This window comes from Peromyscus californicus, unplaced genomic scaffold (assembly GCF_007827085.1).
Source record: "Peromyscus californicus insignis strain IS unplaced genomic scaffold, ASM782708v3 Scaffold_24__1_contigs__length_46423439, whole genome shotgun sequence".
Lineage (NCBI taxonomy): Eukaryota > Metazoa > Chordata > Mammalia > Rodentia > Cricetidae > Peromyscus > Peromyscus californicus.
The window spans coordinates 20,708,671-20,780,759 of NW_026294535.1; the positions used below are offsets into that span (position 1 = coordinate 20,708,671).

At 37.0% G+C, this 72,089-nt stretch overlaps 1 long non-coding RNA gene across 2 annotated transcripts; it reads left to right on the forward strand.

The window, feature by feature from the left end:
- Nucleotides 1-36,589: 36,589 nt before the first annotated feature.
- Nucleotides 36,590-49,242, forward strand: LOC128120003 (uncharacterized). Of its 2 annotated transcripts, none has more exons than XR_008221748.1 (3): nucleotides 36,590-36,687; nucleotides 37,953-38,043; nucleotides 48,201-49,242. It is a non-coding gene; the product is annotated as an uncharacterized LOC128120003 (long non-coding RNA). The 2 variants fall into 2 exon arrangements; XR_008221747.1 differs by lacking the exon at nucleotides 48,201-49,242 and adding an exon at nucleotides 38,895-38,981.
- The last annotated feature ends 22,847 nt before the right edge of the window (nucleotides 49,243-72,089 follow it).

Genomic DNA, 72,089 nt, shown 5'->3' on the forward strand with positions numbered 1-72,089 from the left:
TAAACACACATGACAACTTCAATATATTTCATATGACACTTGCTTTCGATCTTTGTGGCAGTTTCCCTAACAGGTGTGAGGTGACATGTCTTTGAGGTTTTAATTGGCCTTCTTACTATTTCACATACCTGAAATCCCTATGCCTGTCTCCCTTTTAGAAATGTCTATTCAGGTTTTTGCTTCATTAAATACTGAGATAGATAGAATTCTCATTTCAGGTGGATCAAAAAAATGAGGTTCAAGGCACATTTGTTCCAAAAAGTCACTTCAGTCTTCAATACTTGTATATGAAAATGTTTCAGTGTTTTTCTTCAATGTAGTCAAGGCTTTAACTTTGCTCAATAACTTCATATTTTATTTTGCTTTATATATGTAATCCAAAATTAGGTGTTACTTTGAGTGTGTGTGTATCTGTATGTGTCTGTGTGTCTGTGTATCTCTGTGTGTGTCTGTGTTTCTGTGTGTCTGTGTGTGTGTGTCTGTGTATCTCTGTGTGTGTGTGTGTCTGTGTGTGGGTGTGTGTGTGTGTGTGTAGCACACCCCTCTTGCTACAGTCCATGTACTGTCAGAGGACAACCTCTGGTGCCAGGCCTCACATCTACCTTGTTTGAGACAGGGTTTAACCTGTTCTTCATGCAGGTTATACAGGTTATCTGCCTCTCAAGATTCCCCTGTCTCTACCTGCTATCCCCACATAGGGTGATCTAGGATTACAGACTCATGCACAACTGCCTCTGGCGTTAAAATGAGAACTAGGGATACAAACTCAGGTGATCAAACTTGTGTAGCAAGGGCTCTGCCCCCTGCGAAATCTCCTTCATCCCCAAGCTACTCTTTCTAATCCTGCCCATTAGTAAGACTATAATTATCATGTAAATCAAAGATATATAGTATTAGGGTTATATGAATCTATGTGGAATTTCTCAGAACAAAGATATTTAACTTAATGTATTAATATTTATTTTGGTTGTATGTAAAGATGAGACTTTAAGAAACATCTGAAAGGCATTATAATTCTGTGTGACATTACTTGATAGCTGAATGTTGTATAAAAATGAACACCATATCAAACTATTTAAAATAACATATATGCATACCACATATACAGAATCACATCCATTTAATAAATTTTAAAAATCCTATATACTTTTCAAATCAACAAAAATTGCTCAAAACACGTAGGAAATTATGTCTTCAAAAGTAAATTCATCAAAACATCCCCTAAAGCACTTTGCTTACCATCTCTCATAATGAATACACACAAGACTATTTCCCAGTTCTTCCTTGATGAAATACGGGTGAATAAATCCATAAAAGTGTGTAGTATTAAAATATGTGTTATAATAGACAGTGAAATACTGTTTGACGGTATAGATACTTTTCTATAAACAAACCTTAATGCATTTCACTGAAATAAAATTATTAGTGCTAATTATGGGGGAAGGAAACAAGATAATTAGAGGGGTGTTTGAGGTGAGTTATGGGAAAGGCAAATAAAAGTTTTATTCATTACTCAGAGAAATTCTTAGTGTGAGAACCGAGCAAGGAGAAAGGATTTGGCCCGAGGAGCAAAGTCAGAGCGTGGTGGCTTTGGTTACATTGGTTTCTATCAGAAGTGTCCACCTTCAAAGGAACAGGGAGTGCAGCAATGTGACAACCAGGTCAATGTGCTTCCTCCAAAGTGAGTCCTGAGATACGAGCAACCAATGTAATTTCCACAGTCCAGCCAGAGGAAAGAACAGCACAGCTGACACAGGAAAGGAGCTTATTTTTAAATGAAACTGTGACACACGAAATGCCTTGGGAATTAGCTAAATTTATCCGAAAATAAACAGATAATATTCCTTAAAGGGTTTAATCATGATGATCTTATCAAATCCATCTCAATATCATAAGCTAACTTTAGATTTCAGTCATTATGAAAAGCACTTTAAACAGTCCTATCCGTGACTATTAACTTCCTAGGTTAACAAAACAAAACAAAACACAAGTATTGGCCCTGATTATATGTTTGAAAGAATCTTTTTAAAAGCATTATCTCATTATAAACATTAGAAACTCGAGGGCAAAAATTTTATAAGGCATTAAAAAGACAGTTTTCTTTAAAGCATAAGCACCAAAGCCAATATATTTTAACTACATTTCCTGACCGAGAAGATAAATGGAAAGTGTGTCATTATCATTGTGAATAGCCTGTGTTTCCTGGAATTCAGTTGAAACAAGAAAATCTTGAAAAGTTTCCATGTGAAAGAAATGAAAAGTAAAAATGTTAAATAAGAGGACACTTGAAATTGTTACAGGAAAAGCACTATATAGTCTAAGAAGATGTAGATAAATATTTGTTAGAATTGTTATCCTGGTTAATCCCATCCAACATCTAAATACAAAGTACTTTTTTATATACTATAAACCATAGGTTATATAGCAGGAATGACTTTTTCTTGTCATAGATGTAGTCAAAAATAAAGCTTTGAGGATTTTTTTTGGGGGGGAACTATTTCTTATCTATTATATTGGATATTTATACACAAAATAAAAATATGATTTTGTTCCATTTGTATTATTTCTCTCTCTCTCTCTCTCTCTCTCTCTCTCTCTCTCTCTCTCTCTCTGTGTGTGTGTGTGTGTGTGTGTGTGTGTGTGTGTGTGTGTTATGCTGTGTTTGTAAACATTAAGCAATAAGATGACTTGGAATATTGATAATTATATGTACATCAGAGATTGCTGAGCATCCTTAGTGAAAGGTAGTGAGACTCATGGGATTATCAGGTCATCCTTTTCCTCCTGAGATACCAGTTGTGTTTTTCCTGTTTAACACTTCTATCTCTAAACTGATTTTCAGTTCAGTAAACGACTTAACAACTTTAGACAACATCAGCATTCTTAGTGTCTGCCTGCTTCTCTTATTCTCTTCCTCCATTTGCCTTTCCTCCTCCCCATCTCCTTTCATGTAGCATAGAGATACAAATGAAGTGATTAGGAATTTAAATAATTATATAGTTTCTAGAAGTTATTACTTAACTCTGTGGTGGTTCCTAACTCATTCACTAAACGGGTCTCCAACTTAAGCAAAGGCAAAACATAAAATTCTGGGTCTTGAAAATAATAACTCTGCATATATAGTGTGTTTTGATTGTTCCTAGAAAAATAACTCACATAAGTGCATTGAAATGAAGAATGATTACACAATTCCTACAAGAAAACTGGGCTCAAAAATATGTCCATTTGCTGCTTAAAGTTTCAAGCAGATTGACCTTTCTATTCACCTTAAGCAAAGAAATTTTGATTGGATATTTCTTCATTCAGTGACTTTTGCCAAGAGAATCTAACAAAGTAGCAGCCTTTTTGAAATTCACATTCAGTTACCAATTTTTTTCTTTTATATGTGATGGTAAATATTTCAGAGTATCATTTTAAATTTAAAAAAATGAATGGATTTTCTAGACTGAATTTTAGCTTAAGGTCCTGAAATCTTCCCAGTAATTTTTAAAGTTTTTGAAGTTATAATATAACCATATTATTTCTCCCTTTCCTCTCCTCCTGCCAAACCATAACCATCCAATTGTACTCCACCCCTTTCAGACTCGTGGCTAAAGTAAAAGTTTTTTTTTTTTTTTTTTTTTTTTTTTTTTGGTTTTTTGAGACAGGGTTTCTCTGTGTAGCTTTGCGCCTTTCCTGGAACTCGCTTTGGAGACCAGGCTGGCCTCGAACTCACAGAGATCCGCCGGCCTCTGCCTCCCGAGTGCTGGGATTAAAGGCGTGCGCCACTACCGCCCGGCTAAAGTAAAAGTTTACTTCACTTTATTGTTATTATGTGTGTATGTGTGTGTGTGTATAAACTGCTGAGTTTGTATAATGTTACTTGTATGTATAATAACTTAAAATAAATTACATCTGTTCTTATAAAAAGAGAGTCTCAACTCTCACAAATGTGAAGCATTATAAAGAAAGTAATTACTGACAAATTAAATTTAAACTTAAAGATAATTTTAAAAAAATTTAGGGGGAGGGAACTGGAGAGATGGCTCAGTAGTTTTGAGCAGTGGCCTCTCTTTCAGAAGACCCAGGTTCAATTTGCAGCACCCACATGAGAGCTCACAATTGTCTGTGGCTCCTGTTCCAGGTGACCTAACACCCTCTCACAGAGACATGCAGGCAGGAAAAATACCAATGCACATAAAATAAAAATTTAAAAAAAGCTATTTTAAATGTTATCACATTAAAAACATTTTCCAGGAGTAGATCCATATCGATCTCTCCAAATTTGAAAAGAAAATAGCCCTGAAAGATGACACCCAACACTATGCAGTGAGGCAAAAGTTATGAAATAAGCTAATAAAACTCTGATTTAACTCACCTTGGTATTAGAAACCACATCATCCAGTCTTCAGAGTATGCATGCTGGATTTATTGACACTAGAATGCCTTCGCACAGTGGTTCTCAACCTTTCTAATGCTACAATACTTTAATATAGTTCCCCGTTTTGTGGTGATTCCCAACCTTAAAATAATTTTCATTGCTACTTCATAACTGTAATTTTGCTACTGTTAGGAACCTTAATGTAAATATCTGATATGCAGGAAATCTGATAAGCGACCTTATGAATTTGTGTACATAGTAGACAGAGTGAAAGATAAAAACCTTCAGTTAATGAACATCAAATAGATGTTCTGTTCTTTATTTCATAGTCACATTCTTGATAATGGGGAAATATTTGGGGAGTAGATAAAAATTATCACTTAATTTTTCTTCTCTTGGCTTCTTTCCTGATGTACTCCATTCCAAAAGAAAAAAAATGTTTTCCTTTGGAAATCATTTAGATTTCTTTAGAGTCATTTCAGTATCTTGAGAAAACCCTAACTGAAGAGAGGGTTTAAGCTGTCCCTTGCTCATTTGCTGGTATGAACCACTCCCTGAACAGTAACTGCCTTCTGGCTCATAACGAGGGAGAGGTTACACAGAGGTGAACTTGGGAAGGCAGCTTTCCTGGAGAAGAAATTGCCTCCCCTGAGTCCTATTCAGTTTTAAGGTCATGAGCAAAAAGAACTGAGCTCATCTGGAAGCTAAATTGCTAGGCAAGGTTTGAAGAAATCCCCAGTGTTAAGTATAGCCTGTAATGGCAAAATATGTCATCACACAGAAAGAAAAAGAGAAGCTTTTGAGAAAGAGAACACCTGTGTTGTTACAATAATTAATTTCTCAAACTGTTGTAATAAATCAGAATAAAATAGGTGTCTTCAAACCAGAAAAGGACAGTTTTCATGTCTTTGGATTCTAGCATTTCAAAACCTGTATGCCCTCAAGGTTTTGCTCTTGCTATAGGATTTAGGGAGAAGATATTTTTCCTTAACACCTGGTGTTATCATCATTACTCACTATCCTTTGGCTATAGGTACTCTGGAGTATGTGTCCATCACCACACAGCCCCCGTACTGGAAGGGCATTTATGTCTTCATTCCTATCAGAAGGATACGAGCTGTGTTTGTCAGATCTGTGCTGCTCTGACAAACATCAGAGAGAAATTGTTTAAAAGAAGGAGAGATTTATGTTTGTTCCCAGTTGCATAGGTTTCAATCTTAGCTTGGGTAGATGCATTCTGCTTGGCCCAAAGTGAGGCAGAGACATCATGGTGGCAGCAGTGTGTGGCCAAAAGCTTCTCACCTCTTGGTGGCCAAGAAGCAAAGAGGAATCATATGAATACTATATGGCTTCCTCCTTGCCTTCAGATTTGGGTCCATTTGGCTACTTATCTCTTTAGAGGAAGCCACGCCGATTGAAGGACATGCTTCCCCTCTTATGTATTCCTTTCTGAGAACATCTTACAGACATTCCAGCTTGCATATTAGAATTTCCTAGGCTTTTCTCAACACAATTAAGTTCATAATCAAGATTAACCATTATGCCAGTCCTATTGAATGAGGCTCATCCTCCTCCACTAACCTCCCATAACTTATTTATATTTTTAAAGACCTCATTTCCTATGAAAGTCACAATCATGGGCACCAGCTAAGGGGTAAGCCATATACATAACTAATTATGTGTGCATGAAAGTGTGTATGGGTGTATGGGCGTGTGTATGAGTGTGTACAGACTCAATTTAGTATCATGCTATTGATTTTAACTTTGTTTTATTGATGATATAACTTTCCTTTTTAGGTTAAACTTAACATTGTTTAATGCTCCCTTGTCTAGTGGTCCTGAGGGCTTCATTTGATTTAACAGATGTTGTGTTGTTTCACTGGTTTTCACACCAGTAACTTACTCATTTGTGTTCATGATACAATGCCTCAACAATAAGCATCTTATGGAACATGACTTTACATTGGCATACAAGTCCAGGTTACAATCAATCACTTCTGGAAACTCAGGGGCTTGAGACAGCTGGTCACATCACATCTATAGTCAAGAGCTCAGAGAAATGAATGCATGCATGCTTAATACTCAACTGACTTCCAAGGAGAGGTGCTGCCCACGGTCAGACTGGATCTTCCCACAACAATTAAGGCAACTTAAGCAATGAGCCACAGACATGCCCACAAACAAGATGATCTGGGCAATCTCTCATTGACACTGCCTTCTCAGGTGATTCTAGATTTTTGTCAAGTAGGCAATTAAAACTAACCCTCAAGGATGACCTTGAATTCCATCTGCAGCAAACTACCATGTCAGACTGAATCCAGGGATTTGTGCATGATAGACAAGTATTCTATGAAACCTGGCTACTTCCTTAGCCTTTTCTTCTTTTAAACTATTTGATTACCCAGAAAAAATTTCAACTCACTAAAATAACTCATGAGAGCAATATCTGCTCTACCAACACATCAAAAACACATAGGCTTAGATAGAATTACTTCAATATTGAGTTACTGAGCACAAGTAGGTATACCTCTATATACTATAATGTAATTGTAACCAGGGTACAAAGAATTTACTTGGGTAAATGTTATTTTTCTACATAACAAAATCATCTAAGAGAAACTTATTTCGCAGGAAATTTATGACTTAAATTATCACAGCTAATTATAGAGGAAGAAAATAGAACATGCTTTCTTGACTGCCCAAAGATTGATTTAGCACTCCTTAACTGTATGAGGAGAACTGGGCAGATTCTTTCATGGGGTGTGGGTGGTAATTGTCCATTTACAAATGAGACTGTTGCCAGTAGCACAGTTTTACTATGTGTGTTTGCAAAAATTACATATAAATTCATTATATACTAAGCCTTTCATGTTCCTATATTTAGTCTCATTTTATTACTTTAGGTTCTACATGTTTCATCAAACAAACAAATTTATTAACGAAAGTACAATGAGTCATATTGAATGCACTAGAGAAAATAGATCCTTGTGTGTCTGAGGGAAGCACTTTATCAACTGAGGCATTTCCATAGCTCAGTAATCATAATTTTTAATAGAATTAATGACTAGTATTTGTTTTGGAAAGAAATAGAGGCGATGGTAGAAGAGAGATGAAATAAATCTGGAAAGACAAATGGGATGGGATGGGATGGGATGGAATTGCCCATGAGATCCAACACTTTAAAAGAAGGGAAAGGATGCTAATGAGAAGAGTCAACTTGATGGTGTTCTAACCACTCAAGGAACAATAACCTCTAGCAATACTGTATTCCTACAATTATCTTCTCTGTGATCCAGCTAAACACTTTCGTATGGCCTTCTGGAGAGAAAATAATGTGTATTCACACATTTTATTTCAAGAAGCAAAGAAATAGTCTAATCTCATACCTCCTAAGAAGTACAGAGATGGATTTTCATGAACACACTCCCCAACCTCCAGGTTTCTCTACCTGAAGATGTTATCTGACCCCCCGCAGAAGGACTAAAAATGGGAAAATAAAAAACAAAACTAACACAAATGCATCCTTTTCTGGCAAGATAGATTGAAGGAAATTGAAGGATGCTACAGAAATTCTGTATCTTCCAAGAATTGGTTTTCCACTTGTAGCAGGAAAACTATTTAATTTCTATGCATAGAGTTTCATCTTTAGTCCATTGAAATAGATTGATTTAGAGAAATGCATCCATCAAGTGACAAACCATAGTGACAACCAGGGTTAGAATGCGATTTGGTGGTGGAAATCTTTAGCAAACAGTGGTTGGCCATTGGTAATTGTGGACTCAACATATAGCTGGCAAAATCCTCTTTTTAAAATACATGTGTGAAGGTCCAACAGGACTTATCTTTTATTCGTATTCATAATTTCACAAAAAAAATATATTAAGCTGTGCATACCAGGTGTTTCAGCTACCACAAGTGCTTTGTAAATGTGATAATACTAGTTATCTTGTGCAATGTGACTTAATAATCAAAATACCATAGCCTTTGTAGTGCAATCCTTACGAAAGAAGAGGTCTTTATATAAATATACAAATACACACCACACACATACACACACACACACAAATAAACATACACACTCCCACACGTACACCGCCATGGTTTAAAAGGAGAATTAAATTTAACAGAATCTATTTATGCAAAAACAGTTATGAATATGGCGGTGCCTGGAATCATCAAAGGTGTGTAGAGAGTTCCCACCTGGCAACCTGAGAAGGGTACTTACAAAAGTACCAAGCACACACAGAGATGGCTTATTTGACTTCAGGCATACATGCCCCTTTCTTGGACAAGATTTGATCAGCTGATGGTCAGTCCTTGGCTAAAGCCTGACAGTTCTAACTCAACTGCATATTTTACACATACACTTCATATTTAAGCTTTCGGTATCTTTGTATACTAAGGGAAGCCAAACTTTGTTAGAACTCAAAGTCTGGAAGCTTCCTCGGGTCAAATTTAATTTCATTTAATAACTTTAAAGAAAGATATGTAAATTGGAATCTGGAGGTAAAACTTATTTCCAAATGAAACAACTCAACTAGGTAGCAAAGAGATGTGAAAGCAATATAATTCGATTAGGGATCTTAAAGAAGACAGAATGATATGAACTTGAATCTATGGAGTGCTGTAGAAAAGATTTTAAGTTAGCTACTAAAAAGTACTGAATAGAAACTAAACTATATTATGCTTCTCTTGGTGCCACATAATATTGTTTCTTCCAAACATCTTATTGGAACCTTCTGATACCATTACCATTATTCTAAATAATATTTCTTATAAAAACACTATAGAAAATTAAAATATCAGAACCCCAAGACTAAATGATATTCTGCCATATTCATGTTTGAATCATGGATTTTAGGTAAATAATAATTAATTCAGTAACTTCATTTTAATTTAATTCAGTAACTTTTCTGATGTGAAAATTAGGAGGGGTTTGGGTAAATAGTAAGGGATGTTGTGATTGTCAAGACTATGTCCCACCCATAAACGGTGTCAGTAAGAAAGGACTTCCACACACCAAACAAGTTGGCCCTGATACGTAAGCAATCCAGTTTTATTCTCTGGAGACAGCTGACAATACTACACCTGAACATCATGTTGAAAATGAGAAAAATAATATCAGTATAATATTGATTTTAAGTGAGTAAAATGACTTCTCTGATGAAAGCTCTTCTTCTTGTCTCATTCATTATAAAACGCTGATTTTAGACATTCCTCTTAGGACCCAGTAATTAAACACCTGATTGAATATGAAGTCTAAAACTGCTTATAGAAATTTCAGAATAAAAACTCTCAGGGATACAATAGATTCCCAGTGACAATGTATCTTTTTTTAATTTCCTGCTCTTTTGTCTGGTCCCCACTTCTCATCTGTCTTGTCACCATGGCATACATATATATGTGAATATATATGTGTTTGTGTGTGTATGTGTGTGTATTTATGCATATACCTGCTCATTGCGACGCAACATAACAACTATGGTTTGAATGCTTGGGTTCCCCTTACAATTTGTATATTGAAACTTAATTCCCACTTGCAGTGGTCTATGGTGTTGGGGCCTTTGTAGAAAATTCACAACTGGAATTAGTGCTACATATAGGGAATATATTGGTGCCTTATGTCATGAGAAAATATACCTCATGGTCATCTTTAGGAACCAACCCTTGCCCGACAGAAAACCTACTAGGTATTGATCTTGGACCTCGCTAACTCTAGACTGTGAGTACCAAATATGTTCTGTGTGAATGACCCATTTTGTGGCATTCTTTTTCAGCATCATGCATGAATTGAGTAAGACCAAGGCTTAGTTTATTATGTTCTGCTATGTCAGAACACGACAGCATGGGCCATTTCCTGAGACTAAAACTGCAATCTCACAGTTCTGAGAATGAGAATTCCAACAGAAATAGTGATGACTAAATCAGAACCTAAATCAAGTATTTGCAGAAAGGAGACTAAGAATGATCTCATTCCTAAAATCTCCATTTTAAAGACATTAAGCATTACCTGTGCGTGGGAGCCCTGACACACTGTTACATATTCCAACATGGGATTTAGAAACACCAAACATACAAACCACAAGAGGAAGTAACAGAGCATAGAGAAGGGTTGATTCTTATTTCACAGAATGATATACATCCTTTCACTATCGCTATCTTGTATCAGCATTCTTCATATGGTCTTTTGGTGGTTTGACTATATTCTATTGATGGGAACTACACGTATAATTTATTGTTTTAAATGCTACTTGCCTACATTATAGCATTCTAATTTGAGATTTAACGATCATTCATTTAAAAAGTCATTTATTAGATAAGGGAAGAACTTTGTCAGAACTCTAAAATACTGGGCTTGGATGAGCTTTTTTTTCCCTTTAGAAATGTAAATAGTTAAATTTTGAAAAAAAAGATTTTTTTCTTATGAAGCAAAGAATAATTTAAGTGAAAGAACTACAAAGATAATCCAACCAAGCAGTATTGGAATACTTCCTAAATTTTTAATTAAAAATAATCAGATATTGATTAGTGATAGTACCAAAGTCCTAAAATAGAAATACTTTGAATTAATTTTCATTCTTGAAAAAACAGGGGCTCAAATAATTTTCTAGACAAAGTAATCTTATTTTTTATTATTACTGATTATTTTGTTGTCTATATACAGCATTTATTTACTATGGTAGGGTTTCACTTTGTTGCCCAGGCTTGCTTGGAGCTCATTGAGTGTCAAAAGCTGGCCTCCAGATATATAACATTTATATAAACACATGCTAAGATAATATTTTAAATGCAAAGGTGAAAATGTTTAAAGGTAATAATTTTAAGGTAAATCAATAAATTTATGGATCTTAGCCTCATTAATACATTACACAAAGGTGGCAAATAAAAGGTAAAAGTCTATGTTGTAATTATGGTCTCCAATATATCTTTAATTAATAAATAAATTAGCTAGTGCCCTCTTCTCTCTGTGTATGTTGTGTGTGTTTGTGTGTATAGTATGTATTTGTATGTGTGTTTGTGTTTATATTTAATGTGTGTGCTTGTGTGTGTTTGATGTGTGTGTGTTTGTGTATGTGTTTGATTTGTGTGTATGTGTGTTTGTGTGTGTGTGTGTGTGTGTGTGTGTGTGTTTGTGTGTAGGGCTTGTTCATGTAATGGCATGTATATGGAGATTAGAGGACATCTCTCAGGTGTTGGTTTCACCTGTCATTTTTTTTTAGCCATTTTCTGTACTTCCTAACATATCAGTGGGTAAGGAAATTTCTTTTTACAATACTGGCTACTCAGGTAACTGATCTATGTAATTTAGTTCCCTTTTTGCTCCATCTTTCTGCTGTCCTGAGTTTACCATATGAAACTTTATTCATCAGTTCCTCTTTAGACGCTCTCTTGTCTGTGTTAATTCACTCCCCAACCTGTGGTCAGAGAGCGTCTTGCCTCAGACAGGAAGTCTTCTCTGATTCCTAGTCTTGACTTTCACTATCTGTTCCCCATTTCCTCTCTGACTTTCTTCTCTGCTGGACGTCTGATCATTATCTCTTCACGACCCCTCCTTCAGCCAGTCCCCGGCTTTTACTTCCGTCTTAGTCAGCTTAAACATAAATTTTTAATGCAGGGTAAGAGATTTATCAATGATACTATTCCTTACTGTTAAACTTCAGAGGTGGGAAGTAGGCAGACTTGATTTGCACTCTGAGCCTCTGATATCTGCTTTGAAGACTTTTTTTTTTCAGTAGGAAAAATATTGTCAGATGTACAAACTGAACTGAGTCTTTTGCAGTACTACCCCACACAGAATAATATAGAGCACAAGCCCTTGGCACATTTTCCAAATTGTGGATTTGGAAACAGTTGCCAAAAAAAAAAAAATTATCCCACTCCAAAAACATGAGGGAGTAATGTGTAATTTTAGCAATGATCCCATTGGATCAAAGGAAAAAGCAATAAAAAGAGGTTTATTTCATACTCCTCATAGTCAATGCTGGAGAGGTTCTGTCTCCTACCTGCCAATAGAGATTGTGTCCCCTAACTTCTTCCATGAGTCCAGTACTCTCTTAACAATGCTTTTCTCCTTTCTAAACACATCCAGTCACATATGCGATCCTTTGCATAATAATTCAGATGTTTCCTTTTACTGTACCCAAACATCCTCTTTGTCTTTGAAGCAATTAACAACAAAACCTTGCTATGAAATGACTCAACTCAAACTTCAACAACAACAGCAACAAAAAATTTTTCATGGCAGACAATAGCTCATGCAATGTTAGTGTTAATAAGCTTAGGTCGATCAAATTCCCACTATTAGTGTGTAAGGAAAGTTTAAAAATGAAAGCCATCAGACCAAATTCTATACACGATTAATGATCTTCATTTGTATGCTGGCATGAAACACTGCCTGGTATATCAGCAAGATGCATGGTCTTTTTGTAACCTTGTCAGAAGTTATCTCTACGAAATGCTTACTTGGCCTTGTTTCAAATAAATCACTTGAAATTATGCCAGAAGCTGGAGGCAGGCAGATCAGCAGATCAAGATCCTGACTACAAAGTGAATTTGAGGCCACCTTGAGCTTTAGGGGACCTTGTCTCAGATACAACATGAAGCAAAGAAGAAACAAATAAGGAGAGAAGTTGATTAGTGTTTTGTGTTTCATTTCTCTTGGAGAACAGGGGATGTGTGTGTGTGTGTGTGTGTGTGTGTGTGTGTGTGTGTGTGTGTGTGTCTCATTGGCAGGAAGGGTGGCCTGGGGTCACAGGTTAAAGGGCTGGGGAGGTCAGGGGCCACCCAATGGTTGCCAAATTCACTTGTGAGTAGTCATAGATTTGAACTTTGCACTAATCGCTCCAGACCTGGGCCCTACATGGAGGACTCAGCCCAGTGGCTGGTGCTCCAGTTCAAAGGCCAGCAATCTGGTTTCACTTGGCTTAGGGTTTGGGCCTTCAGTGGGTCCTGTACATTCCCACCAGCCTCCTGGGTGTGGAGAGTGTGGGGTGGGACCAGAGCAAGCATTGTGCAGTTTCAAAGCTGTGCAGATTCATCCTGGTTTGGAAATGGAAGACCTTCAGGGTGGGTGTCAGAGGCCCCAATTACTCTCGGGAACAGTAAACTTTTGTCCAGAATGCCTGAGTGTATGGTACCAAGGACCAGTTAAGAACTTGCTCTGTTGGGTCCACTCTGGATGCAGTTTAGCTAAGTTCACAATGCTGAGGCCCTGAAATGAACCCCAGGTTCTGCCTCCTGGAAAGGGGAGAGTAGGCATTAGCTAGAACATAAATTGGAAGTAGAATATCTTAAGCATCCCAAACAATATCTACACTGACATTTTAAAATCTGTCTGATGTACTTTTATATTTATTAACACGTATCAGTCTATTATCTACTATATATAATAGATTACTTTATTATATATCTTAATTGTATATATATTGTGGTTTTTTTTTTTCCCAGGGTCTTACCAACTTGGAACTTGCTATGTAGACCAGGCTGGCCTTAAAAATACAGATATCTACCCACCTCTGCTTCCCAAATGCTGAGATTAAAGGCTTGGGCCACCAGACCTGGTTTATTATTATATTTATCAACCATGTTAAGAAACATTGTTGAGCCGGGTGGCACCCACCTTTAGTCACAGCACTCGGGAGGCAGAGGCAGGCAGATCTCTGTGAGTTCCAGGCCAGCCTGGTCTACAGAGTAAGATCCAGGACAGGCACCAAAGCTACACAGAGAAACCCTGTCTCGAAAAACAAAACAAACAAACAAAACAAAGAGAGAGAGAGAGACAGAGACAGAGAGAGAGACAGAGAGAGAGAGAAACATTATTGAACTGAGCATGTAGTTCAGTTGGCAGAATACTTGTCTAACGTGAATGAGGTCCTGGGTTCTACCCCCCAGCACTGCATTTTCTAGGCATGGTGGCAAACGCTTATATTCCTAGCATTCACAAGAGTCAAGAGGATTGGAAGTTCAAGGTCATTCTCAGCTGTATAGCTAGTTCAAGGTCTCCAAATTAAAAAAAAAAATCACTTAATGAGTCATTTCTTTAGTTCAGGAGTACTCAAAGTATGATTTAGACAACTCCAGCCTTAGGCACGGACAACTAGCTGAAGATATGGACTCCCTGAGCACAACTGCAGGCTGTGGAGCCAGAATGTAGGAAGAGAAACAGTTTAATTTTTCTAAATTACTTTCATCTGGAGGGGTGGGGTACTGCAGCACCCCTGCTGACGTCAGAGGACAGCTTGCAGCAATCAGCTTTCTCTTTCCACCATAGGGATCCAGGAGATCAATCCCAGGTCCTGAAGCTCAGCAGTAGGGAGAGATAGCTCAGCGGTTAGAAGAACACTGACTGCTCTTCCACAGGACCAGAGTTCAGAGAGAAGAGGAGAGGAGAGGAGAAGAGAGGAGAGGGGAGGGAGGGGAGGGGAGGGGAGGGGAGGGGAGGGGAGGGGAGAGGAGAAATAAAGAATCAGTTAAATGATTAATAAAAGCTCATACATTAAAGTAAAATGTATCATACATCTGTGTTACTAACATGGAACCATCTCAGGTGATAGTCTCCTGTGAACAATAAATAAATTCATATACATGTAAAATAAGAGTAGAATGGATATAATTTGATTCATTTAAATTAAAACACACGTGAGCAATTAATTATTACAGACATATAAATACAGACTTATAAATAAAATTAAAGACTCGGCTATAATCATTTTATATACAAATTTAAAAATAATAGAACTGATATTTTTCCTTTGGTTTAAATTTTCCTATACTGAATTTTCCATGAGGAGAGAAGAAATAAAGAATCAGTTAAATGATTAATAAAAGCTCAATACATTAAAGTAAATAATAATAGAACTGATATTTTTCCTTTGGTCTAAATTTTCCTATACTGAATTTTCCATGAGTCACATCAACTCAGCAATTGCTATAGTCCAGTTTATTCTGTATAAAAGACCACACCTATATATTTCATGGTCTCATATGTATTTCATGAAAATGTGGGCATACTTGAACACAATTAGTAAGACCTAAACTCAAAATTAACCAAAGTGAGTAAAATACCACACTTGTAGTAGGAATTTTCATATTTTTATTTCTACTTATTTCCGTTTCTGACTGAATTGAACTACCTTCCTTCTCATAACTGCTCCTACCTCTTTTCATTTTCAAAAGGTTGAGTACTCCTGTGTACTAGTGTTCTCCATTCATCAGCTGAACAAATATTTTCAACAGTAAGTGCTATTTTTACAAATACAAATATACTTTGTAGTCAGACAAGAAAAAAAAAATCAGAGGAACACCCCACTGCCAGTTTTCCTAGCAACAGGAACTTCCAACCCTGTGGGAAGTTTGCTATGTGGCTACCCTGGAATAACAGTTCCCATACAACGTCCCTGTGAACGTCCAGTGCTTTAACACTGCCAGGGTGGATTAAAACGCCACCACACCAACAGATTCATTGTGTGAAAATAGGAAGGCAAAGTAACTAAATTTTATGAGAGTCATCAATAAAATCGAGTTGGGGGTCATGCTTAAGATTTACATGTCTAGGCCATTTTAATAGTGTTTGTGAATTCCAGTAATAGGAAAAACTTTTTAATCTGCAGGCCTGCTCACATTCCACTGACGGATTCAACAACAGCTATTCTTAACTGAAAAACAAATGTAAAGTTCAATGGTTAAGAATGATAATTTGGCCAGGCATGGGAGCTCACAATGAGGTTCTAATACTTTTCAGGCTTGAGTCCAAAGGATGAGTGAGAACTAGACAATGAGTTCTTAGATGGGTTGGAAATGGGACCCTGTCGAGAAAGAGTAAATACCACCACCACCAATAACAACAACAGTCTTCTATTTTAGAACACAGCCATGACAATATGACAATTAAGGACTAAGTTGTGTGGTTTTTAGCACTTGTTTAGTCTAAATAATAAACATTTTATTTATAGACTAAGGCATGGTCAACAATGTATATATATCAAGACTACATTAATAAAAATTAGGGTTCAACTTCTGTTAAATAATATAGCTCTTCCATCCACATAAAACACTTCCCCAGTCATGAGATATAATTAGTATAACAAAATTTAGTTCAGCTATTTAGTAAAAAAAAAGGTATAATAGAGATAAAAAATGAAAAGAAAAACAATGTTATAGGTAAGCAAAGGGAGTAACATTAAGCAGAGTGGCAGCATTTTAGTGTCTTAAGTAAATTTTGTGTTACCTTAAAAGGGTTTTTAAATGATTGTTTAAAAAGCTTTTCACTTTTAAAGAAATGTTTCTTTCAGTCTTTACATAACATATTATGACTATAATTGGACAAATCTTTCAAGAGACTACCAACAATATTGTTTCCCAAAGTATCCCCTGGAAAAAAAAGAATAGATTTTTCAAGATTTAACAGCATGTTCAAGAAGCAATATATGTTGGTTTCTAGGTCTGTAATGTCCGAAAATTAACAGTTGAAACTTGAATTGTTTGCTGCAGATAATGATATCCCAAGATGGATAAGAATTCTTATTTTTATATTAGTTATGCCACATTGGTTAAGTTATAAGTCTTAAGCTTTGAAAAAGTATATTATGAGTATGACTTTTGGCCATCCAAGTCAGTTGAACTACGGATGAAAAGGGATGGGGGTGTTCTCAAGCCTACAGAACTGACTGAAGATGAGTAGGACTTGGATGGTGGTGAACAGCAGAACTAACATGAAGGAAGAGCCCTAGTAAAAATTCTATGTAAGTCAAGCTTTAGAAATTTATTGAGTGAGCAGAAGGTCTCATTTAAGGGAGAGGCCATGCCCCAGATGGCAGCAATCTGGCTTCTGAAACTTATCTATTTTTATAGGAAGGAGTCAAAGGGAAATGATTTCCAAGGAAAGTCTTGTTGGGCAAGGCGACTTGGACTGGGTGAGTGATACCCTCAGGTATTTCAGCTTCCTGGATTCCTGCAGAGCCTGTCCTGAATCAGTGCAACAGTTTCAATTGGATAGAAACCCAAACAAAATGATCCAATTCCTGGTGCTAGGCCATCTTATTTGTTCAAAAGCTCTTTAAATTTCATTGACATTATAAAACACCAAAGGCAAACTCACTTAGTTCATATTTAACTTGAAAAGCATCTGGGTGGGGGATAATTTGAGCACCTTCATCTCAATAAGAAGTTGTAAATCAATCTGCTACTTAAAACATGAAAGGAGCTTATTTCATTACAGAAGGTCTCTTAATTTTGTAGTTCTGTGGATGAAAGACCGGTATAGAAACTGGAGAGAATATGTTCATATAGCCTCTAACATAAAAACATGTACACTTTATTCTTTCATATAGTTTTAAAATGTACCAATAAAATTATGTAGCCTTTTGGACTATATTTTAAGCAGCAGGGTTGCCCATGTGAGTAATTTAAACATTTCTTAAGAAGTGTTTGTGATACTTAGAAGTAATAAAAACAGATTTCTTCCAGGGCCCCCCCAAAAAAATCTTAATAGGCAAGAATAAAAATTGTAATAAACATGATAGACTATGTGGATGGAAAAGGACATTTAGCAAGCTGTAACAGGGTAGAATTGTTGTTTTGGCAAATAATTTTAGTACGATACTCATTTTTCTTGGTTAATTTATGACCTTAATCATTTGCAGGCAAATTCAATCATGAGGCAATGCCCTTGATAGTTAGACTTAGTAACACTGGCCATGCTCAGTGGAGGGAAACTTCACACATAGCCTGGTGCACCACAGAAGAAGTTTCCTATAGTTTTTTTTTTTATTTCACTTCTTCTTCTGCTTGAAAGGATGGAGAACTGGCTTTTGAAAATAAGCCTTCCTTTGAAAAGGTGCCGTAGATAGGTGTAAACAGGTCAGAGCCTGCTTTCTTTCTTCCACAAAGCAGTGGGTTGATTGCTTTTCCTTTGATCTAAACAATGTATCTGGAGAAATAGACCCCAGGATCAAGAGAAGGAGAGACTGAACTGGATTGTTGATCAGCATTCTGAGTCATGCCTAGAAATGTTCTGAGTACATACCGCTGAGCCCAAGTATGTGCACACAAGGTATATATGTGAATGAGTTGATGAGTACAGATATAGGTAGTAGTTTTGTGTCAGTAGGCTAGGACTGGAGGGATAAAATACTTACCTCAAAACACAGTGTTCTTTATAATGTATAATGAAGAGAGTTGTACAAAATGCTACACAAATCCTTGTATATATAACGATAATATTATATAAACACCATGACTATTTTAAGACTAAGATTCCCAATGATTATGTTTTCAGTGCTTCTGGATCTTGTGCAACTTCTTTAACACCTCTTACCATATAGTGTTATCTATTGAAATATTTCTGTCATTTGTGAGTGAATGTTTGAAAGACAAGTACTCTATTAAGTATTTTCATGTTTCAGTATTTGCCCGGTGCCAAATATATTATTTGACCAAAAAGAGCTGTAGTATTAGTAGCATACAAATCACCTTTCAGAATAAATGATTTGATTATTGAATCTCAAGAGACATAAAGGTATGTTAGGCCATTTGCCAGTGAGGTAACATTTTAAAAGATTTTCTAAAATATACCACAGATCCTCCCTTCAAAAGCATTCCAACTCAGGTTTTTGGTTAAAATATATCAAGACAACTACTATATTAAAGATTCAGAGTGAGAGGTATTGGAAAGGAGTGGGAAAATATGGAAACAATCTTTAGAAGATAGCTTTAGAAAGAAACATGCTCAGCCGGGCGGTGGTGGCGCACGCCTTTAATCCCAGCACTCGGGAGGCAGAGCCAGGCAGATCTCTGTGAGTTCGAGGCCAGCCTGGGCTACCAAGTGAGTCCCAGGAAAGGTGCAAAACTACACAGAGAAACCCTGTCTCGAAAAACCAAAAAAAAAAAAAAAAAAAAGAAAGAAAGAAACATGCTCATCACAACCCAGGAAATTGGGCTGGCCAAATTTCTGGACTCAAGTAAAGAGCATTGACTCAAATAAAGAGCATTCATTGCACTAATTGAATTTCATGGACCATTTTTCATGCTATTCCTGTTGATCTATAAAGAAGTGGAAATGTGTCAAGCAATTTAAGTGTTAATAAGTGAACCCAGCAAGATACAAAGTAGGTGGCAATGAAAGCGAGGATCTACTGGCTAGACTTGTACCCTAGTGTCCATTTGTAGTTAATGTGGGTGATTCCCACTTAGCAAAACCTTTTGAAAACACAAAGAAAGGAGATGCAATGAATGAATTCATGACATCAAATTCTATCGACTGGTCAAATGCTCATTGCAAAATAGCAGGATTTTATTTCAAACAATTTACTTATTGAAGAAAAAAGAAAACTGTCGAGAGGTTTATTTGGAAAGAATTCAATAAGCTAGTGGAGCGGTGTTAAATGAAGTGAAACATTATTCCCCTGCCCTAGATAGTCATTGCAGGTATCTTGGTTCTCTCCCTAATTGAGGACAAAATATATTGTCCATTGCATTAATTTCTTATCATAACACTCCTAAGCTATTTGCAAAAGGAGGGTTTATTCGAATGAGAGAATCTAAGCTAAAAGGAAAACTTGAGTGGGAAATGAGGAACAACAAGAAGTTGATTATGAAAAACAAACACAATGTTCTAGACCAAGAAGTTCTAGACCAACAGATTCCCTCATTCTAATTACCAAAGCCGCCTAAATCACTGTGAGGTCTTCTTTGGTGAGACACAAAAAGGCCTTGTGTCTATGTTGGTGTCAACATTTCCAACTCTATGGCCAGGTAATTATAATACGCTTTACCCAGATTGTCATTACATCTTGTTCACTACAGAGGATTCAACTTGGAAACTTACCTCCTTGTTTATACACTACCCATCCAACTTCTCACTTGGAACTGCATTTCCCCTCACCGTCTTTCCTGTACCTCTCAAAGGGGCCTTCTGAATATATAGTATATTGTTTTCCCATATAGCCAAGCTGGGTATGGTGGTGCTTGCTTATAATACCAGAATTTGGGAGAAGATAGGAAGATTACAAATATGAGACCATCCTAAACTACATATTTAATTTAGGAATAACCCAATCTATATAGCAAGATCTTGCTTGTGATAAACAAAGACAGGGTGTTTCACAGTGGTGCAACACATTTGGAGCCCACTCAAGATACTTGGTTTGACCATTACAAGCAAAAGTAGACTGAATAAGATGATAGACAGATGATGATGATAGATAGATAGACAGATGATAGATAGATAGATAGATAGATAGATAGATAGATAGATAGATAGACAGATGATAGAATAGAGAGGTGATTGATATATAGATAGATGAAAAATAGATTATAGAATATATCCACACAGCAAGAAGTCTGTTTTCCTCAACAATGTCCCATACCTTTTTTAATCTCCCTTTTACAAGAAGTCAAAGAATCTCTTAACTCATTCCCAAAGAAAAGTGATCACAATTCTTGATCTCCAAACATTTAACTAATGCTTTCTGTTCATTTGTGTGTATGTACATATGTGTGTGTGTGTGTGTGTGTGTGTGTGTGTGTGTGAGAGAGAGAGAGAGAGAGAGAGACAGAGAGACAGAGAGACAGAGAGAGAGACAGAGAGAGAGAGAGAGACAGAGAGAGACAGAGAGACAGAGAGAAAGACAGAGAGTCAGAGAGAGAGAGAGAGAGATGTACTCACTAGTAGGCTCATATTGAAGAGGATGAGATAAGAAGAATAGGAGTTGGGAGATAGCCTTGTCTACTCCTAGAGGATGAAGGATTGGTTCAGTTAGTGAATACTTGCCTTGTAAATACAAAGCTATGAATTTAATCCCTATAGTCGATGTAAAAAAGACAAACACAGTAGTTTGTGCACTCTGGAGGTAAAAAAATGAAGGAACTCAAGGGTTGTCTGAGCATTGTCTAGCCTAATTGAAAAACACAAGGTCAACAAAAGACCCTGTTTCCAAGGCAGCAGGTACTGTTCCTGAGGATGACACTTAAGTTTGTCCTCCAGCCTCCACATGTGCCCATGCCCACACTCTCAAATAGGCAAGTACACACACTGAAAATTAAAATATAAAAATAATTATTTAGAAAGAAGACTATCGTTTATTATATTTGAGTTGCATGTGAATCTAAGTGGATATGCCAACATTCCCACCATCTCAATCAAGTAGAATTATGATGAGATTTGATAAGGATAAATGGGATCCATTGGCACATTGTCAAAAATGGCCTGAGGATCCTCCCACTCTCGTTCTTGATTCCACTTGACACTCAAGCAAAAATTAAAGAACTCACAAAAAAAAATAACGAATAAAATGAAATCAAGTCTGGACAGTTGAAAGCAGATGTTATGAGTTTCTATGCTTGAATGATGGCAGTAGTTTTGAGTTTTATTCAGAATTGGGTTTGGTTTTTAAATCAAGACATGTGTCCTTAGTAGAGAACTAAGAAACAATCATTTGCCTTTAACTTGCACTGAGCTCAGAAAAACAATTGAGTTGGAAATTTTTACCCCTTTCTAAGTGGAATGACTATGACATTAAGCTAGAGTCTGAATCAGTATGTGAGAAGTCAAAAGTTTATACCATAAAAACATAATCACACTGCTAAAAAACCTCATTTTTACAAATTGAGGTTAGTTCCTTAGAAAGCTGGTAAATATGAAATGACAAGATCATATTCCCAAATTAGATATCCCATGTGGAAAAGTTGCCCAGGGTATGCATTTAAGCTTTGCTGATTCTAGATGGTTCTGTGACTTTAACTTTCTATAAATTAGGCTGTCTTACATCTTTGTAAGAGTAGAAGAAGATAACATAAAATTATGAGAGTGGTTCAAATCAAAATACTGAATCATGAAAGATAACACTTATTTCTTCCAAGAGGAAAATGTAAGTTCAAGATAAACTAATCTCAACGTTTTCAGAAACATAATTGCCGTATGTATATTTACTAATAAAAAACATCACATATAGTTAGCTTTCCTTTTAATTAGTGGAATACAACTTTGGTACATACCGATTGTATGAGTGATGACTTTACCATTTAAAAAAAAATCTCCATGGGGTGAAAGTAGACATGGGACTAAGCCCTTTGGGAGGCAGGATAAGAATTTTTTGTCACATAGTCAATAAATAATGATTGGTTGGAATATTTCACACAGATATCTGTACCTCAAGAAGATGAAGTTGGGCAATCATGCAAACCAAAATGATTTTACACTTCTACTCTCTAGATACATAGAGTTTCTAATCTTTAGTGAAGGTTTGCCTAAAGACTGCAGGTGCCAGGTATTTCTTATCATTTGGTTTATACCTAAACACTTCTTGAAAGCAATGAGACTTGCCATTTTTTGACCCAAAGTGCACAATCTTAGTAAAGATGTTTTTCTGGAGATTAATGTTGACTGGAGTACCTATTTCTAAATGTAAATTGATCCAATATTTTAATGAATATCAAGGTATACAATTATAACACAACAAAAATAGATCTCCATTCTCCTCAAAATAACTGTCTCTAGACTTAATCAAGCACAACTTGATGCAACACATTTTAAGAAATGTGTTAGGTTCTGTATGTGTTAAAAAGAAGTGCCTAAGGCAGGCGTTTTACCTCAGGGAGTTCCAAACCAAGTAGGAAAGAATGAAACTCAAACCCACACATACACTGTAAGGTAGAACATAATAATATTAATAAATGCATCTTTCATTGCTGGGTGATCAGTAATTATGCTTTGTGAAAATAATTTTGTAATAGGATTTATTCCATCCTTTCAAATATGCAAAGTACTTGGTAAAACCCTACTAGCATCATAATTACTGAGTGCCAGTACATTTTAAGAATCTAGAATAGTGTCCCTTGTTAGTGATAGAAATACAATAATGACTCATACCAAGATGTTAGGAATTTTGTTAGGAAAATGGCAACAATTATTGTAGATGACAGTAGATTCTTCTTATTCACATTCGTGGTAGTATAGACTGAATTTTGAGTAATCTCAAGTGATTTTTGTATCAACTTTTTTCTTCAGTGAAATCAAAAATTCAAAATAAAATCAAATGTACGTTTGATTGCCAAGAAAGAGTCCTGATGTTATACAGTCGTAGCTGCAAACAGAAAGGGGGATTTATCATCACCTAGCACATGGGACCAGACTGTTATTTTCAGCTCTCTAATTTCACAAAGTGAAAACACATAGCACAACACTACAATCTGAATTAAAAGTGAAAAATCCTTGTGCATAAGAGAAATATGGGTATGCATATAGTTGCTTGAGGAAATGCAAATGCTAGAGCATTAGAGTCATTTGCATCATTGCTGGGACATTTGTATCCATGTTTAAAGGATGAGTTTCCTCTAGGATATGAAATCCAAGCTGAGTCTGAGGGTTGGAAGATGAAATTTTCTCTTCAAGGGTCTGAACTTAGCTGTGGAGAACCTGGAAAGTCTCCAGAAGTTTCTATTGTTTTCCCTGAAGTTGTGATTTAAGACACAGTTCCTGAAACAATTCTGGTGAATCTTTTGCGATTACCATGGCTTCTACCCAGTGAGAGGTTACTATCCATTGAAAAAATATTGTGAAATACTGAACACTAATGTATCACCTACATATATCGATAAGTTGGCTATAGGGAGGTGTGCATTGAACTTTCTCATGCTTTAGAGAACACACAGGGAGAAAAAGCAATTAAGATCAGGAATGGTTGACAAGAAAAACATTCTGGACGATGCCTGTTTTAGAACCTGTGTTTAATATGGAAGTTGGGGATACATAAAATAATTGCAAACACATGCTTCACACATGGAATAAGAAGCAAACAAAAAGGAACAAGTTACAACATAGATGGAAAGTAGGGACTGTTAAAATATGACTTGAATTATGACAATGAATGGTGGGATTATTTTCTATGATGATTCATCCATGATTGATGGAGAAAACAGTTTTTTTTTGTCTTAGTTCGATAAAAAATAGCAATGATTTCAGAAAGAGAATAACAAATCTTCAAATAACATAAAGAGGTCATATGCTCTACGGTAGAACCTACTATTGATATTTTGCTAAATAGTCATGTTAACACACCGCATTCTAAATATTTAGGCTATAATCCTAGACCTGGGTTACTGTCAATCTTGGTCAGAAACTTTCTTTTTGCAATGGGCAGCAGTAAATACAGAGAATCATAACTGATCAAAGTGCTGAGAATACATGACTATGAGTGATCAACCTAAAGAGAGACATCTTTATCAAGACACTGGCCAAGGATCAGAGACTATCACAAAAGAAGAGGCAGGAAGAATATAAGAGTCAAAGGATTAGGAGGAAGGCTGTGAAGTGCTAGACATGACTTCTAGACATGGCTCCTGAAATCACAGCAGCTGTGACCATCTGTACAAGACCAGCACAAGGTCAAGCCAACAGCAAGGGAAGGGGAGGCACCCATGAGGCCCCACCCCCAGCTGAGGAGCTACTGGAAGTTGATACCTGCAGCAGAAGGGAGAAGCATTCTTCTTTGGCAGTGTAGCAACTGAAAGGTTGGCCATACTCCAGTGGGTGTCCCTGAACTTATAGGCAGTGTAAGTATGAGTAGACATGAAGTTTGGAGGAGGGGATATTTGGGGAAGAAATAAGGAGACTTGAATGGGGTAAATGGAGGGTGGATTTGATCACATTTTACTGTATATTCACATGAAATTCTTAAAGAATAATTTTAATCAGCTATATTAGTTACCAACTGTAAATTAATTCACACTTTAGATAAATACACAAACAGATCAAGAACTAGTTAAGCAATTTCACTTCTTAAAGTGACCCAACACATTTAAAACTGATCTTAATCTTCTCAGAATCAACTAAAGAAAACAACCCATCAGACATCAAAAACACAAGAGAAAAATAGGCTGTTAGGAAAACATGTCTACATTAGCATTAAAATAAATAGAAAGTGCTAGCAGACATCAAGAAAGGCCTGTTGTTCCCATGAGAAAAAGTTGTACAGTGAGCTCTCGTGGTTTTCCGTTGATGTGTACAGTTAGTTATGTAAACATTCCTCAAAGCTAACTGTGCCATCTTCCAAAAAAAATTCTTATCAGAGCTAAGGGAGAGTCTGCCAGAAACTATAAAAAGCAAAAGCTGCTTCCCTCTTTCGCTGATTCATGAGAAAATGAGTGATTACTCAGGAAGGAAGGTGGATGGTATCTCCGTCTACTTCGAAATCTTAAGTTGGGGTCTGAAGGTTCAGGAGCAGAGGAACTGGGTGGCCCAGGTGCAGCTGTCATCTCTTGATTTGATTGAAAATGCGTGTCATGTTTTCCAGGGTATAGTTTCAGAACCTGGAGTATGATGCGTGCCTAAGAGGGGGAAAAAAAATCTATCATAAAAAGTGGTGATTTTTTAGTTATAACTTTCAGGCTTTTCATAGTTTTTGAACTGATAGGTAAGCATTCCATTTAATCTTTGAGATTATTTTTCTCTGATAATTTTAAATGTTTTTAATTGGCTTATGAAGTAGTGGTTTTTATGGCATTTGTACACAGTTTTGGTTTGCCTACTGCTCTCTTCCTTTCTAGAATAAAAGATATGGTTTTTATATCTGAAAATATCACATGAAACAATGGCAAGAGTTGGAAGTCTACAGTTTCAATTGTATGTGATGTTTTAAATGACTCTAATGAATGGGATGAAATACATGCTATATTAACTTCCTACACTTAGATTCTGAAATTAATTTGACATGTATAGGGTGATGGAAAACAAGCTTGACTGCATTTATTATGTTGAAAAAAAAACTAGGTGGTTAAAGCTGGCCTTACAATTCCATGCATGCCAACTTTGTGATGTGACCGCCAAAAAATACCTAATGAAGCCTCAAATTGCATTAGCAAAATTATAGTGGCCAAGGAAAGAAAGTAATAATGCTTGGCACTTTTCTCTGTCCAGACTGCATCTGGAGCCAGGTGTTAATTCCTGGCCTCCTTTGCCTGTTAATTATTGTATACCCTCAGGAATATAATCAGTTGCAAAGAACTGTAGAAATTATTCAGAGCATTTTAGGAGACGCTAGAAATAGTTGTAAAATATTATTGTGCTCAACCTAAAGGTAAAAAAGATATTCATAATAGCCTTATTAATGTCTTTACATGATAGATGGCAAAGAATTTCTGCCTGCTTTTGAATTATGACTAATAACCATTTGAGAATAAACTATAGGGACTAAACATTAGGTTGAATGAAGGGGGTTATTTTGTGCAACTGAACTCTTCATCAATGGATACTGCAGGTAACAATAACAAGTTTTGAAAGATGTCCAAGATGGAGATCTGTGGATACCTGGAGCATATGCTTGACTTAGTGCATATGCCTTATGAAATCTGAGGGTTATAAAGTTGGGAATATTGAGAGCTGGTTAGATGGCTTGAAATGAGCATTCTCCATTTCAGAACTTACTTTTCTTTTTGAGAGACATTTCACTAGCATCCCCGGGGATTTTCATAGATGCAGTGGTGAGGGCATTTTGTCTGTCTACATCCAGAGCCTGATAGATGTGTAACTGAATACAAAATGAATTGACAAACAAAAGTCTAAGAAGGTAACACATGCAGGGTTAGTGACTGTGAGAAGTAGATTACAGGTAGCATGGTAAGGACCAAAGAAGAGCAAGCATGAGGAGAGCGTTGTACAGTCTTCGTGAAATGGAAGCTGTTTTAAGGATAAATGTCCAAACATGTTTCATTAAAGTATTGTGGTATCTGTTATTGCTAAGGGAAAGAACGGTTCAAGGATGGGGATTGTTGACCTTTGTTAGAAGGCAAGGGAACTTGCCACATGAACTAAATGCAGTGAGATAGACTGTCTTTCAAAACCAAATCTTCTCACTGTGCTTTTCAGAGTTGTAAAGGGCCACATGAGATCATGACTTCTGTAAACTTACCACTCTTTATTCTTTAGTGTGGGGGTGGGATAATGATTCCTAATTTAATCATAAACATAAATTATGTTAATTCCTAAGATATTTAAGATTCTCTTCAGATGGGTGGCCTTTTTGATATCTGTTTAATTAACCCCTGAGTTGGATGGTCTTGCTAAAGTAACCCAATTACAATACTCAATAAGAGCAAAGTTCTGGCAATCGCGTCTTATAAAAATTTAACCACCCAACATTTCAAAGTGTAATGGCTCTGAAATTTACAATACTTCAAAATATCTTTAATTGCTATGGGAATTTTAATAGACTTTCATCTATATTTCATCTCAGAAAGAGAAAGAAAAGCTTTTCCTGTTAGACAAGCTCCTCGAAACTATTTCCACTTCATTGACTCAATAAAGAATAACCAGGACTCCATATTTATATCTCCTTTGATGCCTGGAACACTGTGTGTGTGCTCTTGGGATTGCAAGGAACACAGTATGACTTGCATGTTATTTTACATCAAATAAAAATTTCCTGTTTAGCAGTTATTTAAGAACAAAACTCGTGTGTCATTCATTCTTGTGTGCACACGTATGTGCATATAAAGCTGTAGGCAATTAAACAGAGCACATAACAAAAAATTTTGAATATTTAAACTACTTTAATATTTGAACTAATTTTCCATTAAATATTACTAGCAACATGCTGCTTCTTCATCGATTTGCTCATAAATGAAAAAACGCCCATTCCTTTATTGATCTTCCAAAAGTCTGAGTGAGATAGTATTTTTCTATAGTCTTTGTTAAAGATGTTGAAATAAATTTTAAGATGGTTTACATATTATTCATAGGATGGAATTTAGGAGAAAACAAACAAACATACACATGGTTACTGAACCAAAATGAATTTACATACAAATAACCTCCATATATGTATGTAATCCACAGACCCAGAGAGGCTGAGTTTCAAGAAGGGCTCAAGGGGTGATGCATGGATCTCCCAGGGAAGGGAAAATAGAACACATTTACAGGGGGACTCAGGGAGGGTGGGGATATGAATGAGGATAAGAAGTGGGAGAGACAGAGGGAGAGAGTACTGGGAGAGATGACTAGAATTGGGGGACCCTTAGGGGGCCATGTAGAAACCTAATGCAGTGCAAACTCCCTGGAATCCATGAGAGTGATCCTAGTGAGCCTAGTGAAGTCTTCTAGCCATGGGGGATATAGATCCTGAACTGGCCATCTTCTATAACCAGGCAAGACCCCAAGCAGTGAGACTGGGACATCAATCCAGGCACAAAAACTTGGACTTAAAATCCCTGCACAAGGTGCTGGGGTAATTGTAGAACTTGTGGGAGTGGCCAACCCATGACTGGTTCAACTTAAGATCCACGCCAAAAGAGGGAATCTATGCCGGACACTGCCTAGAGAGTCAGGAACCTGAGACTGGATAGCCCAGAGACTCAGAATACTGGCAAAAAAAAAAAAGAAAGAGAGAGAGAGAGAGAGAGAGAGAGAGAGAGAGAGAGAGAGAGAGAGAGAGAAAGGAAGGAAGAAAGAAAGAAAGAAAGAAAGAAAGAAAGAAAGAAAGAAAGAGAGAGAGAGAAAGAAAAAAGTCAATGAAATGATTCCTAATGATATTGTGCTTTACTCATAGATTGGTGCCTAGGCCAATTGTCATCAGAGCAGAGTCATCTAGCAACTGATAGGAACAGGTGCAGAGATCCACAGCCAAACATTAGAGGGAGCTCTGGGAACCATGTAGAAGAGGGTAAGGAAGGATGGTAGGAGTCAGAAGAAGCAATGACACCATGAGAACATGGCCCACAGAATCAACTAAGCAGGGTTCATAGGGCCTTACAGAGACTGAAGTAGCAACCATGGAGCTTGTATGGGTCTGATCTAGGTCCTCTGCATGTACATTATGGTTGTGTTGCATGGTGTTCTTGTGGAAATCCCAACAATGAGAGTTGGGAGTGGGGTGTGTGTCTTTGACTCTTGCCTGTGCTTGGGACTCTTTTTCTCCTACTGGATTGCCTTGTCCAGCTTTGAAATGAGAGTGTGTGCCCAGTCTTACTGCATCTTGTTAGGCCAAGTTCAGTGGATATCCTTCGGAGGCCTGCTCATTTTTTTTTTTTTTTTTTGAAACTAAATGGAGAAGGAGTTGATCTGGGGGAGAGAGGAGGTGAAAGAAGGCTTGAGAGGAGAGGAGGGAGGGGAAACTGCAGTTGGGAAGTAATGCATGAGAGAAGAATAAAAGTTAAAAACAAAAAAATTAAAAAGTAAAAACATTAAAAATATCTCTGTATTTATGGAAAAATCAAGGCCATATATTTGAATATTTTCATAATTTTTTTTGTTTTTTTGTTTTGGTTTTGGTTTTTCGAGACAGGGTTTCTCTGTGTAGCTTTGTGCCTTTCCTGGAACTCACTCTGTAGCCCAGGCTGGCCTTGAGCTCACAGAGATCCGCCTGGCTCTGCCTCCCAAGTCCTGGGATTAAAGGCGTGTGCCACCACCGCCCGGTTTCATAAATATTTTTAAGTGAATACTAAATTTATATATACATACATCAAATATTTACATATAAAACATAACTTCTGTGCTTACATATAGTATTGTCAAATTTCATTTGTGTATATATGTGTGTGTATGTATGGCTATATATACAAAGTCCCGGTCCCAGTGTACTTTATAAGAGAAAACATGCCTACTTAGTACTAAATATAATTGAGACAGTGAACACGATTTTATATAAAAAAGTAATGACCACTATGAAAAGAATACAAAAGGTAGAAGGCAGAAATTAGGACACATTTTAAAGACTGTCTTATATGTTAGTTTGGTTCAAGGAAGAGTGTTCTTCTCTCTCCTTTTGCTGTCATTCATCAGACTTTCTCACAGAATAGATGAGATATACAAGGAAAAGAATGGTGAAAAAGGAAGGTGGTAAGGACTTTGTGGTTCTCCTTCTTCCTGGGGATCATTGGCTGCTGGTCCAAGAGGGAGGAGGGAGCCAAAGCAGGGAACATGGTTTGAAGGACTATAGATATGACAGAGATAGCCATCCCAGAACTGACTTTGGTGATTCAGCTCAACTTTATTCCAGGGTATAGGAAATATATAGGATTTGGGTGTCTGGGGACAAACTAATTCACATTAAGTGGCACGCTCCTATCATAAAGCTTCATATGTGACAGTAGGGTCCTATAGCAAAGCTCTTAGAAGGATCTTAGTTATCATAGGTGCAGTGGGGGAAAAACTTCCAACAGGAAACTGTGCCAAGGGTCACGCTAGAGATAAATTAGGCATCCAGGCTTAGAGACAGCTTTCAGATAAGGTCAGTCCTCCTGACTTAGAGACATTCTCCAGATTAGGTCAGGTAGAGAGCAGGATGTCTCACTGGGGATAGAGTCCCTCATGTTGTGGAGCTTTGGAGAGAGCTGCCAGACCATGATAGACTGCGACCTTTGACCATCGAGGTCTTCTAACATCGTCAGCTCCACAAAACAATGAAGCAACAGTGCATCTCTCAACTTGCATGAAAAAAGCTATGCACACAGCAAGCTTGAGGAAGAACTGTACTGAGTGCATAAACTAGGAAAGACAAAATAGTTATGGTCAAGAGTAAAGCCCTATCATAGAGTGAAATGGTTCACAGATTTCAAAATTACAACAAATTTAACAGCTAACAGAGTCTGTTCTGGTAGCACTAGAAAAAGATGTATCCTCTTATTTATCACCACAGGAAAGTACTCTTATGTGGTTTTTATGTTAATGTGCATAAATTGTAGGGAGTTGGACAACATTTCTCTTCCTATCTAACTTAACATTAACATAACACTAAAGAAATGTGAGGATAGCCAAACAGTCACTTATGTATTGCCAAGAATTTTAAGGAAATCATCCTCAAATCATAGGCGAATACTTTATGGTATTAGAGCTAACTATTTGCCATGTCTACCATATGACTGCTCTTTCCAATTTCTGACTTATTAAGATTTTATGGATTGAGAAACTTTTCTATTCCCATAATAAAAATTCCATTGATTTTAATTTTGGGTGGATTTTTTTTTTCCTTGACAAATAACAGGATTCAATTGAAGTCTATTTTGTTGGTAGAAAATAACTTACTAAGCAAATTAATTTCATGCTGAGTATAAAAAATTATTTAGGCAGTCATAGTGGTACATGCCTTGACCCCCAGTACTCAGGAGGCAGGGCCTCCTGAGTTTGAGTCCTGCCTGGTCTACATAGTGAGTTTCAAGACAGCCAGCACTACATTTTGAGGCCTTGTCACAACAGCCCATACATACACCTCCAAAACAAAAGAATTGTTTAGAAAAGCAGAGAATCCAAAATATATTACAACACACAGCTACCTACAGTAGAAAAAGTACCCCTTGTTCACACAAGTTAAGGGTACATCATGTCATGATTGTAACCCTGGGAGCCAGCATAAGGAGACTTGTGCTCATGAGCAAGCACAAAGAAAAATGGGCCAAGTACTTTCTTGGGAGAATAGTATCACTGAGGATGAGACAAAATAATTAATGCTTATAGTGACTGTAGCTGCAAAGGATAGCCAGCTAAAGCTTAAAGTTACTTTAGTTCATGAAAATTTTATTTCTTTTAGTGCCCATTCATGCTTTGCATCGAGTATTCCTCAGGGAACAACTTCCTGAACTAGTTAGAGTAGGTGGCCATGGGCAGAATTATTTATTTTATGTCTAAATATTGGATTTCCTCTGAAGTTTTTTTTTATTTTAATTTGGGGACATTTTCATTTACTTCTTTGTTACTGTGATAAAACAGTGACCAGAAGCTGCTTGGGGAGAAAATGGTTTATTTGGATTACAAGTTACAGTCTGATGCCAAAGGAAGGAACTTGAGTAAAAATAATGGAGAACAATGCTTGAAGTTGGGTAGTTTCTGTAGCTTTCAGAAGCATTTCAAATAACAGAAAGTGTAGGAATTTCCAAATTAAAATACAGAGTATTTTCCAATTTAAAGCCTTTCTCTGGGCAAGTCTGTATTCAGAATTTAGAAGCTCCTACCCTGCCTTGACATGAGCACATACAACTCATTTTCCCCCCTGCCACAGCCCCAGCAATACCACCAGGTTCAGGTCTTTAGAGGGATAAGGGGAGTTGGCACAAAGGAAAAAGTGTCCAACCACTAGGTGAGTTTTATACAAGTGGATGGACCCAAATGTCTCAAGCAGTCTTTATTTGCATTTCAAAAACAAGCATGTTTTTCCCCAACCCCCCCAGCATGAACCTCCATAAAAAGCAAATTTTCCCCCAACTTTTACATCAAAACAACTTTTAAGTCAAAAACAATGCTCACTGTTTTGTTAGCTTGGCTAAATATAGAACCAGCCATATCCTCTCTTTACAGAGCTAAAAGGTGATGAACGTAAGACATGTTCTCAAGAACAACCATATCTTTCAAAACTTAAAGCGTATTTGCAGAAATAGGGGCAATTTGCTACAAACTGCTTGCGTACAGTTAGCTTGTATTTCTCCAACTGTTCCCTTGTCCTACAAAAAGGTCCTGCATGCCTAATCTTCTCTATAGAGGGTGAAATTTGATAAAAAACACTTTTTCCCATCTTAATATATTTTCCTAGAATTAGGAGACAGAGTTAATATCCTCTGTGTTGCTTTCCTATATGTGCCTAAAAAGTTGTTTTTTGCCTCCAATCCTGTCAGCACTGATCAGAAAAATTCCCAGAATCTGGGGTGAGAGCTGGTATATCTACATAAGAAACCTGAGAAAAATCAATTCCAAAAGAATTTTAGAGGAAAATATTTGAGAAAATAATGGGCTTTCCAGGAATGATCACATCTGTCCCATGCATGAATGTCAAAGTGACACTGAAAACCACCAAGAGAATTGTCAATATTATGAGAGAGAAGAGAGCATGCAGGCTCTGCAGTCCCAGCACTATTCTGTGCTGTCCCTAGGTCCACTGATCTTTGCCAAATGAGAGACTGTCTCCACAGGCTTTGCCTTGTGGAGACCTGCTGGACAAGCATTCACATGCTAATGCGAAACTAAGCCACAGGGCTCCCAACACTCTCCTTTCCATCTTCCCTTTCCTCTCTTCTTTTTCTTAAATCTACATTAAAACATCTTATTGGGCCTTAAATTTACTTCAAGGAGGAGGAAGAATGAATGGAAGGAAGGAAGGAAGGAAGGAAGAAAAGAAGGAAGGAAGGAAGAAAGAAAAGAAGGAAGGAAGGAAGGAAGGAAGGAAGGAAGGAAGGAAGGAAGGAAGGAAGGAAGGAAGGAAGGAAGGAAGGAAGAAAAGCTCTGCTACTTTGGTTTCCAATCCATGCTCTCTCCTATGTTTGGCTGACTGACTGTGCTTGGCGAATGTGTCTCACCCAATATTATATCATGTGTATATTTTTAAGAATTTATTTTTTATTTTGATTTATGTGCATGTGTTTGGGTACATACCAATTAGGTAGGTGCCAACAGAGACCAGAACAGGGCATTTGTTCCCCTGGAGGTAGAATTAGAAGAGGTTTAGGGCTGCATGATGTGGGAGCTAAGAACCAAACTGCTCTTCTGAAAGAGCAGGGCAGGCTCTGACCTGCTGAGTCATCTCTCCAGGACCCGCTTTCGATTCTTGCCTCTCATTTCTGCTCAGTAGAGTGTCAGATTTAGTGAATCTTCTGAGTCAAGAATGAAACAGGGGCAAGGAGCATCATATGATAGGTCAACTGGACTTGGATGTTGTATCTTTATGTGGGATGTTGGGTGATTTTTATGCGATGCTTTGGGGTTTCCTCTGACAGCGTCGACTTCTTATACTATAAGTAATAAATGTAATAATTTTTGTGGAGATTTGAGCTTATTTCAGGGCACATATTACTGAAAGCATCTAACTACATGTTAAATGACTTCATCAAATAGTCTATCAGGAGGCAGACACTAACATCATGAATGACCAGATGATTGTTATACATATTTCAGCTATGACTAGGACAGTTCAGATTCTGCCCCCCCCCCCCCTGCCTCTTCACTGCACTTTTTTGTCTTAGAGTTTGCAAGGGAACAATTTTGTTCACTGGTCATATTCTTTCAACTTTGGGAATGTACATAAATATTCGAAGTACATCTCTTAGAGAGCCCCCTCACTTTCAAGGAGACAAAAGGAGAAAGAGAATATAAACGTGACAACAAACCTTTCCACCAAATTCCTCATTACTGGCATCCAAAGTTTGGTCACATTTCCTCAAGTATTTATTAAAGAATAATGTGAATGTTGGGCTAAGTCTTCAGTAGGCATGTTTGGAAATCCATTACAATTGTTCTTCACACTGTCTCAATCAGTGCTGTTTAGGAGAACTTTCTTGAATGAAGACAATATCCAAAATCCACATTGTTAGTTATGAAGGCCAGCCATATTCAGTTGTTGAAAGTCTTTAGAAATGGTTGATGTAACAGGAAAAAAATTTACTTGTGCTTAAATTAAATTATTTTATATTTGAAATCATATAGACACATGTAACTAGGGACAACTGTAAAAAGTTGTACATCTCTAAAAGACCTTTCAGTCTTCCTTATGTGCTATGGCAACTGCCTTTAAACTGGAAGGAAAATTTACATCTGTCATGTTATATAGACATTTGGGGAAATGCTTGAAACTATCACAACAGAGTACATAGTAAACTATGTATTTGGAAGCAAAAAATTTCATTACATATATCAAATATCAATTGCATTGATCACACAATGCTTCCATTCAATTAGAATAAATTAACTTTAACAATGTTGCAAAATTCAAATACATTTAGATGTAATCATGTTAAGATGATATTAATGGTAAAAAATAAAGCATTATATGAATTCTGTATGAGAAGTATGCTCTGAATTATACTCAGAATAATAGGAAAACAAACAAGAGCTCCATCCCACTCTCAGCACCTAAGACTAAGTTGAAACAGAGCACAAAAGCTTATTTTAACTATCTATGACAATTTTACCGTGCTGTTGTGAAATTACTTATTGTTTTCACATAGTATAGCAGCAATACCTATAAAATGAGATGTGAATTTCAGTTTGGCTGTGGAGTGTGGCAGAAAGAATAAATTTGACATAACAGAGTTTGGCTTGAATCCCAATTTCTATGTACTAACTGTCAAATTACACACAAGCCATTAACCTCTCTGAACTTTCTCTGAAAAAAAAAAAAAAAACAAACAAGCCTAATTAAAATAACCTTAAGAGACCATATTAAAGATGTGCTACCATGCTTTCTATAGTTCTTGGTTTAAGACCAACTCTCAATATTTAAGAGCTCTTGCTAGGTATTTATTTCATAGCTAGTTCCCCACTACATATTTTAAAATGTGCTCATCATGAATCCTGAAAAAAAAATAGACAAAGACATTCAGTTTTAAGTCTAGTAGTTTGAACAAATCACAGTAATTAAAATGAGTATAAAGCATCAACATGGGAAAGCATTGATCTCCCAGCATGCTTGCAAAAGTCCAGCCCTTCAATGTGAATGGGCTTTTGCAACAGCACTTTGGTTTGTTTGCTCTACTGGCTGCTCGGCCATGCTTTGTCCTCTTATTATCATGGGAAGTCATTTTTGTTTGAAATCCTTATCATTGCTTTAAGCCCGTCTGCAACTGGAACTGTTTAGGTATTTAATACTATGTCTAATTGCTTATCATTTATGACCAAAGTCTACTCAGTTAAGTTTCTTCCTAGTGACACACAGGTTTTAGAGCAGAAGTTATTGGCTTTTACTTTTTTAGCATGGATTATTTTAATTATTAATATAAATAGTTAAATATTTATAAATGTAGATCAATAGTATAAAATAATGTTTTCATCTTAATATTTTTATACTTCTCTATAATTTGTTATATTCACCTCACCATGATGACCTCCATCATCCCCTCTATGCCCTGTCTGGTCCCCTTCATTTTCTTCATCTGGTCCCCTTCTCAAATATTTCTTGTTCTTTATTTTTATGTGAATTGTTTTTTTCTAACTATTTTAGTTGAGAATGTTAACTTTGAGGATAGGAACAAAATTCACAAGCTGAAAATAATTCATTCTCTGAAGTAAACAAATCATTGGAGCAACATCAATGAACTGGCATTAAACTGGCCTACAATATGGAATTTAAAATGCCTCAGGATTTTGTGTTTGTCACTTTTGATCATATAGTGACATTTTGTTTCATATAGTGAATTACATGATCTCATAGTAATCCAGGAAATTATTCTATCAGGTCTGTATTCTCAGAAGAAAGGGTCATGTATTCAGTTCCAAATACTGGAGAAATACCTATTGATCATTGTTTGTATCTATTGTCACTTAACCTGAAGCAGTGAGAAAGTGGAATTGACCAGGCTTGAGTTAACCTGAGCCACACCAGGAGGAGAATGGTGTCATCACTGGACAAAGGAAAAGGAGGAAGGTAAGGGTACAGCCAGAATGTACTATAGACAATGTGGACACCCTACCAATTGAGAACTTTTATTTTAATGCATCCATTTTCCCATATTGGACAACATGTGGTCATTTCATCTAATCCTCTAGTCTGTCATGGTATTCAGTTCATTATTTTGAAAATCAAGCACATTTTGCAGGTAAATGTTTCTAATGATCTTCCTTCCATTTTCATTATTCTATCTCCACATCAAGAAGTGCATTGGTGTGCTTTTAGTAGATATAAAAATTAAGAATCTGTAAAGGAGTCATTAGGAATTAATTTAGGGAGTGGACATAGTCAGATATAGATGAACTGAAAGTAGATAAAGAGAATACTGGGGGTGGAGATATTCAAGTGAGTAGAAGTGTAATGGGGATTGGGAAAGGAGGAGCCAAAAGAAGGCTTCATCTAAGTTTATATATATATATATAAATGTGTGTGTGTGTGTGTGTGTGTGTGTGTGTGTGTGTGTGTGTGTGTGTGTTTGTGTGTGTGACATAGATATGCCAAAGGGGCTCCAGAGGCACTAAAATAATACATTGCTTTTAGCATTGTTCTTGGTTGTTCATCATAACCAGGCAGTAAAACCCGCTGAAGATACCACATCCTTTGGTTATAGAACACAGAAAAAATCAGTTTTGAACTGACCAGGAAACTCTCCCTGCTGATGAGCTTTCACAGGGATGGAAAGTGGTGTAGGCTGCTAGGTAAACACAAGCATCAGTAGTCATATTTAGCACTAGATCCTATGTGCTACCAAGCTGCCAGGCAAAATGTGCAAAGTCTTACCCAATAGTGGTAAGACTTCATTGGGGTAACCAATCAGTCTCTTGACTGATTATGAAAAATATTCCATAGGCAGAAATTCATGCCTGGTACTGTAAATATTGTTAAATGCCTTGGCTCAGTAAATCACGCCCTAGAGCAGAACCTATTAATGCTGCTTTTCTAAGTGGTTTGGTGAAAAACCCACTTCTTAGTATTTATGTTTTTACCTATAAATTTATGTTGCTCCAAATCTTGTTCTGAGAAGCTTCTTATTGCACAGGGTAGTGGTTAGTAGAAAGATGCATTACTCTTAACATTATTGAGGATAAATATGAGTGCTTGGCTACCCATGGAATGTCTACATCGATACTGCCTCTACATACAAGGTTCAAAGAACAACCCAGGAGAAGAGGTGGAAAGAGTGTAAGGGCCAGGGGGAGAGAAGGAGTGGGGTTAAATTCTGTTCTCTTGATATGATCCAGTTGCTGCAGAAATGAATTCACATCATCAGTCATGGTTACCTATACAAGACCTTCACAAGATTAAAACATACAAAAATTCCAGAATGGAAAGGTAAGAATTTTTTAAGTCTATTCTTGGTTGAGGAGCTATTGGCATTGGATGGCTGTTGGGAGACGTAGACTTTAAAAATGTGTCCCCTGGTGGAATTTGTTATGCTTCAGTGGATGATCTGATGTGCATGTGCATATGTGCAGCCCTAAGTGGACTTAGTTGGTTAAAAATTAGTTGGTTAATTAAAAATTAGAAAAGGAAGATATGAAGTTTGGAGGAAGATGTGGTGAGAGGTCCTGGGGAGAGTTGGAAGGAGAAGGAAAGGGTAGATATGATGAAGATACATTTATACATGCATTAAATTTCCAAGGAGAAATTTAAATTTTTTATTTTTATTTTGCAATACAATTCAGTTCTACATATCAGCCACGGATTCCCTTGTTCTCCCCCCTCCCGCCCCCCTCATCTTCCCCCCAGCCCACCCCCCATTCCCACCTCCTCCAGGACAAAGCCTCTCCCGCGGACTGAGATCAACCTGGTAGACTCAGTCCAGGTAGGTCCAGTCCCCTCCTCCCAGGCTGAGCCAAGCAAGCTGATTGGGAGTTCGGTAATAGGAAGCTCCACTATTGGGAGATGAGCTATAAAGCAGTCTTTGTAGTTATTACTTTGAGGGAACCCTAATGTTAGGGTCAGTATCTCTCTTTCTCAGTGAGCCAAAGTGGAATAGAACCTGGTTTCTGTTGGTTGAGAGACTGAAGAGGCAGCAATGGAACTTTCAGTAAGATGATTCATATTTGGTCCTCCTGTTTCCCATCCTTTGCCCATAAGCATTTTCCTAGGACTTTTGTCTCAGATGTTGGGACTGCCCTGGGGCTAGTTCTTTGGACTGCTCTGTTTCATGTCTCACACAGAATGAACCTCCAGTGTCGTCCAGCAACAGAGTACGAATGCCATTTTCAGTGTGGAAAATGAAAAGGCCAGAGTCACATAACTACTGATACTCTCTGAAGACTTGTGGTTTGATACCCCTCGTTCAATGTTGACTTTCGTATCTACTATTAATTGGGTTTCAAAGTTCTCTGCTATGGAGAGCTAGACAGACTGTCAGAAGACAGGGTTTCCTGCAAATGGAGTTTTCAGAGATTCCTCCTTGACATCCTCAACTAGAGGGAAATATAGTCAGTGTAATCTCAGAAAAAAAAAAGACAGCAAATGATCTGAACAAGTTAAATAACTATATTTCCACCAATTTTCCTTTTCAAAATTAGGTTTCCAACACTCTGTGGGAATGCCTCACATTTACTTACACTGTTTGGTACATTTTTAAAAATTCATTTAATTTCTAAGGGTTTTGAAAAAAGAAGACACACTATATTATTAAATAGCCCAGGTAAGCCTATGAACCTCAGTATTCTCACTTAAAAACTGACAATTGCCGGGCGGTGGTGGCGCACGCCTTTAATCCCAGCACTCGGGAGGCAGAGCCAGGCGGATCTCTGTGAGTTCGAGGCCAGCCTAGGCTACCAAGTGAGTTCCAGGAGAGGCGCAAAGCTACACAGAGAAACCCTGTCTCGAAAAACCAAAAAAAAAAAAAAAAAAAAAAAAAAAAAAAAAAAAAACCTGACAATTATCAAGTCTACTTTTTGAGCTGTTTGCAATGACTGAAAGCTAAATATCTACAAAAAAAAATTTCCACTGTGCCTATAACTACAGTAAGATTGGTCTTAAGGAATGTTATACCTTAAGAAATTCAAGAATTTCAGCTCTTCTTGGTTATAGCAAATAACAATACTGCAGTAAGCAGTTATTACTTTGATTGTTGTTGCAGTGGTAAATAGCTCTCCCCGGTACCAGAGCTAATCTAGGTATTTTAGTACCAGTGTGGATTTGTGAAGTTGAAGTCACTCATTCCTCACAGTTCTTATGTCAGATAGATGCTTTTATATCTCCCACTGAAATAAGGAAACCCACACACAGAGGTGCAGACGCTTCCTTAGTGTGGTCAGTGAAGTGGCAAAACCAGACTTTGAGTCTAAGCCATTTGGCTCCAGTGTCTGGATAACTTGGGTCACAGATAGACTTCACTCATTTGTAACATAGCAACAGCTGTCACAGTTACTATGGGTTTTTTTTATGAGGATTGTGTGAGAAATTATGTTATAGAAAACCTGCTGAGGACCAAGTAAAGTTAACTATTATTTTCAAGCATTAAACTTGAATCCTTCTAAAATCTACATATATTGTTTGCTTAAAATCTCCAAAGAATTGTTTTTATAATCTCTATTTCACTTAAAGTTTGCAAAACATTTTCTCACTTGAACTAATTGAAAAAAAGTGAATAGCAGACAAATTTCTTTACATGGAGTCTTACTATTTTTAATCCACATAATATAATATGTAGCTAAAACTGAAATGTTTGGATTTCAGTGAAATGTAAATTAGCGTGATGAATTTTTTCTTATGTTATATCTTACATATGCAGAATCATCCAAATATCCTTTGTCATGTATTTGTGAACACATAACAATGTCTGAATTTACATACTGATCTTGAATCACAGTGTCCAAACCTTATTAGAAATAAAAATAATGATTATTCTCAGAATATGATAGTTTCAGTGTGCTTGAAATTGCACATATAATATTCACTCAGGCCATTCAATAACTTCTGACATTAATGTTCTTATTCTGCTTGACCATTGAGACTCCCAAATGTGGAAAGATTTGAACAAGGTCTCAGTAGCTCAGATTCCTGTCCCATATTTGAAATAGCAATTAATGACCTCAAAGTTCACAGTTAATGATGTCTCATTGTTAGGAATTGATTGTAAGCATTTATAATCTTTACACTACTCCCATGCATATTGAGTTCTCAATATTTAATAAAAAAAATTGAGAAATTGTATAATATGTAAAAGTAGAATTCAAATATAAAATACATAATTATAAGTTTGTTCAGTTTCATTTCTGTATAGTGTGATAAAACACCCCACCCAAAGCAACTTAGGGGAGTAAAGGCTTTATTTGGCTTGCAAGTCCAGGTTGCAGTTCTTCACTGAGGGGAAGTCAAGCAGCTTGTCCCATATCAGCCATGCTTGGGAACTAAAGTTAACAAATGATTGCTACTGGTTTCTTGTTTGCTACCTGCTTCCATCTAGCTTTCTCCTGTGTGACATAGGTCAAGACCCCCTGACAAGAGAATGATGCTGCCCATGGTAACACAATGGGTCAGGTCTTCCTACAGTAATTAACAAAATGACAATCCCCCACATATGCATCCACAAGCCAATCTGAACTAGGCAATTCTTCTATAGTGTAGCAGTCCTCAGTTCCTGATCCCAGGTTGTGGCAAGTTGACATTTAAAACTACGCACATACAGACACATCCTATATGGAATTATTAATACCTATAAGCCACTATATATTTATAACATCACTTATTTACACATTATCATACAATGTTCAAGTAGTATGCTTATACTGCTAAAATAAAATTTGGAATTGCTTATTTACTTAATAACTTTAAGTTGATGTTTTTATATGTAGCTCTCCTAATTCATATGCCTCACGCTGAAGCAATTTGTGATGATTAGTTTTAAATGTCACCTTGACTTTACCAGAGGGTACCTAGATATTTGGTCAAGTATTTCCTTGAGTGTTTCTCTTAGAATTTTCTTGGTTGGAGACTAACATTTACATAATAAATGAAGTAGAACAGATACTCTTGATAACATAGGTGCTTTATCTAAAAAGTTTGCATAGCCCTGAGAATTATTCTCATCTGACTGCTTTGGGTGTGAATAAAGGTGTATCCTATCACTAGACTCAAACAGAAACATTTTCTTTCTCCGGGTCTTGAGCCTGCTGGACATACATTACTGACTTTCCTCAGTCTCCAATTTACTAACTTATTCTGTAGACATTGAAACTTGGCAGGCTCTATATTGATGAACCAAATATTTACCCCTTTAAAATATAGTCTCAAATGTAGCTTCTAGAACAGCTCAGTTGCAGACAGCATTTTACATTATGACTCTATTACTGTAGTGATATGGTCACCTTGCCAAACCAGGTTGCCACATTTGAGTGGCTTATTCTTATGTATATATTCCTTCTTCTTCCTATTTTTAGTTCTATTTATAGAATTTTATTCATTTAATACTATGCAGTTCTTGAGTGAACACAGGACCCAGAGGGAAGAAAAAGTATTAATTGATCCCTAATCCTCTTCTTCCCCATGGAAGTCACACAGTCATTGTATAGACAAAAACTGTGCTTTTATTCTACATCAGGCTTCTTGGTCAGTGTGTGGAACCTGCAAAAATGCCTTTAATATGCTGAGCATAAGGTCCCATCAGGAAACAGCACTGGGCAGGGAAGGTCACTCAGAAAGATGCTTAATTTAGCTCAGGGCCTGTCGCATTAATGGCTTCAAGAGGGCATCTATTTTTGAAGGATATATGGTACCAAACAATGAATAATTTTAAATTAGCAATTATCTCAAACGTCCATATGTAATTATTGCAGTTTAATGACAACCTGTCCTACTAGTTCTTAAATGTCAACTGCTTTTTTAAAAAATGGAGGGTCATGAGCATTGTTATGCTAATTACCCACTTTATTTGAAGGGATTTTTCTTATCAAGATTGTTCATTCTTTTCAGAAGAACAATACTAATACAATGTCAAAAGAAGAAGAAAACTAAGCCCTCAAAAGTAAAGAACTAAATAGTTATTCAAAGGATAGTATTAAAAATTACATTAAAAATTGTACCACTAACTCAGATAATCAAAAGTAGATCCCAAGAGATTAAATAGAAGAAAAAGAAAACCACTAATTTGTATTCGAGTAAATATCTTTTATTATTTTCCATAGAACATCTTTAATTTTAGTTTTCTATAGACCAAATGCAATCTTTTCCAAGAATAATTGATTTCATGAACTCTGCATATAAAGATTCCCTTAATAAAGGGTCTTTACCCTTGCGGGTTCACAGTAATCCCCCAAAACAACCCCAGTGGAGGGATAAAGTAGAAGAAGAAGAACAGACAGAATATTAAATAGATGCTGATGGCTGGCATGGAGCCTGTCTTCTTCCTGAAGCGTTATGTGTGTATGTCGAGGGGGCGGGGGATTTTAAGATACACAAGCACATTAATCCCAAGCATGCACTTACTCATCTCAAAAGCAATAGAGAGCTGGTTGTTTGGAGACCGCTGAAAAGCCAATGAAATGTGATAAATTACAGACACTTAAAAAGATAGAATTACCAGGCAAGAGGTCATGGGAAGTACACTAGTCAAAAGAACTGAGAAGCTGAGCTTACTTAGAGCTTGGCTGGGGTGAAAGCAGCGAGGCTCAGAGATAGGTTAATGTCAGAACAAATACAGGAAGCCATGTAGAGAAGAGGTAAGGGTGTGGACCCTGGAGCCAGACAGCCTGGGACTGAAGCTGGCTTCCTCTAGCCACTCAATACTTGGCTGTAGGACAATTCTTTTCATGTATCTGTGCCTCCTTTTCTACACATCTAAGGCAGGAGCAATGTTGAGTGTGTTCACCAAAGTATGTAGGAAACAAGACTGTAAAACATTTAAGAGCCATGCTTGGCATGTGGCAAACACCAAATGTCAGCTATTTATCATTTATTAATTTTAAAAGCCATCTGCTAGAAGAGAGGAGAGTTTGAATTACTGAAGTGAATCGAATCTGAAGAAACTGCTCCGAACTGTTATGTGTACACAGTAAATCACATTAGACTCTCAGTAAAAGGACACAGAGTAACCCACAAATGCTGGCTCTTGCTGTGCTACAACTTTTCTGAACACATCCGCCCAGGAAACCTGAGAGGTAGGTGCTATTATTATCTGCACTCACAGCTGAGAGAACAAAAAGATTAAACAAAATCAGCAGAAAGATCACAGGAGATACATATGTTTACTCTGAACCTCCTTGAAACACAATGGGCTCTGCAGCCTCCATAACAAGGCCCAGGTTCTAGTCATGTATTAGGACTTTGCTCCAAGCCAATCAAAACGTTACTTGTGTGTTACAGAAGTGGTCTCTTTATTAACAATCTGCTTAATTGCTATAGATTCCTGGAGGACAGGGAAACAAACTCAGAAGGAGACAAGAGGAGAAAGCTAGGCTGATTGTGGGCTATATTGTGTGTGCAGAGGGGAGCCATCTTCCAAATCATTGTTAATATATTCCCAGTTGTGACTCTGCAACAAGGACTCTCTGTGCTTTGTTAAGAACTCCATGTCCACAATGTACTGTCCTGAAGGTGTGCACATTATGCAGCCACAAAATTATCAAATGCGTTTACTCTTTCCTCGGGGAAGAGTAACAGGCCCCCGCCTTCTGCCACACTAACCTTTCCTTTTATGTGTTGAGTTTTTTTGCCTCCTGTTCCCTCTCCCGTTCCTTATTGCTTATAAACATTCAAATCTCTATAGCTTTTGCTGAAATGTGCAAGTTTTCCTGGGGCTGTGATCCCAGTTGATGTATCACTTGCTTCTCCACCCCCCCCACTTTCTATGGTATGCAAGCAACCATCTGCTGTTGTAAACGGCATTGTCGCCAGCACAAACTGTCAGAGGTAAGTTAGGAAGACTCAAATCTGTTGCCACCCTGCAGAGGAGAAAAAAAAAAAAAAAAAACCTGCTCTAAATTTCCCTAAAGGTTACCTATATCCAAAGCCTGACTTACTTCCATTTGAGGAAATTAAAATGAAAAAGGTCTAGAAATGCATCTCGTTGATAATACAACTACAGCCAACCCACTTTGTGATAAATGCCACAAGGGAAGACTCAGTCTTTTGGTATAGTGTTCAAATGTCATCCGATAACAGCAGTCCTGCAATTTTGTTGAGATTGTTATGTATACCTCCTTTGGACGTAGCCAATAGCGGAGAGTAATGTATAATTATAGCCAGGACAGGTCTTGCTGTTTCATGTGGAAGTTTATTGTTAGGCTCATTATTGTTACTCTAGAGCAGATTCCGGACTTTGTAGTCTTTCTAAATAGCCAGAGACAGTCAGTTGGCCTGATTAAATGGTTTAATCTCAGATTTTAAAAATTAATACTGTTCTTCAGAGCAATTTGAGATGTCTGAATGGGGAGGCTATTTTTCTTTTCAATTTTTTCTTCCCTCATATATGACATCCCAACCAGTTTCCCCTCCCTCCTCTCCTTCCAGTCCCCACCTCACCCCAGATCAAGTCCACCTCCTTTTCTTTCAGAAAAGATCAGGCCTCTCAGGGATATCAACCAATCATAGTTTATCAACTTTCTATAACACTAGACACCTCCCCTTCTTATTAAGGCTGGGCAAGGCAACCCAGTATGAGGAAATGGGTCCCAAAAGTAGGCAACAGAGTCAAAGACATTCACCACTCTCACTGCTAAGAGTCCTGCACGAACAGCAAGCTACACAATTGTAACATATATACAGAGGGTCTGGGTCAGACTCATGCAGGCCCCCTGGTTGTTGGCTCCGCTCTGTAAGTCCTTGTGTGCCCAGGTGTGTCTATTCTGCTGGTTTTCTTGTGTTGTCCTTGATCCCTCTGGCTCGGGAAGGCTATTCTTACCAAGTGGATGATGACTGGCATGCTATCAATGAGATGGACTATCTTAGAAGTCTTGAATATGTCTTTTCACAACCTCGTGCTGGCATGCATTGTCGTTTGTTGTTTACAAGAACATTTAGAAAAAGGATCAAATGTATGTTGCCAAACGTTAGATAAAAGATTTCTTTTGTGGTGCTTAATATATATGAGAAGTCCTTCATCAGAAGTTAAAGGGAATAATAACCTTCTGCCTTCCATATTTCATACATATTCTCCTATAAATTCAACGTTTGACAAGAAAAATAAGTGTCTTCCTGAAGCAGCACCCAGGTGTTCAACATCAATTTCTGGATCATTCTCTTTCTGTAGATTAAACACAGAGGTTTCAGGAAATGGGCAGTTACTGGGTACAACCACACTTAGGGCAGCCCCTTGCCGGGTGTAGTTGGCCAACACAAAATGAACTCCCTCCCTCCTTCTCCCCTCTCTCTTTTTCTGCATTTTGATTTTCATTTTTTGTTTGTTTGAAAAAGAGAGAGACAGCATAAAATTGGGTGGGTAGGGAGCTGGGAAGGATCTTGCAGCATTTAAGAAAGGAAAATAATATGATCAAATATACTTGAAAAAGTTAAATAAAGGAGTCATAGAAGATGATCCTTAAAGTAAAGAAAACTAAAATTGTATTGTAACCTTCCAGAATCCATGGAATCAATGAATTTAAATGCAAAAAAGAAATTTTTCTGTAGCATAAAGCATTGATGTCCAGGAGTTATTTCATATTAGACATCTGTCTTGATAATAGCTCAATTTTGCAATCTTGATCCCAAGAAAGAATAATTTACAGAAATTATTTGTTTCCACTAATCTTTTATTTATAGCCATGTTTTCTTTTAAGGCAATTTAGGAAAGACTTTCAGTCTTTGGATGCATGCTGAGATTGTCCTGTGAACACCTCTGAGAATCTGGGCTTTGGAACACACTGACACATGTCAGTCAGGAAAATGATAGGCTGCTGTGATTTGAGCATAAAATGAATCTGTTCTCTTGAGTTCAGTTTCAGGGAGTGACTGGATGCTGGTGCACACTGTCTCATTGTCTTTGAGTACTACCTAACTTTGCTCACTGGCAGGAATGGTGTTGGACTAACTAATGAGGGATTTTCCACTGCTGACATTCACATACAAGTTAAGAGCCAAGGGCTTTTTGTTTGTTTGTTTGTTTAAGTTTGCAAACAACAATGGAAATTACAGAGCACTGGGACACTGAACAACAAAAGGAACTCTACAAGGAAAGTTCACAGAAATTTCAAGAGGTGTGCTGCAGGAAAAAGTTACAAATTTCAATTAAACATCAGATAGATAAAATAGTGTCAGATTGCCTATGAAGAACACTGGGACTGAAACAGAGACAGAGAAGAATATGCACGCACTAAATATGCAAGTAGGGAGGCATATCAAAAGAGGAAACTCCCCATTGGAATACATGACTTGATCAGATTAACAAAGCGTTATGCTAGGGAAATATGTGGGTAAGCATGTAGAATACATTCCAGTTCGATGACTTGGATATGTGTAATGCAGCATGATTTATAACAGACCTTGATTAAGGCCTTTCAACTTGACATGTGAGTATTGATGAGAACCTAGCTATCTTGTTCCAAAGTAAACATGCCTGATATGGTACAAAGTTCAAAAGTAGTTATTTTATGGTGTATATGATGGTCTTTTAAGGTCATTTTTTGAGAAATTTTACTTATAGTGAGACAGAGATAACAGCCCCAAATATAATTACTATCTGGGCTACATACAGGCTAAAGATTCACATGATGAAGCTATAATATGGCAGCATGCAGAAGAAAGACTTTCAAAGAGGACTCCTGAGGGTGGAAATGAGTGGTTCTATGATTCCTGTGACTTCTCTTGGGGCTCCTTTCCTTCTCTTGGTTTACCTTGTCCAACTTCAATGATCTTTTTTAATAAAACAAAAATATCTTATTATGTTTCATTGTTATCTTTTAGAAGCCTGTTCTTTTCTAATGAGAGATGGAAAGGGAATGGATCTAGATGGAAGAGGTGGTGGGAGTAACTGGGAGGAATAGAAGAAGGGAAAAATGTAATCAGGATATATTGTATGAAAAGAGAATCTACTTTTGATAAAAGGTGAAATTTTTCAAATAAATCCCAATTAGTTAATACAAAGACCTGTCTCAGATCTAAATCTTGTACACATTTTTCTAATACAGCAAGTAAGATTCTTATATAATATGAATATCAATCATATAAATAAAATGTACATGCAATCCCTATCCAGTTACCTGAGGCTTAATTCATTTTATAAAACTAATGTATTATTACCTTGTCATCTTTCTGTTATATAATATCAACCAGCTGAACAAGGAATTTGAAACTTAAGTAAGAAAGAAAATCATTTAAATCCTTTTAATGACAGTAAGCACAGAGTTAAAATTTTTTTCTTGAATATATTAAGCTTTGCCCCACTTTCAACAGTTCAATTATAAAGTGTGTGTGTGTGTGTGTGTGTGTGTGTGTGTGTGTGTGTGTGTGTGTGTGTGTGGTTACTGATTAAGTCAAGGTCTTACCCCAGACATGCCCTCAAATGAATATTCTCAGAATCTGTTCTGTTTCTACAGATCTACTGTGAATCCCAGGGTGTTCTGGAATTTCAGATCTTCCTACCTCTGCCTCTTGACTGCTGGGATTACAGGTAGATACCATCATTATGCTTGAATTATGAAAAATTTTTATTAGATTTGATTTTTTGTCCGATGATTGAATGAGTCACTGTCATCTCTTGAATCAAATTAAGTAAAAAGTACAAATCTAAGTTTGCATATTTTACTTTGCACAGGAAATTTAATTCTCATGAATCAAATGCGTGCACAAGATTTAAACCTTACAATTATGTATTTGTACCTTGTATGTGTAGAAATAAAATATTGCAGTGAACTTTCTGTCTTTATGAGAAATGATAGATACATCTTCACTCTGTGCCAAGCTGAGCATGTCTGCACACCTCACTAATGGCTCATTTGGAATATATCATGTGCTATCTGTATGATCTCCAAAAATGTACAAATGTTATATAAGCTAAAATTTGCACTGTAAATAAATGACTCAGCTGTTGCATAGTTGACAATGTACCCAGGTATTGGAAACAAACTTACAAATAGTTGCTGGTCTTAAGGAGTTCATCCAGTACTTGACTCTTTTGTCTGAAAAGTATATTTAAAAACAAGCAGAGGGTTTTTCTTTAGATTTTGACAGAGCAATAGACACAGTCAGTATCACTTGCATTTTGGCAGAGACTGGAATGCCAGTAAAGGAATGGGAGAGCTTTAGAGAGGCAATAAGAGAAGTCCTGATGTGCTCTGATTTGAAACCAGTGGCACAGGGAGGCTGTAGGTTGATGATAGGTTAAGGGTTCGTTTCTGGTTACTCTGAAGAGTCATAAGTTAAAAATGGGGGTATAAGTTATGGAGACTTTTAGGCCCTGGACTTAGACATCTGTTATTGGGGAAATCCTATAGTGCTAAAAGAAATATTGATTTAACTTCACATAAATTTTATTTGCCAAGAGAGTAGAATGTCTTCCTTGGCTGGTAACAACAGAGGGTGGGTTGAGTCACAGGGCATGGCATGGATTGTGTTCTGAACTCTATTTTTGTATATAGTCTGGCCATTATCATTTTACTCAAGCACCTTTTCAGATTCTTAGTAATATTCATTCACTATAAAACTCTTAACAGTTAACCAATTGGGTAATCATATAAACTGTTTAGGCTTTCTTAGAAGATAAATAAAAAATAATATTTTAAAGGCCTGTTTTAATATGTTTGGTTTTATTTTAAGCATCAGGTATCAAAAGTGTTAAGCATACGGCATTTGCTTTTGAGTTGTTAGTCAAGGGAGTCCAAGAAACCACCGCCCCCCGCCCCCAAAGAAAATACTGGCTTTTGCTCTTGGTGCCTTCCAAAAAATTAAGGCAAGACCCTATTGATGATACCATATACTTTTGACACAGGGCTTGGAGGATCAACCTAAATCTGACTGAAAGCCTATTACCTGAGGACTAGCTCTGATAATATTCCAAGTTGCTATGCAAATTGCCAAGGGAGAAGAGCAATCTAGCTATATATAGCCAGAACTGCAAGATAATCCTAAAGGTGTAACAGTGGCACTAATATCCTAGGGGAAACCAACAGCCACTGAATGTACTTAAGGGATAGACAATTGAAGGGAATTTATGCCTGGCACCATGAATGTATCCAACTACTGTTGTATGCTGTAGAATCTCCAGGAGAACCTACCACTGCCACTTTCTGTAAAAAGTGTAATGTCTAAATACATTCTGAATGCTTATGCTTGTATCCACAGAAGAGTGCAGCTCTCACCTTTCTCAAAGAAGCCTCTCTTTACAACAGAAGGAAATCATTACAGAAAGCCACAACTGGCCAAATGATAGAGATCAACCAACCATAGAGTGCCTGTCCAAAATAATACCTTTGCAAAACAACCTCTACACTTAAAGATCAGGGAACATTTCAGAAAAGGAAACAGAAAGACTGAAATAAGCCAGAGAACAAGAACATCTGCAATGAGATAGTCTCTTCTTAAAAAAAAAAAAATGGGCAAGGGGTCCCACCATAGGTAATGGGGTCTAAAAAGCCAGTTCCTGATGCAGGGGCAAGGGGCTTGGTCCTGCCTCAATTGAATGTACCAGGCTTTGCTGACTCCCCATGGGACGCATTACAATTTGGAGGAGGGGATGAAAAGCAGAATTGGGGGAGGTGAGGCTGGGGTGAGATGGGAGAGGGCTCTGTGGTTGGAATGCAAAATGAATTTTAAAAATTCTTAAATAAAAAAAGAACAAATACCTTTAAAAAGAGTGGGTAGAAAGAGGGGCTAGATCTAGGATGAGGTGGGGGAAGAAGTAGGGAGTGAATGTTTCCAAGGTACATTGTATGAAATTCTCAAAGAAATAATGAAATTATTATGTTATTAAATTTTTTAGTATTAATCAGTGACTTCTTAGCCTTTTATAAAGTAGAAAATACTAATACAAAAATCTAATTTGTATTCTTATTTAAATATTTCATTAAGTTAACGGGCATAATTCCTAAGGACTGAAATTTGGTGCAACATTTGCAATTTAAGTAAAACATTCATTTTTTTTTTCTTATCTGAACATGACTGGGCAAAGAAAGTGCTCTAATAGATGAAGTGGATTCAGGAGTTAATACCAATGAATATGAGTTTTGTTGTTTTTATATTATTTTAGTTGAATAGCCCTTGTAAGAATATACATTTTAGATATAGACTTATATACTTATTACTGATGTGTATATATGTATATGCATGACTTTTTATGTACACCACATGTATTCAGGTATCTGCAGAGGCCAGAAAAGGATGTCACATCTCCTGGAACTAGACTTATAGGAATTTGTGAACTGTTTGATGTGGGTACTGGAAATTGAACACAAACCCACTGTAAAAACATAAGCATTTCTGCCAACCCTAAGCCTAGATCTCTTATTTATTTCCAGCACTAAGCCTAGATCTCTTATTTATTCATTTTAATTTAGCATTTTAAGTTATTGAATATAAGTGTTACAAGCATATCTAAATAATATGATGTAGATAGAAGAGTGATCATCCAGGCATCTTTGAATACTCAAGAATATATTGATTGAGATGGCTTATTTTCTTCCTCATACAGAAAAATCAACCCAACATTGTCTACATTTAAATATTTTTAAATGTATGATTACTTAGAAGAGTTTCTTAGGTTGCCATAACAAAGTGCTACAAAGCATGTGTCTTTAAACAATGTAATTTTGTTCCCTTATGTTCTGAGAGCTGAAGGCCTCAAACCACAGTGTACTCAGTCCTGGGCTGCATCTGAAGGTTCTAAGGAGGACCTTTTCCAGTGGACTATAGCTTCTTCTGGCTCCCAGTAATTCTTGGACTTCCTTGGTTTATGATAGCTTAATCACATTTGGAAATGATATCATGTGGCCTTCACCTCTGAGAACCTGTGTCTCTCTCTATATACTCCATTTCTTTTAAGAACAAAGGTTGTCTGATTAGGAGCCAACCTCCAAACACCAAGATGCATTCATTATACCTTGGTTTCATCCATCAAGTCCTTGTTTACAAAATTCATCAAATGCAAACATGAGAGTTGGGATTTCCACATATCATTTAGGATAACACAATCTAACCCAAAATATTTTCTTCCTTTGCATCTGTTAAGATTAGGTAGGCCAACTAATTCTTCCTCCTTTAAGCTCAAAGCTTTCCTCTGGATCAATTTTCTGGCTGAGTTACCAAATCTTAATTCCAGAAAAGACCTAGGAGATATGTAGCTACTTTTATGGTTTTGATCTGGAGTGTCCAACAGAGACTCACATATTAAGAGGTTGGATACCAACCTGTAATCCTTTGGGTGGTAATGGAGCATTGTCAAGTGGAGCCTAGCAGAACAAACCTATGTAACTGAAGAGTGTGCTCTGGAAAGGTGTACTGGAAATCTGACCTTTTCCACATTTTCTTTGCTTCCTGTTTGTCATGAATGTGAACATACTTTCTCCATTACATATGATATGGTGTCTTGCCTCACTGCAGACTGAAAAATCTGTGAGAACACATGATCATGGACTGAAATCCCTTAAATCTTGAACCGAAATAAATATTTCCCTGTGTAAGTTAATTTCTTTCAATTTTTATTTCATTCAAAATAACCTAACACATCCATGTATTCATATAATTTATTTTTATACTTACCAAATTCTGGTCATTAACCTAGCTATTTACATGTATTATTTGACTTAATTTTCACAAATATTCTGTTAACTCTCATTAATCTTTTCACCTTACATGAAAGATAACTGAGTGGTTAAAAACCAGATAAAAAATCAACTTGATTAGCCGTAATTATTTGATTGCTCTAAATCACTTTAATTAGATACCCCCAAGAAGAAATATTCCTATAAGAGGCATAATTCAAATGAATTCAAGACCATAAAAGAATTTTCCTTCCTGGATAATACCAAGGAATATTAAAAATAGTCACATAATAATAGTCTTCTTCTGTATGATGGATTATATCTTAGCTCTTATCCTTTCAAACCATGTGACAGCACATGTTATTAGAGGTTCACTCAAGGCAAAAGCAGCAATACCATAGCGAGAGCAGTAGAAATCAAATAAACTTACACTGAGAGCCATGTGAGAAAATCCTTCAGCAAATTTCTCAACACATGGCACTGGAAATTCTTATGAGTCTAGGATCTCATGCTTAGGAGTCTAGGCTCTTAGTTGTGCTGCAACATTGTATCTTCCTTGGCAGGGAGAGGAGTGCCTATGTAACATTAGTACTTATTATAAACACTACCAATTCTACCAAAGAAACTCACTGTTAATTACTAAGTAATTTTCTGTTGACAACAAATAAATAATAACACTTCTTTTCATTCTGTAGTGAATTTTACAGTTTCCATGAGTTTGTAATCTTTCTGTTGTTGAAATCCAGTTTTAATCCATCATTGTCAGATTGAATGCAGGGAGTGATTTCAATTTTCTTGTACATATTGAGACTTGCTTTTTGTTTGAGTATGTGGTCAATTTTGGAGACTACTAAATACCAATATATTTGTCTTAAAACTGAGTTAGGACTTAGATAAACAGATAGGATCCTCATGTAAATAGATTGCCTTTGCATATCATTTACTTGATATTCATATCATATGAGCGTCTCAACTGATATATTGGAAAAAATATCCAGGATTTAGATCTGAGACAAGCCTTTGTATAAATTGACTGTGGCTTATTTAAAATTTTTAAATCACATCTATTTATTTATTGATGTGTGTGTATGTGTGTATACGTGTGGGTGCTTTAGTGTGTGTGTGTGTGTGTGTGTGTGTGTGTGTGTGTGTGTGTGTGTGTGTGTGTGCCTCCATGTCACAGAGCACATAGGTTAGTCAAAGAACAACTTTAAGTGTTCATTCTCCCCTTTCATTCCTGTGGATAAATCTCACGTTTGTAGGCTTAGCAGAAAGCACCTTTACCTCCTTGCCCATCTCTTCAGAGCATTATGTATTATCTGAGATTTATTTAAAATTTCTCTGTGATTTTACATCTGAAGTATACCTAGTCTGACTGAGAATTGGGATTTATATTTTAGTTCATTAAAATATAATTTTCATTTCTGTACAGAGAATAAAATTCCAGGCCTTGCCCAGGCTAGATAGACATTTCAGTTCTCTCAGTTCTTAAATTTAAATTGAAAACCTGTTGAGAATATAATAATGGTTACCAAAGGCTTGCATAGTAAAAAGCAGGGCAAATTAAAGTTTGATTAATAGATGATACATAATATTTAGATAGGAAACATAAGTTTTGATGCTCCACTATGCCGCATTAGGACTATAGATAATGATAGCATAATGTTCATTTCAAAAAATTTGATAAAAGGATTATGAATAATTTACCACAAACAAGTGAAAAAAGTAATGATATTGATATGCTTATCCCAGTTCGAACCTTGTACAATGTGTTGGTATATCAAAATGTCAGAGAGTTTGCTATAAATATGTATTACTTTTATGTCATAATTTCATAGAACTCTTTGGAACAAGGTACATATGAGAGTCTACTCTTCTACCTGTAAACTTTATGACATTTAAATATCAAGCATATATTTCTGTTTTTAAAATGTGGCTTCTGAACCGGGGTGGGCTGTAAGTGGAAAATATACATATCCTATATCAAAGATTTATTATCTAGAAAGTAGAAAACATTCTATTCATAATTTTAGGACAAGATCATGCTCCCTAGCATTGGCTAGCTTAGAACTCACTGTATAGACTGTCTGGCTTTGAAATCATGCTGATCTTTCTGTCATTGCCTCCTTCCCAAACGCTGAGATCACAAACATCTTTGGCTCTGGTGTTTTATCACAGCAATAAAAAAATCAAAAAGGACCCCATCTGCTTTGCATATCACCTTGAACAAATCCTTGAAGTTCTAACACACCTAGGTCTTCCCTTATTCTTTAATGCCATACCCATGATTGTACACTACAAATTGCTCATGATGCTCTTTTTCTATTTGTTAGCATGTATTAGAAGGGCTGTAAGTCAGTATTCTTTTTAATTTTTTATTTTTAATATGTATTTTAATTGAAATAGAAATATATCACTGTGGAGGTTTGAACAGGAATGGTTCCTGTAGACACATGTGTTTGAATGCTTGGCCCATAGGGAATGGCACTATTAGGAAGTATAGCCTTGTTGAAGTAGGTATGGCCTTGGGGGAGGAAGTGTGTCAATGTGGAGGGGTCTTTGAGGTCCCATATACAGCCTAAGCTTGGCCTACTGTGCAGTCTCATTCTGCTGCCTGTGCATCAAGATGTAGAACGCTCAGCTCCTTTTCCAGCACCATGTCTGCATGCATACCGGCATGCTTCCTGCTATGATGATAATGGACTGAACCTCCAAACTGTAAGCCAGCTTCAATTAAATGTTTTCCTTTTTAAGAGTTACTGTGGTCATGGTGTCTCTTTGCAGCAGTAGAAACCCTAACTAAGAGAATCACTTTCCTACTACCTTTGGTCCCTCCAGCCACTCCCAGATATTCTTCCTCAAATCCTTCCCATGTCCTCCCATTCTTGATCTGATAGTCTTTTTTTCCAGTTATTATGGTTACATATATACATATACAAATACATATAATACAACTTGCTGAGTCTATTATCTTAAGTGAAAGGGGGATACTAAATAAAGACTAAAAGTCTCTTTTTAGAGTAAAAACTTAACTTCTTTTACTACTGAATAATAATGAATGCATGAATTAATAAATGTATGCTATGAGTTAATGATGGAGATTTTAAGTTTATTAAAGCAAAATGATTATTACATTTTAAATTTTAGTTTTCTCAAGTTCAATTACTTTAGTTCCTGTTTAGTGGAAAATAACAACAAAAAGTATAGAAGATGAGGATCACGGATTCCCAAACTAGTGATTTATTAATCCATTAAGTGTGGTCTGCCTATGCCAGAAGGACTCTTTCAGTAATTAGTGTTGTATTTATTTGCACATTATATTTAGAAGCATTTTTGGCTTGCAGGCCAAGTCATTTAAATTCAGTTCACAGGTCAGGTAAGGAAGGTTGGTGGTTAATGTTCATCATTCTAACAGTAATGGCTTAGAATTTTAACTCCCTTCTAATAGCCAAAGCTATGAATGAAATGAAACATTTGTATGATGGTGGTGGGGTGGTTTTTAAAGTTTTTCACTGACCTCACAGAAAATAAATCCCAGGGACTAAACTAGTCTGAAGCTGTGGTATGGTAGGGTTGTTTATCTAAGTAACAGGAACACAATTCTGTATTTAACTCAGTAATTATTCACTGGATGGCCCCTGTGTCAGTCAGTAGTTTATGAGAAGATACACGTAAGCAAACAGCCTGAGATGTGAGTTCAGTGACTAGGGTATGTGAGTATGTACTTGAGGGAGCGATAAGGACAACAAGAGTTGCTCATATGATGCATTTTTTTAATACAAAATAAAAGATGAGAGCAGATTCTGAAGTCAAGGATTGGGATATCTCTACGTGTGAGCTAAAATAAAATCTCTAGTGGAGAAATTAAATCCCTTATCTCCAGTGTCTTCTGCTGCTCTTTCTGGGAAAGACTGTATAGACAGAACTAAGTCCAGCCACCCAACACAGCACCCAGACTCTAGAGAGAGAGAAGACATCAACAGCGAATGAAATAAGTCAGCCAGAAACCGAGAGGCAGTGCACTGGTTTTCTTCATTAACAATCATATGCCTCATAGTCTAGGATAGACTTTCTTCGCAGCTTAGGGTTGGTTGCAATGAACTTGTTGTTACTGATTTAGAAAAGATGAAGGCATGAGAGTCTAATAATAACCAGGGCTGAGAATAAAATTTCTACCACCATAGGCTGGTACTGAGTCTGACACTCAGCCTTGATGTCCATGACTAACAGTGTCCCATCCTACTTAGTTTACTTCACCTATCTTGGAATTGTTTGTGTATCCTGTTGGGAGCACAAAAGTCCTTGCCCTTACAATAAGCATTAAGAAAACAAGGGATGTTAAACACACAGGATTGTCTTTTCAATGATGGGAGAGATATATAACCTGTTTTTCCATCCAGAAGGCTGGGAATGAAGGTAGTTAACAACCTGCTGATTTAGGTCAGCCATGTTATTACAAGGCTTTAATCCCAGCACTCAGGAAGCAGAGGGAAGGGTATCTCTGAGTTTAAGTCCATCCTGGTCTATAGAGTGAGTTCCAGGACAGCCAGAACTGCCCAAAGAAACCCTGCCTTGAAAAGCCAAATTAAAAATAAATAAATAAATAAATAAATAAATAAATAAATAAATAAATAAATAAATAATAAATAAGTAACCTGGTGATTTATGCTATTTGCAGGGCCAGGTCTACCAAGCTCCTATAAGCAGAACCAGAGGTGGCTAATAGTCCAAATGACCTCTACAGTTTTCTGTATGACCAAGACCACATCAGATCCTTCCTAGGACCTTAAGCCAGTACATGTAGACTTTCTTGAGAACTCATCTTCTTGGAAGAAGTGACATGAGTTAAATTTCCATATAATTATGTCTTCTATGCACAGGAGATTGTGTTACACCAGGAAACTTTTTTCCAGATTGTACTGTGCTTAAATATGCTTACAACAAACCATCTGTTTTCAGGCCCTAGAAGTTCGAGCCAGTCTGGCTAAGTTGTGTTTAACCAGATTTTCTTTTTGCCTCATGGAGATCGTGACTCCGCCAGCCCTACTGGTCATAGACACACACACACACACACACACACACACACACACACACACACACACACACCCCATCCCATAGTAACTCTCAGACTTTTCTCAAGCTAAGAACAGAAGAGTCAATATCAAATACACCTTGAGACCCATGACCCAACGCCAACATTTTAATAGGCATCTGTTAATTGGTTTGCTCGCATTTAATCATAGTGTTCATGTTAGGATCACCTGCCCTGTGTAGAAACTATTAAATTTGCCGATAATTTTGTGAGAAAAAAATTAACTTCATCATTTAAACAGGTCAAACAGCATAACCTAGTTTATTCCCATCAGATTCCTATGACTCGTTCATGAATTCCCTTTGCTTGCAGTAAACTTTGCCTGAGGCTTATGGAAAAGTTAGATAAGAAGGAAAAAAATAACAAAGTACCATTAAAAATATTGACAAATTAAAGTGAAGGGTAATAATGGGCACAGCTGATGGGCTGTGCTAGCGTTACATGGGGAGTTTGGGTTGGTATTGTTTTGCTATGTCATTTAATAAGCATCACCTGTGTACCTAGGGAAAGAATGTTTTCAGTACAGTAACCAATTTCCTTTACTTCTTCCCTCTCCCGTTCTCTGTCCCTCTTTCCCATTAGTCTCAGGAGCTGAAGAATGAGGGTACAATTTGAAGATTTCTTCTACGATGAGTACATGGAGAATATTCAGGCCATGCCTCCGATGCCAAATTAGGCTCTTAAAATACAGGAGAGGCAATTCTCCCGAGAGTAATTTTGTGATTTGCAAGAACTGTGTTTTTTTAGAACTCAGGGGCTTGGGCTTAATGGAAGCAGGAGATGACCCCATTCTTACAACAAATCATGAGAGTAAGAGTGAACGAGCAAAAAAAGACAACAAAAACAAAACAAACAACAACAACAAAACATGCGATCCAAAGTGTGCCTGAGCTGAGATAAGCAGCAAGAAGAGGAAAGAATGGCCTGGGTGGAGCTTTGTTTTCAAAGTACAGACATGACTGTCCTAATTATCATCTTGAAAAAAAAAATTGTCAGAATACTACATGAGACACACTGAGGAGATTTTGGGTAAACTAAGCCTGAATCATGACATACTATTATCAAATAAATGGCTTTTCCTCTCTTCCCTGGTAAAAACCAAGAAGTTCCATACTTCTAACTGCTATGGATAGCTTTGATGATCAATTAAATGGGAGTAATATCTAACCCTGTGGGACATATTGTTGCCATCAGTATTTTTCATCTTCATCCCAGGGTGCAGGGTGCTCTACCACTGTACATCCAAAAACAGAGAGCAGAGCCAGGATCCCTTACAAACCAGTGGTGCTAGACATATAAACATTTTTTTTGAATGTAGTAGTGAAATGAAATTCTGTGGCTCCTTTGGTTAGGGAAGAGTGAAATTGTTATTGGAGTGGAGCACTCTTTCAGTTCTCATTTTTTTTAAAGTATCTTTTTTTTGTATTTTATGTGTATTAGTGTTTTGCATACATGCATGTAAGGGTCCATGATGGTCAGAAGAGGGTGTAGGGCTGCTGGAGTTACAGACAGTTATGAACTACAATCAGGGTGTTGGGAACTAGACCAGATCCTCTGCAAGAGCAGCATATGTCCTTAGCACTGAGACATTAATCCAGCCCAGTTATTATCATGTTGAACAAAAGAATTCAGAGATATAGTTTGAGTTGTTTATTTAGCTAAGAAAAGCAAATACACCAAAGAGAGATAAAATTGGGCAGTCCCAAATTGTGAAGGAGCCTAGCAATTTCTATGTCGTGCATTTTGAGTGGTTTTATGGATATTTATGAGGGGTTGGTACATTCATGGCTTAAGACAACACTTTTCAGTTCCAAATCCTATTGGGCCAGATCTCACTTTTACAATGTTGTTGTGGAATATTTCTTTACACTGTAATGAAGATGTGTCACTGTGATTGGTTTAATAAAAAGCTAAATGGCCAATAGCTAGGGAGGTGGTTTGGTGGGACTTCTGGACAGAGAGAGCTCTAGGAAAAAGTAAAGGGTGTCTTAAGTTGGACACAGAGGAAGCGAGACATTCAGAAGGAGAGGTAAAAGCCATAAGTCACATGACACCATGTAGATGAATAGAAATGGGTTAATTTAAGTTATAAGAGCTAGTGATACAAGCCTAAGCAACAGGCCAAGCTTTCATAATTAATAATAAGTCTCCATATCATTTTTGTGTGTGTGTGAGCGAATGATCCAAAGAAAAATCCATCCACACTGTATTTCTTCCTTTTCCATGATACCCACCAAAAGGAAGGGGAGTCAATACCACAATGCAAGCGATATAACATTAGGTATTTTGAGGATGAAACTCTTCATCAGTATACATGTTGGAGAGAATGCCATCGTGTCTGAGTTTCTGATATGGAGATTGCTGAATCTAACAGAATCTTCAAGGGTGTTTAACCACTAAGTGCACCCCAAAAAGATCAGGAGACACATCTACATAAATACAGCTAGTTTTCCTGTTACCTCATGTCTAACTCTTTACCTACCTGGTATCATTTAGTTCAAAACTTAGCCACCTTTCTTAAATTGAAGACAGATCAATATAGTTTTCTGCTTTAATATCATCTACATAAAAATAACTGAACTTCTGTAAAAGTGTCTTTTACTGCCAAACTTACTTTCTTAATGGAAAATTGTCTAATACTGAAGACAAAGAACTCATCAGCATTCAATTCTTACTCATCATAACTAGACCTTACCAATTTCCCTGCTTTTAAATTTCTAACTTGAGATCCCATTAGTCTCTTCTCTATTGACATATGGGAGGAAATTTATTCAAGCTTTTCTCTGTGTGTCTTACTAATTGGAGAACATGCCATCATTTAAAAATATAGATTTACTCTTTTTTCAGCAAGGTAATATTAAAAATATAACCTGGATTTCATATAATAATTTTATTACTTTTTGACTTTTATTCATTGTCAAAGACATATCCTCAACTTTCAACAAGACTGAGAAAGGAACAGATATTTCCTATCATGTGTTTCCTCTGACTCTCCAATTCACTTCTGGAAGGCTGAAATTGTAGCATTTAGCACTGTTGGTGTTGTGTTTAGCAATAAGTAAGTGGCAAGTTCACAAAAACACCTAAGGAGTTCCAGAGTCCTTTAGATTGGAGCTATATAATTTAACTGTGGGAGGCTATCTCTCCCTATGAGGAGGAGAGAGGGATAAGAAAATATTAGATAGAAAGATAGTGAAGAGGAGAAAGAAACACAGGCTAGCTTAGAGAGGGCCTGGGTCAATGCCCAATGGCCCCTTCTGCCTCTTCAAAAGGACTTTTTATAACAATGTCAAGGGGCAGGGAAAAATACGTCCGTCCCCCTTGCTAGATCAAAGCCTACCACACAACCAAGTGTAGACCTTTCCAAACACCTGGTAACCATGCCCATGGTCAAATCATTCCCTTATCAGCCCTGCTGGGTAAACCAATCTCATTCTCAGACCCTGAGTAAGTTCTCACTAGGAAACCTCTGTGGGTCTCTACACTTAGCTATCCGACAATTTCCAGTTAGAAGCTCAATTAAATAGATGTATTGAGTGAATTTTTATTTTTCCATTACATATGTACATTCAAACTAACTGCTCAGATTTAAATTTTCAATATGATCTTTTATATCAGAAAGTATTTATTTGTTTGTGTATTATAAATTGAAGTCATTTATAAAATAAATATAAACATGATCTGGAAAGCAGGCAATATAGTCATAAGTATTATTGGGATTAAAATAAATAATCATAGTTGCAAATAATATTTTTATGATATAACATGTATCATAAGAAGAAGTCATAATATTATCCCTTATTTCATATTATTTGCAAAAAAAATGAGAATTGGAAAGAATGGTCATAGTTTACCAAAGAGAAAGAGGCAAAAAAGGATTTAAGAGACCTAGGTAGGTTCATACAAAATTTATAGTAGTTGATATGATAGTTTATTAGAATAGTGGTATTCTTTTATATAGAAAAACATAATGCCAGTCACATTGGGCTATAATGGAAGGCACATTGATGAGAAAATGTCTCATGAGAAGACCAGATGAAGTTACTCTTTCAGTAAGTTCATCTAGAACCTGGTTCCTTAGACCGTCTACCGAGGCCACATGTTTTTCACATCAGCTATTTCCGAACTTCCCACAATCTGTTAAGTCACTCTACTTTTATCAGGAAATCATCTTGGAAACTGGCATTCATAATTGGACAGAAGTTTTGCATGCCAAATCATCTCTTTGTGAAATCAAGGATCTCTTTCATTACGTTTAATTTCAATTATCAGATCCTATTTTCCCATGTATGTCTGCAATGGAAGATGTTAAAATCTTTGACAGATTTTGATTTCTCATAACAAGAATTCATTGATGTATAGAGAGATGAGGAATCAGGAGGAGTCTTTGTGTGTATTCTTAGGTGAATGCAAAACGTTGTTCTTTGATGACTACCCTATAACATAAACTGATAAATTTCAGTGCTAAGCCACTAAAACAACTTTCTTAATGCTGCATAGCATCCCAGTACTTTTGTCTCAGACTTTCTTCTCTCATGATGTGCAGGAACTTGTATGTCTACCTGGTTTTTTACTTGATTCTAAGTGTCTGCAACAGTTCCTCACGTACGGCAAGTGCCGAACAGTATCTATTCAATGAACATAAGAACAAATAACACCTGAATTTGGAAAAACAGACTTGTACAGCTCAACAATTTATCTGGATTCAGGAAATTATATGATATGAAGTCATGCCTAGGTTGAGAAGTAGAGTCTATTACATAAACATTTATGAGTTTAGCATTGTGCTTATTAAGAGAATACTTATGACAGCAATGTTCATACCATCCAGTTGTCTCTGGACTCTGAGATAATAACAAAAGAAATAGGGAATCTAAGAAGGGATAGCCAAAAAGAAAAAGAAAGGATGGCAGTTTGGATTCTCTAGGTGATTTTTTGTGGATCAATAGATTTGGGCGGATTTCTTATAATTCAGGGAATGAATCAGGTTATGTATTAGATTAGGAGGAGCCAGAAAACTTCTGAAAGAAAAGGGAGATGGATCCACGGGGGCTGATGAAGACATGGAACATGCATCAGAGGTTGAGTTGGAGGATTGGAAAGTGAATGGGGACTGTGTGAAGTCATGTACTTGTCATAATGTAGATTCTTTTATTATTTCTCAACATCAAAAAATTCAAGAGAACTGAAAGCACAGCCAATGAAGGAAGATGTAATTTTCAGAAATTTTTTTTAAAGAAATAAATGAATTATTGATTTATTTCAGTTTCGCAGGAATGCCTTATCAGAGAAAGCTAAATTGAAGATGTAGAAGAAAGAAGGTCTGGGAAAGAGTAAAATTCTCAACAAGATGAACAGAAATAGTTTCTATGTTTGGAGATCATCAAATGAAAGCCTCATCATTTTTTCACTCGGTGAATCCGTTAGGAGGACTATGTTCAGCTGAGAGGAGAGTGGTATAAAAGATAACAGTTATGAAATAGTTGCTGATGGGAAAGTTATGGAATAGTTGGTGATGAGCCATGCTCTTTTTTTCAACTTTTAAAATATTAACACTCCTTTTAAAGCTAACAGTTACTGAAGACAGATCTTGTAAAAGATCACCCATGTTCCTCCATTCAGGAAACAGAAGATTAGAAAAGGTATCCCTTATGAAAAACATTTTTACAGATCAATATTCAACTCCCCCACTTCACTTATCTATGGTCAAGACAGATTCCAGGGGAAAGTGAATCCACTTTGTTCTAGGAACCAGTATTCATCATTCATCTTTAATATCCCACCTTTTACCTCAGAATCCAGCAGCATACCTTGACTGAGAAAATCATCCTTAGTACCACTCAAAGGATCCCATAGGACTAACACTCATCTGTTGCTTCTTACCAGTCATGATGTTAAAGGATTATTTATACCTCCATCTCAGGTACTTCAGCAAACTCATTTCCCTATTTTTCATAAACCATGATGGTGTAGATACATTTTAAAACTATTTTATGTGATGTGCATAGAAGAGCTACTATTATTCAAGCTTTCTTCACAATCTGATCCATCTTCTTTCAGCTTTACAGTTCTTCATGATTGCTGCCTGTTTGATCTGTTAATCTAGCATCACTAATGCAAATGGTAACTGTAGTATGATGTCATCTTTAAATCTCCTGGTATACGTTAACATTTCTCATGTATTTAATCACTTGGCTCTACCACTTTTCTGCTTTTATTATTGTTAAATACTAGTGACCTTTTCATTTTCATTTTTAATGTGGAATCCTCAACTTTATAATGGATTATGAGTTTGTTAAAGATAAGAATATCACTTATCTTCCAATATCATCTTGTTGCATTAGCAGACATGGCATAGTGAGTTTATATTAGTGACTTGGGCCAAAATGCACATACTTATTGAATGAGTGAATGAATTTCCTGGATATACAGATTTTAGGGATTTACCTGGCTGAATTCACCTGTTAGCAGATAATTTCTACTGTATTTTAAAGTATCAATATAGGAAATGTAAAGCTACTTATTCCAGTTACAATTTACTACTTCTGAGAACAAAGTACATTAGTGTCTCCATCTCATTCGTATATGACTATAAAAATTGATTTATCTTTCTGAAGAGATGAATAATTGGAATGAACATCTGTTCCCCAGGAACATCAAATGTAGACTTCCTGCTGTCTGAATAAACACGAAGAAGGGAATGCAGAAAGCCAGCACCTTTGAATTGTGCTCCAGGTCTGTTTGAAATGTGTTTTAAAATTTGGATGTTTTAGACTTTGCTTTGTTTTGTTTTCTGTATTTTTAAGGCCAGAGAAAACAATACCTTAAAAGTAGATATGGGAGGGACTGGAAAGATAGATCAGAGATTAAAAGCACTGGTTACTCTTCCAGAGGTCCTGAGTTCAATTCCAGCAACCACATGGTGACTCACAACCATCTATAATAAAATCTGGTGCCCTCTTCTGGAGTGTAGGCCTGCATGAAGGCAGAAAACTATACATAATAAATATTTAAAAAACAGTAGATATGGATTGCAGATAGCAAATAGTTATTCATTTTTGTAAATATTTATTACTGTATACAGGGTGCTGCCTCCTGTACTGTATAGTAACAAGAAAACATACAGGTTTTCTTGGTTATCTACTATTCAACGTCATTACAAAACAGGGAATGCTTTTCATTAACAAAGAAATCACGGCCTGTTCATATCACTTTCTTGTATCACATCTTTTTCCTGTTATAATCAACCTTTAGTTTTAAGACTGTTTTTCTGAAGATTGCTACATTTAAATATATGCTCATCATTTCAACCTAAGGTGAAGAAAAGATAGAATTTTCTGGTATACATATTGATACATGTTAAGAATGAAGTGCTGTTGATGCTCAATGAATATTTGCTCTAACATTACACAAAAATCAGAATATGTGCAAAAAAATAAATCTAAGCTAAAAAGAGATCTTTCACTACTATCCATTCTTATAAACTCTTTAGCTATCTATTTTGCCATGTTGTTTTCAAAATAAAAATGGTTTCAAACAGCAATATACATGGAAGAAATAGGAAGATAACATGAGATGCAGTGCTTACCAGTCACAGATTTAGGCCATTTAACATGTGCTGTTTGCCATGCTGATGAAAGGCTCATAAGATCATGAACTTACTCAGGAAACGCCTGAGAGCCCACACCCAGTCATTGTGTGAGTTCCAGAAGAGGAAGTGCTGCAAGAATTCTACTGTGATGTGCATATCAGTGGTGGTAGGATCTTGAGTAGTATTTATAGGTATTGCAGTTCATCCTAGCACTTTCTCCCCATATTTCATATTGGACCTCCATAAGAAATTTGCTAAGCAGTTATGTTTTAAGCCAAGTTCACAAATAACTGAAGCAGATTACTCGATTTGTGCAGTCTTATTGACAAATGAAAATTTGTATTTTTATATACAAAGCATTTCATAGCTAGAAGTTTTATAAAGAAGTACCTCCAACAAAAAGTTCTTATTCCATTTTCTGTTCTTTCTTTTTATTAAATTAAAACAAAATATTTTTTGCTCATACAATGTGTTCTGATCCTGTTTCTCCTCCTTCATCTCTTAAATCCTTCCCACCTCCCTCCCATTCAACTCCATTCCTTCTTTCTCTCTCTCTTTATAAAATAAACTGACAAATAGAAAATCAAGCAAAAATAGAGAATGAAAAGAGAAGAAAAAAGAAGAGAAGGGAACACACACACACTCAAAAAACCCATAAAAGTAAAAGATTGCACACCATATTATATAAGCAAAATGTTAGTTATTTAGCGGTGCTCTTACCCTGCGAGGAAATGTCACGAAACACGACAGAATCCGCTAACAAAAGTTTTATTAAGATGAAAGGGACAGACGAGTGCCCAGGCCTGTGGGAAAGACACGTGTGTAGAGGAGAAGAAGAAGAGGAGAGAAAGAGAAAGCTGGGAATATGGCGCCGGCTTATAAAGGCTGGGTGGCGTACATGCGTACACAGGTCGACGTAACTACTCCACGCATGAGCTGATCACACGGTTGCATTGCGCGTTCTTATGCAACCATACAAAGTCATGGGATCCTGGTCACGAACGCGAGATGCCTTGACCCGGAAATGGCTATTTTGACCTGGAACTGGCTAGGAGGAAGTGTCTAGGTCCGCCAGGCATGTGCAAACACGCCCAACCATGGGGGCGTCTTGTTAACCCATCACAAAAGGCCAGTAAGAGAAAAAAAAATGAAAGTAAATCATTATGAGGGGAAAAGAAAGTCTCCCAAAATACCATTGAATTCATTTTGAGTGGCTGTGTACTACTTGGACATGAGACCTGCCCTTTAAGTGTGGTTTATATACCACTGAGACTCAATTGAAGAAAACTAATGTCCTTGTGATTGACTGTCAGTTAGATATAGATTCTTGGTTAGGGATGAGAGATTATGTGTTCTTTTCCCTCTCAGTTCTGGGACCCCCAACCGACTTGGGCCTGTGTAGGCCCTGTGCATGCTGCCACTGTCTCTGTTATTTCGTATGTATGTAAGTGTTATTTTTGTTGGGGGGCATTGTTTCTATGTTGTCTTCCATCCCCAATGACGCTTACAATCATGCTGCATCCATATCTGTAAAGTAACCTGAGCCCTGAGGGAGAGGTGTTTTATGGAGACCTCCTGTTTAAGACTGGGTGTTCCAAGGACTTCTCACTCTTCACATTGTAGAGCTGTGGGTCTCTGTATTTGTTCTCATCTGCTGCAGGAAGAAGCCTCTCAGATGATGGCTGAGAAAAGCACTCATCTATGAGCATAGCAGAATGTCATTAGGAGTTGAATTAGTGCTATGTTCCTTTAGCAGAAGATTAATATTTGGCTTTTCTCCTCTTTCCTTTGAAGTAAAAGAATATGAGCACTGATACTAGCAACCAAAACAATTTAAAATAAAACAGAAGGAATCCTTTAAAGGATTAAAATACCATGTGTAAGATCTATAACATCTGAAAGTATGCTTTTATGCATGTAGGTAGAACCATGAAGGACAGTAGAGAGAGGAATGGGTAAAGATGAAAAAATAGCATCCATTCCCTCCAGATTTGATAAAGACTATAAATCTGTATATTTCAGAGGGGCATTGAAATTCAAACACAAAGTTCATAAAGTAACTACTCCAGGGCACATAATAATCAGCTTACAGTCAAATGATAAAGTGAGAAGTCTTTAAAACAGCCAGAGAAAGATACACACTAAAGAGAATTACAAAGGCAAGAAACTAATAAGAGCATTGAGTTATTAAAGCAAGATACCTACATTTAACATAAATGCCTAGGAGAAATAAATCTTTAAGAAATCTCTGACCTAGAATTCTACCTGCAGAAAAAGCTTTTAAATGTAAAAGTAAATTATAGTCATTTCAAAATGTAGCCACCCACAAGGCTACCTATGAGCAGTTAAGAAAAGGTTTTCAGGAGTAGGAAGATGCTAGCAGGGAGAATATGAATCCAAGACAGATGAGAATCTGGAGGATGATAAAAATGCATAATTTTCATTGGTAAGTTATTTGAAATGTTTGAGAATGAAGATTTTAAAAAGTCATGACAAAAACATCAATACCAGACATAAGAAACCCTCTTTAAAGACCTTGGACAAGACTGTCCGGGAGACTCTCAAAATCTGTAGCCTATTGTTGTTGTCCTTGATTATGTCCCAGAGGTAGAAGTTAAGACTATCGCCGAAGACACCATGAACTTCCAAAACAGGGCCCAGAGACTCCTTGTACTGAAACTTACTGAAAGATGCCTTCCAGAGGACTACCTTTCAAGGTAGAAGAATGATCATCCCCTCTTCCCATGGGGAGTCAGCAAAGCCTGGTACATTCATATGAAGCAAGGCCAAGCCCCTATGCCCTACATCTAGGCTAAGCAAGGTGTCCCACCATAGATAATGGGCTCCAAAAAGCGAGTGGGTGGGTTGCGGAGGACGAGAGCCAGGAGAAGGCTGGGCAGGGAGAGGGAGGAGGGATGAGACAAGGATCTGTTGTTGGTATGTAAAATGAATTTTAAAAAATTCTTTGCATAAACCGCTGCATCTGCAATTCACTAGGGAATCTGATGCACGGTCAGACATCATGGGTGGCCCACTCCCATGTCTTAGGCCACCCTTCCACTACTCCACATCTAATGCTTCTGAAGTTCATTCACTTTTTGGCATCAGGTTTATGTCAATTCACTTGCAAAGGTGACCATTCTGTTCCCTTTAGAAGTCACCAATCTGTATTTTCATCCCCTTGAAATGGAGATGACAATAAATTTTCTAGAGTGCCAACCCCAATCACTCTACATCCTCCAGCCCTTTCTTCTTAACACCACCCAGATTTACCCTGACAAAATGATACTCTGATTATACTAAGGCTCCCTGTCACTTACCTAGGCAGCTATGGAAACTGGAGGAGAACCTGTAGCTGGAGTTTTCTTGGTCCTTCCTGGCCCAAGGTCTCTGTACATTTGGAAAACAGAACTATATTTTTCAAAAACTACTTATTTGAATACATCTTTTAATATGTTTGGCTCAAAAAAAAGCATCTTAAGCTTCTTGTCCACTGAATTAATAAACTATCAATGCTAGTCTGTCAAATAAAACTTAAATAAAAAAAAAGAATAAGCCAAAAAAATAGTACTGGAAAAAAAAAGAATGAATCATGCAAGCTTCTAAAGGAATGAGACAACCAACAGGCATCCAACCATGACACCTATGACCACATCAAGGACCAGCATGCAACCATTACCCTAACAATGCAGTAGTGACACATACTCCTTGGCAGTAACCAACAGCTCTCTGTTTGAACTTAAGAGCTCAACAAGAGGGAGACCATGTCTAGTTCTGAAAACATAGTCAACTAATCAGTGTTGGTGAAGTCATATTATTGGAGGAGTATCTACAACTATCAATTGGTTAATTAAATATAGTAAATTAATCAATTGACTAAAACAGCATGATCCCTAACAATAGTCTAATAAACATTTGTCCTTATACCATCAGATAAATGTAGTCTTTGCCCCTTGTCAAGGAAAATTCTCTTTGCAACAGACAGGGACCATGATAGAAAACCACAACCAATCATAATGCAGAGTTATAGAGCCAAGTTCCAATAGATATATCTACAAAAATACCCCTGCACAAAAGGCTCAGGAATCATTGTGGAAGAGGGGGTTGAGTGATTAAAAGAGAGGAATTAGTGTTGTGCTAGAAACCTCATCCAACTACTGAGGGATCTGGATGCAGAGATCCATGACTAGGCCCCGGGTGGATCTCTGGGAGTCCAATTAGCGAGAATGAGGAGGGTTTATATGAGCGAGAATTGTTGAGACCAAGGTTGGATAAAGCACAGGGACAAATAGCCAAATGAATGGAAACACATGAACTATGAACCAATGGCTGAGGGGTCCCCACTGGATCAGGCCCTCCGAATGGGTGAGACAGTTGATTGGCTTGATCTGTTTGGGAGGCATCCAGGCAGTGGGACCAGATCTTGTGCTCATTGCATGAGTTGGCTGTTTGAAACCTGGGGCCTATGCAGGATTGTTTGGTTCGGCCTGGGAGGAGGGGACTAGACCTACCTGGACTGAGTCTACCAGGTTGACCTCAGTCTGTGGGGAAGGCTTTGCCCTGGAGGAGATGGGAATGGGGGGGGGGGGGTTGGGGGGAAGGTGAGGGGGACAGGAGGGGGGAGAACAAGGGAATTCGTGGCTGATATGTAGAACTGAATTGTATTGCAAAATAAATTAAAATAAAAAAAAAGAGAGAGGAATTAGGAAGTTTGCTGTGAGATTGTGGTCCTAATAATATGAGAAAATACATAAAGTCTCACCATCATGGCTTGCCAAATGTGAACTGAACAAGGATTACACCAATAAACAGGCTAAATAAAACTACAAAAAGCCCCTAGTACTTCAACCCTACACAATGAACTACAGGCAACTGAAGAAAGCTTGGAATTGGAGAGGTAGCCTTCCCAAGGGAAGAGCACATCAATTTGTTTCCCAATGACTAATGGTCAGTTCTAAATGCATATATACAGGTAGCATTAAGTGGATTAAACAGGTTATATTTATGAATATATATGTATAAACATTCCCACTACTCAGCTTTGACCTTTCAGAGTGCTCTTTGTAATTCCTAAGATTTCCAGTCTTCCCAGTCTGGCCAATTAAGAAAGGAATTATTTTCTTCCATTATCTATGGGACCATCCTCCATCAGTGTAGGGCTCAAAGGGAATCCACAGAGTTGGCATACTATTACTTTTTTATCTGAAGGGGTATGGGGAAAGTCATACATTCTCTTGATGGTCCTTCAGACCTTTTCTTTGTTCCTCTTTTGCATTCTCTATTTCTTTATTTTCCTGGTGGTTTTCCTTCTCTTTTTCTTGATGTTTTCTTTCTAATTCTCTTTATTTTGTCCTTACAATTTATATACCCCAGCAAAATCTTTCAAGCAATATAGAAATTATAATGTGGTTATATTCTATTTTTCAAGTGAATGATTACAATGAATAAAAGTAAAAACAAAAAAACAAAACCAACAAAAAACCAACATGTTTTCCATATCCCTTATGTGATTAAACATCTTACCCATTACAGGTAAAAAAATTATCCCAAGAACCCATGTACATTCATACCCAAACAACTTGTTATAGATTAACAGAGTGTAAGCAAGCAAGATATTCTTTGCAGTCAGTTTTTTAACTGACAGGCTGCATTTTGCTGTTACAAAGGAAGAACCAATCATTATTACTTATCTTGAAAGGTAATCTTATAAGGAATTTTAAAGGAATCACAAATCTAAATCTTTATACATAAAAAACAATCAGTCAGCTTTACTTTAAATCTTTAATGTGCATACTCACTCATCAATAGTTTTTTGCTGTTTATTTTGTTTCGTTTTGTATCAGGAGGTAGATGGCAGAAATGGGTATAAGGAATGAATCTTCACTTTTGGTCATACTAATCCTAGCAAGAAAGGCATGTCAGCTAATGATAATTGGACTGCTTTGTTCTTGTTCCCTGACCTTAAGGAGTTCCTCACTAAACTATGTGTCTTCTAAAATTTTAGATTGTTTTCTTGGGTTTTTCACCTCAAAGCTATTTGACAAAAACAACTTAGTCTAGCTTTAAGTTATTTTCAAAGCTTTGTTTCAGCTATGATGCACTCTGAAAGCTATAAACACATCCCCCAACATTAAGATTAAAAGAATTTAAAGTAGCTGGGCTACTGGGATTCAACCGTTTTTCTTAATCATTAACCTAAGCCATAGTCTATATGGCTCTCAAACCCCTGTTTTCTAGCTGTGTGACATTTCCTTGTTATATTTTTTATCTTCTGTGGTCTCTGCTTTATCAGAGGCAGGGGCAACATTTTATCCTACCTTTATCTATGTTAATTTTTCCACTAAACTAACCTCTGTCATAATCCCTTATTATTGTGGGGACCCACAGAGGCCCTCTAGTGAGACCTTACTCAGGGTCAGAGAATCTGGGCTTGCTTTACCCAGCAGGGCTGTGTAATGGGATGATTTGGCCATCGGCATGGTTACCAGGTGTTCTGAAGGGTCTACACTTGGTTGTACATGTGCTTTGGTCTTGAAATGGGGAGGTCTTTTGCCTCACTCCTTGGCATTGTATGAAAAGCCATTTGGAATAACCTCAAGGCCACTGGGTATTAACCCAAGACTCTTCCAACGTTATCTTGTGTCTCTGTCTTCCTTATTGTCAAAGGCAGGAAACTGGAGATCCGGAGGTGCGGGCTCTCTTGGTTCCTGGATCCTGGACACTGGAGGTAGACCGAGCAGAGTTCTCCAGAGAACACCGCTGGACTGTGCTTCACCTTTCCCAGACCCTGTAACCTATCCCTTCACTTGTAAGTTACCCCACAAAATAAAACTACTTGGAGTTGCCTTAATATTTCAACCAATAATCTGTTGCTCTGCTGACATGGCCTTCAGCAATTCTCAGTCCTACACAAGCATCGGTAATGTTTTCCACAATCTTTCCAAGTTCTTTATTCTCTAGATTTCTCATTGACTAACAGTGATGAGTACCTGAGTAGTATGTTGATTAGCTACTCAAAGGTGGTTTCAGGAGCCTGCAGTTGGCTTAT